This window comes from Oratosquilla oratoria, chromosome 12 (assembly GCF_046742065.1).
Source record: "Oratosquilla oratoria isolate Oo_2021 chromosome 12, ASM4674206v1, whole genome shotgun sequence".
NCBI classification, from domain to species: Eukaryota; Metazoa; Arthropoda; class Malacostraca; order Stomatopoda; family Squillidae; genus Oratosquilla; species Oratosquilla oratoria.
Genome location: NC_134788.1, coordinates 47,730,130 through 47,802,218, shown reverse-complemented (window position 1 = coordinate 47,802,218; position 72,089 = coordinate 47,730,130). Strand labels below are relative to the sequence as shown.

The 72,089-nt window shown below is 36.9% G+C and overlaps 4 protein-coding genes across 4 annotated transcripts in view; all 4 read left to right on the top strand.

The window, feature by feature from the left end:
• The first annotated feature begins 22,410 nt into the window (after window positions 1-22,410).
• On the top strand, window positions 22,411-54,621 carry LOC143030374 (uncharacterized). The gene is made up of 10 exons (XM_076193523.1): window positions 22,411-22,630; window positions 23,435-23,509; window positions 25,865-27,912; window positions 28,886-29,179; window positions 37,651-37,944; window positions 43,694-43,728; window positions 44,173-45,453; window positions 46,545-46,725; window positions 49,785-49,830; window positions 52,976-54,621. Exons 3-10 carry the CDS (start codon window positions 26,725-26,727, stop codon window positions 54,253-54,255), a joined length of 4,599 nt encoding a protein of 1,532 aa, XP_076049638.1. The 5' UTR covers window positions 22,411-22,630; window positions 23,435-23,509; window positions 25,865-26,724; the 3' UTR covers window positions 54,256-54,621.
• On the top strand, window positions 32,238-37,018 carry LOC143031677 (uncharacterized). Its single transcript, XM_076195799.1, has 2 exons — window positions 32,238-32,311; window positions 34,633-37,018. The coding sequence occupies exon 2, from the start codon at window positions 35,492-35,494 to the stop codon at window positions 36,680-36,682; it is 1,191 nt and encodes a 396-aa protein (XP_076051914.1). The 5' UTR covers window positions 32,238-32,311; window positions 34,633-35,491; the 3' UTR covers window positions 36,683-37,018.
• Window positions 54,622-58,602: 3,981 nt separating the features above from the next.
• Window positions 58,603-63,373, top strand: LOC143030749 (uncharacterized). The gene is made up of 2 exons (XM_076193954.1): window positions 58,603-58,677; window positions 61,016-63,373. Exon 2 carries the CDS (start codon window positions 61,871-61,873, stop codon window positions 63,059-63,061), a length of 1,191 nt encoding a protein of 396 aa, XP_076050069.1. The 5' UTR covers window positions 58,603-58,677; window positions 61,016-61,870; the 3' UTR covers window positions 63,062-63,373.
• Window positions 63,374-70,132: 6,759 nt separating this feature from the next.
• LOC143031676 (uncharacterized) overlaps window positions 70,133-72,089 on the top strand; it is an 11,246-nt gene continuing 9,289 nt past the window's right edge. The window contains exon 1 of the mRNA XM_076195798.1: window positions 70,133-70,254. The gene's annotated coding sequence lies outside the window, so the exon portion shown is untranslated. The remainder of the gene's footprint in view (window positions 70,255-72,089) is intronic.

Below are 72,089 nucleotides of genomic sequence, written 5' to 3'. Positions count from 1 at the left end.
TCTTGAAGAGAGAGCTGAAATTTGAAAGTGAAACCTTTACAAAATCATCAAGGTTGTAAATGGGACCTATTTCTGAAGCAAGAAGGTCATATGGGAGTCGCTTGTCGGAACCAAAGATGACAAAGTGAGGCGACTCTGATATGGACCTATTGATGGCACTGTTAAGGCAAGACTGAATCATAGGGACATGGTGATCCCAGGAGAGATGGAGATCAGAAGCGAGGTGTCGGAGAACATTGAGAATCTTTCTGTTTTGCCGTTCAACAAGGCCATTATAACTGGGGTGGTATGCAACAATATTACATTTTGTGATTTGAAAGGACTTGCAAATATTGGAAAGAATCTCATTGTTGAATTCCGTGCCATTGTCAGAGAGAAGAACTTTGGGAGTAGTGAAGGGGCAAATAACTTTGTCAATGAATGTCTTTGCAATTGTTGTCGCAGTCTTGTCTGGGATAGGTGCAAGTATGCAAAATCTGGAAAAATGATCCATACACACAAACAGGTACTGGTTTCCACTAGAAGTGAGTGGTAATTTGAGAAGGTCAATTGCAACCATATCAAAGGGTTTGCTAGGGATTGGGTATGTCAATATTGGAACTTTACTTTGAATATGACCTTTATGGCTAGCACATGAATGACAGGCGTCAATGTGGTTATGAATATCCTTTCTCATCGTAAGCCAAAAGTACTGAAGTCTGGCCTGTGTAACACATTTGTCTTTTCCTGGATGTGCAGCAAGTGGAGAATCATGTAAAAGGAACAGAACTTCAGGTACTAAGTCAGAAGGAACTACGAGTTGTTGTACAAGTCTGTTTGGTTCATGCTTGTTGGAAAGTGTGGTTTCGTGATAAAGAACGTCATTGACAAGTCTGAAGTGTTCCAAGGAGGTAGGTAAGTCTGTAAGATCAGATGTATCTCCTGACTCGAGAGAGAATATCACACGTTTCCACATTGGGTCGGATCTTTGAGCTGCTTGTATACGCGCATGAGTAAGAGTGACTGGCTGAGGGAGGGTATTGATAGCAGCAACATTTCTAGAAAGTGCGTCTGCAACATGGTTTGCTGATCCGCGCACAAATGAGAAGGTGGGACTGAATTCTTGAATAGTCAAGAACCAGCGAGCAAGTTTCCCGGACAAGTTCTTGCCTCTGAAAAGTTGAAGAAGTGCCTGGTGGTCTGTATGGACTGTGACAGGATAGCCTAGAATGATTTCCTTAAAATGTCTAAGTGCATATATTACAGCAAGAGCTTCAATTTCTGTGACAGAATAGTTCCGTTCAGCTTTGTTAAGGAGTCTGCTGGTAAAGGCAATAGGGCGAAGGTGTGTGTCTTGTTCTTGCATGAGGACAGCACCAAGACCTTGGAATGAGGCATCGGTGTAGAGAATAAAGGGTAAGTCATAGTTAGGAAAGGCTAAGACAGGAGCAGTGGTAAGGGCATTCTTTAAGTCTGCAAAGGCTTGTTCCTGGGCAGACGACCAGTGGAAGGGTACATCTTTCTTTAGTAGGGAAGTAAGAGGGGCTGCAATTTTTGAATAATTGCGGATGTACCTACGGTAATAACCTGAAAGACCAAGGAAGGAGCGAAGGTGCTCAAGGTTCGTTGGACGAGGGAAGTCAGCAACAGCTTTGACTTTATCAGGAACCGTAAGAATGCCATCAGAAGTTAGTACATGTCCAAGAAAACGAATTTCTTTCTTAAGAAAGGAGCATTTGCTGAGTTTAAGTTTAAGGTTGGCATCTGCAAGACGAGAAAAGACTTGTTGAAGGGTGTGAATGTGGTCGGGTACAGATTTGGAAGCTATTATGATGTCATCCAAATACATGAAAACATTTTCACCAATTAAGCCATGAAGTACGGTATGCATAAGTCGTGTGAAGACAGAAGGAGCAGAAGTGAGACCCATAGCCAAACGTTTGAATTGGAAATGACCAGAAGGGGTAGAGAAGGCTGTTAGAGGTCTGCTTTCCGGAGCAAGAGGAATTTGAAAATATCCTGACATTAGGTCTAAAGTTGAAAAGACAGTATTATTCTGACCAACAGAATGTAGGATTTCCTGGAGAACGGGAATGGGCGTTCTTTCGGGGACAGTGATTTTGTTAAGCTCTCTAAAATCAACAACAGGTCGAAATGTACCATCTGGTTTGGGAACAACAAATAGGGGAAAATTCCACTCAGAAATAGAAGGTTCAATGATATCTTGGGCAAGCATGTCTGCAATGAGCTTGTCTACAATCTTGCGCTTACTGTGCGGGAGTCTATAAGCCGGAATATAGCAAGGTTTAGAGCCATCACGAAGGGGAATGTGGTGGTGAATGAGGTCTGTAGAACCTAGGGATTCACCTGGCAAGGCAATAACATGGCGAAAGGCATTGCATAAAGAAGTTAATTCCTGTTGAGCATCGGGGAAGTCAAGGGTTTTGAAGTGAGATGCGTCAATAGGAACGTGTGCTTGATGCACATCGGAGTTAATGGTACAAACTGGCAAGGAAGAATTTTGGTCATCTATGACTTTTACTCTTGAAGGATACACAAGAAAATCACATAAGTTAGTACCAAGTTTGAGGTGGAGGGGAGCATGAGTGTCATTGGCAACAAGAAAAGACGTATGACCTTTCTTGGAGGTAGTGCATAAGGCTGAAATTAGTGATATGCCTTTGACACGTGTGGATTCTGGCATACAGAGAACATCACATTCCGGAGCTTGGAAAATGCGAAGCTGCACTTTGAAATACTCATGTGGTGGAAGAGTCACAGGTCTTGTTAACACTGCATGAGTAGTGCGACACATTGTGGAAAGCACATCAGAGACAGGGGAGGAGGTAATTACTAAATCATCCAAGGAAGGAGAAATCTGGCTTTCTGTTGGAGAGAATTCTGTAGAAGGGGGAGAACATTTGGTATTCCTTTTCCTTGATTTAGGCATGCGAGAAGAACGCAAACGCTTTGTACGGGTGGGAACTTTGTGCAAGGTCTGTTCACTAGAAGGAGGAAGTGAATTCTGAAGAGAAGGTTCAGATGATGATTGTACAGTATCCTGGGACGTGGGAGCTAGAGGAGAAGGGGAGGAAGTACTCTCAGTTTGAGTTATCTGAATCTGGGTAGAGGGGGTAGGAGGAGCAACAATAGTGGGCACTGACACAGTTGGCATGCTGTGGGAGGGGGGATTTGCAGAAGGTGGGTGAGAAGTAGTCGCCAAGGGTAGGGCTGGTATAAAATGACGACCGTAAGCAATGCCATGGCGTTGGGGAAAGACGCTAATTCCATATTGCTGCATAGTGGCTAGTCCCAGAAGGACATCTGCAGGAAACTGTACATCAGCCACATATAGAGGGATATGAATCTCGTGACTGTTAGGATGAAGAATTATTGGAAGATGGATCTTACCTAAAACTGGAAATGGAACACCATCTACGTTAGTAAGTTGGATATCAGAAGGTTCCAAGATTGTAACATGCTTATAGGATAGGCGGAGTTTGTGGAAGGTGGAAGAAGTTATGATATTTACAGGAGAACCAGTATCTATGAAGAGAGATATAGGAAAGGTATGAACCATAGCAGGAATGGAAATAGCATTGGACCATGTGTTTGAGTTAGAAAGAGTACAAATGGGAAGGGTGGGTGGTGGGGATGGGATAGGCATGCTAGGAGGGGTTGTGCTGAGAGAAGGAGAGGGAGATAGTCATATAGGAGAAGAAGAAGGAGAACTTCGACGGGAAGAGAAAGTCTGTTGAGAGGGGTTGGAGTTCAAAACACGACATTCTGCAGCCGTATGGAAGCATTTACCGTGGACAGGGCAATCTTTATCGGGAGGAGTGGAGAGACGAATAGCACATCTGTTAGCATAGTGGCCTGGGGTTTTGCAATAGTAACAAATAACCGTTGAACGTGAGAAGGATCTTTGTCTAGGGCGAGAAATGGATCTGGGACGGAAAGTGGATCTTTGCCGAGAGGCAGATCGGGACACATGTGCAACTGCTAAGGTAGGTTTGGGGATTGGGGCTGGCTGGGCATCAATGTCTGTCAGTGTCTTTGGTGACTCTTGGATCTGATGAGACAAAGTTGAGATGGTCATATTTGGAGTGAACTGTATGGATTTGGTTTTGTTTAAGGTGTCTGGATGGAGAAGAGAAAGAAAGCGAAAGTACGCAAAGAGGGATGCAACCTGGTTAAGGGAGATTTTTCCATCGGCATCAACCCAGTTGGAAGATGCTAGAGTGGATTTTAGACGAGCCTTTATGTCTGAAGCAAGTCTTGCAGCCTTTTCTTTTCTGACATAAGGAGGAGAGTTTATTTGTAAGGCAAGGTCATATAGGGGAGTGAGAACACCAAGGGTAGTGTGTTGGCCAAATTGAGTCTTTATTAAGTCAACAAAAGTAGAATATGTGTTGCATTCTTGAAATGCATCTGTTTGCAGGATGTCTCCAGCTACGGAGTTCTGATCAACAAAGCTGCGTAGGACACTGAGTTTTTCATCATCAGTAGTGCAATTTCTACGATTAATAGCTGCTTCGACATTGTTAAGGAATGAATGGAAGGGAATATTGGAACCTGTGAATTTGGGTACGTCTACCGTGTCGTGTACAATAGTCATGAGTTGACGGGGTTGTTGGGTTGAGGAAGAAGCCATGTTGGTAGGGCTTAAACTTGGGGATGAGAACGGAGAAAAAGGTAGGGGTGGAAGGTCGTTTAGTGACACACTGAGTAGCGATGAGAATTTTGGGGAGGGATGAGGTGAAGGTGTTGAGTCTGTGGATGAAGGTAGACTCTGGAGGGAGGGGCTACGAAAAATATTACAAGGAAGGTCTGTCATAAAGGATGTACTGACTGCCAAAATGGTTTTCCACTTACCTTAGAAATACTAGAAGAAGACGTCTTGAGATGTAGAGAGAAGACACAGAGGGATGGAGAAACACACAGGTGAAATGGAAGAGCAGTGGAACTTGCTGCAAACAGTGGAAGATTTTAGTAAGGGTACACAGAAATCTATTGGAGTTATAAGGAATTATGAAGGTATTTAACATTAATATATACATACACAAAATAATACAAGTAATAATGGTAATGATATAAAGAAAACAAAAAGTAACACTATTGTTTGTATGGCAATGCTAAGTTATAACACAACACTGATTTTACGAGTATAAAGAACTGCTTTAGAAACTGTAAGAATGTCACTTATGGAGGAGGGGCTCAGTAAACCAACTGGAATCGTCGTGTAACGGAGACGACGTCGGGTGGGTGATGTGGAGGGTAGAGCGCTCAGCAAAGACGGCGGAGGTGGTTGGTGTCGCAGTGGAGGCGAGTCCGTTGGGTCTCGCTGTGAGGAACGGAGAGCGGATGGAGGTGGAGTGGTGCCTTGCGCGGACGGTGACGTCACGCATGGAGCTAGGCCGTGAGCTGGGCTGGTGACCTCGTTTTTGCAAAGCACAGTACCGGACGTTTGTGGAAGTAGTTGAAGCTGGAGCGGAGACTTCAAAACGGTCGTGGTTTCTGGATTCCACTTTGGAAGTGGAGAAGTGGAGCAGAGACTGGAACTGCGTAATCCACTTGAGGAAGAAGATGATGCTGGAAGTACGCGTTTGCAGGAATTGGAGTCACGCGTATGCTGTAAGGTGTAAGGTGAGCTGACTCGTAGAATGATTGACAGCTGGGTAGGGGGTGCGAGCTGAAGGGTGACGGTGAGAGTGAAAGACGGGAAATGCGAACGATGGCTTGGGTAGCGACGAACGTGGTTGGAGGTAGCGTGGTGAGGTGACCTTATAGCACTGGCGCTTGTGTATGGTGGAATGCCGCTTGCAGGGCAGAGAATTGCTTGAAAATGCAATATGGGATCACACAAGGAGCGCAGACTGGAAAAGGGTCACACAGATCTTCACTCTGTTGTAAACAATGCAGAGAGAGACTTGTACACTGCCGATGCACTAATGGCGTAGACGCTGTGGGTAGGCCGGTTGGGGAGCACTTAACTTTCGACACCGCGCCACCATTTATTGTTTTTCGGTTAACAATAAGGTGAAGTAAAACGCTGCACGTCAAAAGTTAATATATTGTACGAGTAAGGTACACTTCGTCTTTCCACTCTTCACCACAGTCACGGAAATGCACTGATGCGTACAGGACGACCTCGCACAATGATCTGATTAGTGCTGCGTGACAAAGCACTCGGGATCCTATCCAAAACAGTTGCTAACTTTTATTTATCTAATTATTTCAATTAATCATTTGCATACAGAATTTTACATTTACACACTTTCAGTTACATGACAACTTCAAATTTGATAGTAATAAAGATCTATATCCCATTCACTCAACTTTCGCATTACAATTTATATGACAAATAATTAACAGGTACAACGACTTCTAGAACTCTGGAACTCACGCTAAAGCACGCACGCACGCACACACGTACACAGAAACTACGCATTTATCTAATTCTACACGTAGTTTAATTTCTAACCAATACATGCATACAATACTATTACACTCACACTTGTCACCTTTTCCCTTGTAAAGTGGAACTAGACAGGCACTCCTCCAGTCCTCCGGCACTCTACCCTCTCTCCAGCAAATATTAAATAAACTCACCAGCAAGTCCACCATCACTGTACCTCCTTTTTTCAGACATTCTGCATGGCATCCATCATCTTAACAACTGCCTTCACTTCACCCTTCCTTATTTCTCCTCCATTTTCCTCACTCCTCACTCTCATTTTCTTAGCATTTCCCACTGCAGCTATCTTTCCCTCCCTATCCTCATTCACATTTAGCAACTCCCTAAAATATTCTGCCCATCTTCCCCTTATTGCCTTCTCTTCCATTATCATCTCTCCATCTGCACCTTTTACCTTTTCTTCTCTACTTGATTCGCCTCCTCTTCCACTCTTAATTTCTTTCCAAAACATCTTTTTATTACTTTCAAAATTTTCTGTCATACTCCTACCCCATTTCACATCTGCTCTCCTCTTTGCCTCCTTTACCTTTTGCTTTACTTCTCTTTTCTTTTCTTTGTACCTCTCACCCGTTCCAATGTACATTAGCAGACATGTTCCAGCACTAGGGCCACATGTACATGGCGTACGCTGACAGGCTGGCTGGAACTGGCTCAATTTCCCAATGGCACCTCATCAAGACGTAATTGCGGAGGTACTTTACCCGCTGAGGAGCCCCACCGGAAATGTCGACGGACGGCGGAACGAATCTGGCCAGTGAAGGATTGCCCGAGTTCTTCAAGAAATGGGGTATCTCGATGAGACTCATTAAAAAAAAAAAAAAAAAAAAAAAAAAAAAAAAAAAAAAAAAAAAAAAAAAAAAAAAAAAAAAAAAAAAATTCTCCACACGTGCTTAATAGTTTTCTCTGAATATTTGTGTGTTAATATGAACACAATTGTCAAAATTCATCGTATTTTCTATATTTTTTTCTATGCGTGTTTAAGGATTTTCTCAGAATGTTTCGTTCAGTGTTAATATGAATACAATTGTCAAATTCATCGTATTTTCCATATTTTTTTCTATGCATGTTTAAGGATTTTTCAGTGTTTCGTTTAATATTAATGAGAACAAAATTGTCAAAATTCATTGTATTTTCCATATTAAAAAATCTCCTCGTGTTTAAGAATTTTCTCAGAATGTTTCGTTCAGTGTTAATATGAACACAATTGTCAAAATTTATCGTCTTGTCTATGTTTAAAAAATAATCTACACGTGTTTAAGGACGTTCTCAGAATGTTTCGCTCAGTGTTAATATAAACACAATTGTAAAGAATAATCGTCTATATTTTTAAGATATTTTTTTTCTACACGTGTTTAATAGTTTTCTAAGAATGTTTCGTCAGTGTTAATATGAACTCAAATGTCAAAATTCATCGTCTTTTCTATATTAAAAAAATCTCTACGTGTGTTCAAGGATTTTCTCAGAATATTTCGTTCAGTGTTGATATGAACACAATTGTCAAAATTCATCGTCTTTTCTGTATTTCTAAAACATTTGTCTCTACAAGTGTTGAGGGATTTTCTCAATGTTTCGCTCAGTTTTAATATGAACAAAACTCAAAATGAATAGTCTTTTTATTTTTAAAACTTTTTCTCTACACGTGCTTAAGGATTTTCTCAACATTTCGCTCAGTGTTAATATGAACACAATTGTCAAAATTCATCTTCTTTTCTATATTTTTTCTAAACGTGTTTAAGGATTTTCTCAGAATGTTTCGTTCAGTGTTAATGTGAAGACAATTGTCAAAATTCATCGTATTTTTTATATTTAAAAAATTCCACGGGTTTAAGAGTTTTCTCAGAATGTTTCGTTCAGTGTTAATATGAACACAATTGTCAAAATTTATCGTGTCTAATTTAGAACAAAAATCTCTACGTGTCTAAATATTTTCTCAGAATGTTTCGCTCAGAGTTGATATAAACATGTCAAAAATAATCGTCTTTTGTATATTTCTAAAACATTTTTCTCTACACCTGTTTAATATTTTTCTCAGAATGTTTCGCTCAGTGTTAATATGAACATAATTATCAAAATTCATCGTATTTTCTATACGTGTTTAAGGATTTTCACAGAATGTTTCGTTCAGTGTTAATGTGAACACTGTCAAAATTCATCGTATTTCCTATAAAAATATAGTTTTCACAGAATGCTTCGTTCTGTGTTAATATAAACACAATTGTCAAAATTCATCGTCTTGTCTATATTAAAAAAAATCTCTACGTGTGTTTCAGGATTTTCTCAGAATGTTTCGCTCAGTGTTAATATAAACATAAATGTCAAAAATAATCGTCTTTTCTATATTTCTAAAACATTTTTCCCTACACGTGTTTAATAGTTTTATCAGAATGTTTCGTTCAGTGTTAATGTGAACTCAAATATCAAAATTCATCGTCTTTTCTATAATAAAAAAATCTCTACATGCTAGTCTCAGAATGTTTCGTTCATTGTTGATATATGTAAAAATTCATCGTCTTTTCTGTATTTCTAAACATTTGTCTCTACATGAGTTGAGAGATTTTCTCAGAATGTTTTTCTCAGTTTTATTATGAACAAAAATGTCAAATTGAATCGTCTTTTTTTTCTACACGAGCTTAAGGATTTTCTCAGAATGTTTCACTCTGTCAATATGAACACAATTGTCAAAATTCATCGTCTTTTATTTTTTTTTTACACGTTCTTAAGGATTTTGTCAGAATGTTTCGCTCAGTGTTAATATGCAATTGTCAAAACTCATCGTATTTTCTATATTTTAAAACAATTTTTCTCTCCACGTGTTTAAGAGTTTTCTTAGAATGTTTCGTTCAGTGTTAATATGAACACAATTGTCAAAATGATTTTTTATATTTTCAAAACGTTTCTCTCTATATGTATTTAATGATTTTCTCAGAATGTTTCGCTCAGTTTTAATATGAAGACAATTGTCAAAATTCATCGTCTTTTCTATATTCTTAAAAAAAAAAAAATTCTCTACCCGTGTTTAAGGGCTCTCTCAGATATTTTCGTTCAGTGTTACGTAAGGCATTTCGCTCCCTGATACCATGACATCTTGATTTCCCTTTTACATCTTCCTCCTTCACACCAGGCAAAACTACCATCGGTGTCCGTCTTCACACTAGGCAAAAATACCGTCGATTTCCATCTTCACACTAGGCAATTTCCATCTTCACACTAGTCAAAAATACCGTCGATTTTCATCTTTACTCTAGGCAAAACTAACGTCGATTTCTTCCCTTACACCAGGCAAAACTGCCGTCGATTTCCATGCTCACACCAGGCAAAACTACCGTCGATTTCCATCTTCACACTAGGGAAAAATACCGTCGATTTTCATCTTCACTCCAGGCAAAACTGCCATCGATTTCCATCCTCACACTAGGCAAAAATACCGTCAATTTTTTCCATCACACTAGACAAAACTACCGTCGATTTCCATCTTCACACTAAGCAGAAATACTGTCGATTTCCTCCTTCACACCAGGTGATTTCCATGCTCACACTAGGCAATTGTGTTTATATTAACACCGAGCGAAACATTCTGAGAAAATCTTTAGACACGTGTAGAGAATTTTTTTTTTAGTATAGACAAGACGATGAATTTTGACAAATGTGGTCATACTAACACTGAACGAAACAATATGAAAACTCTTAAACACGTGGAGAGATTTTTTAAATATAGAAGATACGATTAATTTTGACAATTCTGTTCACATTAAAACTGAACGAAAAATTCTGAGAAAATCCTTAAACAAGTGCAGAGAAAAAGTTTTAAAAATAAAGAAAAGACGATTTATTTCGACATTTTTGTTCATATTAAAACTGAGCGAAACATTCTAAGAAATTCCCTCAACACATGTAGAGACAGAAGACGATGCATTTTAACAATTGTGTTCATATCATCACTGAACGAAACATTCCGAGAAAATCCTTAAACACATGTAGAGATTTTTTAATTTTATAGAAAAGACAATTTTGATATTAGAGTTCATATTATCACTAAGCGAAAAAATTGAAAACTATTACACACGTGTAGAGAAAAATGTTTTAAAAATATAGAAAAGATTATTTTTGACAATTGTGTTTATACTAACACTGAGCGAAACATTCTGAGAAAATCTTAAACACGTGTAGAGAATTTTTTTACACACAAAACGATGAATTTTGACAATTGTGTTCTCTTAAACACGTAGATTTTTTTTATATTAACACTGAGCGAAACATTCTGAGAACGTCCTTAAACACGTGTAGATTATTTTTTAAACATAGACAAGACGATAAATTTTGACAATTGTGTTCATATTAACACTGAACGAAACATTCTGAGAAAATTCTTAAACACGAGGAGAGATTCTTTTAAATATAGAAAATACGATGAATTTTGACAGTTGCGTTCACATTAACACTGAACGAAAAATTCTGAGAAAATAATTAAACAAGTATGGACAAAAAAATATAGAAAAGACGATTTTTTGACAATTGTGTTCATATTAACACTAAGCGAAACATTCTGAGAAAATCCTTAAAAGTTTTAAAAATAAAAATATTTATTTTGACATTTTTGTTCATATTAAAACTGAGCGAAACATTCTGAGAAAATCCCTCAACACATGCAGAGACATGTAGAGATTTTTTTAATATAGAAAAGACGATGAATTTTGATATTTGAGTTTATATTATCACTGAACGAAACATTTTTAGAAAATCCTTAAACACATGCAGAGATTAATTGATATAGAAAAAAGACGATGAATTTTGATATTTGAGTTCATATAAACACTGAGCGAAACATTCTGAGAAAATCCTTCAGCACGTGTAGAGAAAGTTTTAAAAATAAAGAATAGACGATTCATTTTGACATTTTTGTTCGCATTAAAACTGAGCGAAACATATTAAGAAAATCCCTCAACACATGTAAAGACATATGTTTTAGAAATACAGAGAAGACGATGATGTTTGACAATTGTGGTCATATTAAAACTGAACGAAACATTCTGAGAAAATCCTTAATCACATATAGAGCTTTTTTTAATATAGAAAAGACGATGAATTTTGATATTTGAGTTCATATTAACACTGAACGAAACATTCTAAGAAAAATATTAAACACGTGTAGAGATTTTTTTAATAGAAGAGACTATTATTTTTTACAATTGTGTTTATATTAACACTGTGCGAAACATTCTGAAAAAATCCTTAAACTCCCGTCGATTTCCGTCTTCACACTAGGGAAAATACCGTCAATTTCCTCCTTCACACCAGGCAAAACTGCCGTCGATTTCCATGCTCACACTAGGCAATTGTGTTTATATTAACACTGAGCGAAACATTCTGAGAAAATCCTTAAACACGTGTAGAATTTTTCAATATATATAGTTACGACTACAGGCTCGTCGTAGTGAAGATTTCATTCAGACGCACATGCGCGCATGTACGTATGTGTACCTCGGACTATGCCAGCCGTTCCCACGGTAGGCTTGGTGGACTTCTCGATATCCAACTGTCAGTGATCGATGTAAGAGTACTGTTAAAGTGATGAATTATATATATATGATGTATTCCATTCCTTTTGTACACTGTTAACTATATTCTATACATTACATATAGATTTATGTATGTATATTGTCTTGTGGATCTCTCTTGTCAATCTTACGAGTTGATTTACGTAAGATAAGAGAAATTACATATTCTCTTAATCTTCGGACGCCGGTGAGAAAGTTCTGTGCCTACGTGAGGTATATCCACGTCTAAAGACTCTTAAAGTGATGATTTCTATTCATCGGATTGTATTTCGTTCCTTTTTGTGCTTTGACAAACTATTCCATACTTTGCATATGAATTTATGTATGTGTATTACCTTGTGGATCTATCTTGTCAATCTTAGGATTTGATTTACGTAAGATTAAAGTAATTGCATATTTTCGTCGTTCTCAGACGCCGTAAACGCCGGTGTGGGCATGCTAGCTTACGCGCGCTCTGAAGAAATTTGCGTGTGAACCAATATTGTGGCAACTGCGTCCCTAACTTACATTTACGTACGTATAGATATTCATATAAAAACTATTAAGTTTCTGCTTATCTAAGATTGACAAGGTAACTTTATCAAATATTATTATCTATTCATTGATGTAAAGAATATCCGTGTATGTACTTGGAAATATTCCTAAACACTCTTGTTAATCGTCGCGTCTAGCGACACTTGGCATCTCTCCGGATCTTACGGAGAAGAGTCTATATATATCATTGCTTGTAACGGTCAAGGTGGACTCTGCCTCTCAGAGCCCCATTGCACTCGTGTCCTCTACGTTGGACTTAGACATTTTTAGTCGTAGTTTCATCTCGACTAGTATATTCTCGAATCTTTGTGGACTCTGCCTCTCAGAGCCTCATTTGCACTCGTGTCCATTTTTGTCGGACTTAGACTTAGTCGTAGAATTTTCTCGACTTTGTTATTTTTTTTACGTAAATTATTACGTAGGACTTAGTTTCCATACTGATGGTCGATATTTCTCGACCTTACCACTTTGTCTTTAAGACTATTTTTTTTTGTTATTGATTGTCGATATATGATCGACACTTATATATTTACGTGTCTTGGCAATACTAGCCTTTTATGTTCTGTGAATTTACGTGTTTCGGACATTGTACTTTTCGCTAGTTTTGGCGACTTCTATTTTTCGATCATTGTTTATTTGTATCTTTATTTTTTTGAAGGAAATAATAATTCTTAAACAGAACTCTAGTTTTGAACCTGGCCCTTCCCCATAGGCGTCACAGGGAGTAAGGAAATTAGTCTGGCGACCCTCAAAGATACCAGAGCAAAAACAGTAATCAAATCACTGTTGAAATATTTTACATTAGTAGGTTTCCCTGTTGAGATCCAATAAGACGATGAATTTTGACAATTGTGGTCATATTAACACTGAACGAATCATTCTGAGAAAACTCTTAAACACGTGGAGATTTTTTTGATATAGAAAATACGATGAATCTTGACAATTGTGTTCACATTAACACTGAATGAAACATTCTGATTAAATCCCTAAATACGTATAGAAAAATAATACACGATGAATTTTGACAATTGTGTTCAGATTAACACTGAGCGAAACATTGAGAAAATCCTTAAGCACGTGTAGAGAAAAAGCTTTAAAAATAAAGAAAAGACGATTCATTTTGACATTTTTGTTCATATCAAAACTGAGCGAAACATTCTGAGAAAATCTCTCAACATATGTAGAGACAAATGTTTTAGAAATACAGAAAAGACGATGAATTTTGACATTTGTCGGTGGACGAAGAGTGCGTCAGAGAGGTCGCTGCCGCAGACCCAGTCTACCAGATGCTACTAGCGAAGGTGGCACCCTAATAAATCACAAGAAGTGGCTTGCCTTCGCCCCTTCTATGGAGTTAGGGAGAGGCAGGCTGGCCGTCGCGACTGACATCGTGACACGCACGTTCGACCAGGGATAGCATCCGCCTCGTCATTACAAAAAACAAAAGGATTACAAAGGCGGAGCATGCCGACAGGAGACCTTTTGATCCATATCTAGGTCGGATGCGAAAAAAAAAAATCATATTAATAATAAAATAATAAATAAAAATTATCTTATTATTAATATGATTTTTTTTTTCGCATCCGACCTAGATATGGATCAAAAGGTCTCCTGTCGGCTGCTCTCCGCCAACGAGCAGCAGCTAACCTGCACGCGGGCCACCAGGGCGTCGACTCCATGATCCGCAGGGCCGGGTCAGGCAGGCGGTCTACTGGCCAGGGATAGAGGGCGACCTCCGCTCCGGCGGGATCACAGGCGGTCTTGTGAGGAGTGCGAGGTTTGCGGCCCGTCCTTACCGGCTGAAACACGCATCGTAACCCCCCCCCCCTGAATACCCGTTCCAATGTACATTAGCAGACATGTTCCAGCACTAGGGCCACATGTACATGGCGTACGCTGACAGGCTGGCTGGAACTGGCTCACTTTCCCAATGGCACCTCATCAAGACGTAATTGCGGAGGAGGCACTTTACCCGCTGAGGAGCCCTACAGGAAACATGTTTCTTTTCAGTTAAAGTTACCCATAATAACCATGTTCCCTTCTTCCAGTAAGTTAGTGCATTCTTTGCGTCCTCCAACATTTTTGGATGATCAGTCTCTGTCCAAGACTGTGTTTTGTTTGTTATATATGTATATATGTGTATATATATATATATGTATATGTATATATATATATATATATATATATACATATATATATATATATATATATATATATAATCTATCAGAATGTGTCAAGAACTGGTATGATTTATTATACAAGAAGAATATAAAGGTTGTCAGGATAATTGACAGCACAGGGAATTATGTACAGCTACCAGAGGACCTCGTAGAAATAAAAAAACGAGAAAAATTGCTGTTGAATTTTCACTGATAAAGATTAATACATGGGAATAAAAACTGACGCAGGAGATGAGCACTTACAATTAAGTAAAATTTTCCACAAAACATCCTCAGAAAAAAAAAAAAAAAATGGTAATGGTGATAAATGGAAATTTGGGTTTCTCGGAAAATATTTGAGTAAAAAATATAAAGCCAACAAGATTGTGAGACTGATTCGGAAGACATTTATTACAATGGATGAGAGAAAAAAAAAAAAAAAAAATAGATATTTGTACACTACTCTGTTCATACCTCATATTGATTATGCAAACCAGGTATGGAATCCACACCTCTTGAAAGACATTGAGCCTGTAGTGACGTGATGCATCCTACGACCCGTCACACACTGATCAAAGAAATCTTCGGAGCTAGCCTTTCCAAGTTCCCGTAGTTGGCAAGCGTAGTTCGCAAGGGTGTCCCTGCCAGCCAGCGGTCAGCTAATCAGGAACTTGGAAAGCTCCTCACGTTCCCGCCAACCTCCTTTAAAAGGTCGGCGTTTCGCCGAGATGGGCAGAACAGTACCGACCAGTGCACAAACAACATCTCGTCCAGTCTTCTAGCTGTCCCATCGAGCCTCGCCGTCATCATCTGCTACCGCCTTGCTGACGTTAGGCTCCACGTCCAGCTACAACCATAAACTCCACTAAGCTGTGGCCTTAGTCCGAGCTTCACCTATATTTCTCATGTGACACTTCTAGTGTCGCACCTTGTGGCTGATTACCAAAAGAAAGAGATTAGATATTTTGTGTTGATTTTCATTTGTCCTGTCGTTGTTCCGAACTAAAACCACTACAAGCCCATTGAGAATATAGAGAGAAGAGTCATAAAAATGTTATCTGGCATGGAAGGACTCACGCGAGATTAAAGACTAAGGAAATTGGATCTACCGACACTTGTATACAGAAAATGAAGAAGAGAAATGATGGAAACATACAATGTCTTAAGCTGGAAGTATGACAGTGAATGCTGTAATGGAGTATTCGAAATTGGAGAAGATAGTGTAACAAGGAGACACTCAATAAGAATCTTCAAATTCAGGTGAAAGTTGAAACTGCGGAAGTATCCATTCTTGTGTAGAGTGGTAGACAATTGGAATAGACTCCCCAAATCAGTTATAATCTCGGAAAATATTGATAGATATGAAAGAAAAATGGATGTGTTTCGAAAAGAACAAGACCACAAGTTTAACTATATGGTAAACATGTCTACCACACGTTGCCAGTCATCCAGTAAACCTGGAGCCACAGGCTTCATAAGTCTATTCCAGAAGAACTTCTATGGGTATCTATGAGTATTAATCCTTCCACGTTTGTTTACATAATATGGTAGGATGTATGGGAGTGCAAAGGAAGGGTAGCACATTAGTAGGAGGACGGGCGCCCTGTTTTGCTTCGGGTGGTCTGAATACATTAGTTCCAACTCCCACCTCAATTCGTACGTACAGCTCCTCGCAACTGGTTCTGGGTACATCAGCGGCCACACCCCGGGCAACGGCGCCTCTCCCTTGGCCGAACTGCGTGCGGGTACCCGTCTGGTCGTTTTCAGATGGGGAAGGTGGCCACATTTTTCCACTCTTTCATGCATTCCCCAGCCATGGGTTAAATGGCAGTCTGGACTGGCTACGATGTCTCATCGAGGGCTCTCCAGCAACTCTGTTGGGGAAGCATCTCACTACGACGGTTCTTCTAACCTCTTAACACATTCAGGCCACCCTTTGCAGCCGCCGGTCATCCTGATATCTATCTCGCCACGGGCATCAGCTGTGGGAGGTCAAGATGGTGGTAATGAGAGCCGCGCATCCTTTTTATAACTGTCATTTCTTCGTCACTCAGGTTTTCTCTCCCCTATACATGGAGATATTTACTCACCCCATCTGTTCCTACCTCGTCTATTTCCTTTGTTATTTATAATAGTAAGTCACAATATATTTACATACTAATTGACAAAATGAATTACCCTTTTCTTCAGTGTATACATTTTCACTCAACAGTCGGGCAGTAAAATATGGACAAGTTGATAACATTGAAATAGCATGTTGCCTGTGATGGGTACGGATCAAAATAACAGACGATTAAATGAATGTGAGCCGTGAGGCGGTTTTGAGTGTAGCAAAACAATACCTATATTTTCTTCTTCTTTTGTTTTTAATTTGTATACATTTCAACTGGTGCTCCACTGGTTCTATTATATGTTGGATTAAATCTTAAATATCGGGGGGCCTACGTTGCTTATATTGTCGCAACTGGTGCCTTGCTGTTCGCAAGTGAAATCTTTTGTTACGCCTCGCATTCTCCAATTCCTGAAACCCTTTACTTGACTGTATGTCACCAAATTGGTCGATCTTCAGCTAGATCTTCCAGCTGGCGATGGTCAATAGTGCATGCTTTCAGGGTCCTTTTTAGATGATACTTATATTTCTTTTTGTAGCCACTTGCTGCTCTGGTTGAACGTATAATGTTGGTAAAGTTGAAGGATACCTTGAGCCTCATCTTTCTTATTGCAGTACATGCTTCTGGAAAGGCATATGGACTTGAAGAGAAAATGTTCGATGGCAGGGTTGACTCTATAACGGATCAGTGCCCACCACGGGGTACGCTATATGTTTCGGGCGACTTCACTATTGTTATTGGAACCGACTGAGTTGGATATGGAATATGCCTTGAGTCCCATGGCTCTGGAACCAGAAACACTAACAGTTCTTTCCTTCTTAAGTTTACAAAATTCAGAAGAATGAGGATTGCTGGCTTGTGGTTCCAGAGACGAGATCCACATCAACGGACTTGTTCTACCAATGCCGGAGGAGGGGTAAAGGAGATCGATCACATATCTCTTAATTCCCGTACGAGAATCTTACGGAACTGCAGGGTCTACTGGTGTGCTGAATTCTTTGGGACTTATCCCAGACTTATGGTCACAATACTCACACAGCTTATCAAGCCCAGGGGAATCCTGAAATATTATCCATCTGGATTCTATTTTGAGAAAATCAGAGATGATGCACGCGCCCAAGAGCATGTGGGAGCAATCTCTAAATTGTTCGAAGTATTTGGCATCCCTGAGGATCCTAAAGATCTGCGGGGTTCGCTCAAACCTAAAACCCTGAAAGCTGCCGAGAAGCGGGATGAAGTGGGTCCAAGGGTGAGGATTGGTGTGGCGTCACGTGAGACACTACAGAGTATAGAAGTGAACCATGCTGTCAGAATGGTTGGGGACCTGTACTGATACAGAACTCAGAAACAGTGGATTGATATCTCCTGGTGGTGGACAAGGAAAGGTACGTCAGGGTAATCGCATTCGTCCCCAAGTATCTAAACCTATCCACTTCCTCCAGTCTCTCTCCCATATTCACTTCCAAATTGCTGCCATTCTCTTTCCTTGTACATGTCATCATCTTACTTTTACCAATATTTAACTTCAATTTCCTTCTTTCACACACCTTCCCAAGCTCCGTCACTAACTTCCTTAATTCCTCTGATCCTGCAACAGGCGCATTGTCGTCAGCAAAAAACAACTGGCATATCTCCTATTTTCTCTCCACTTTGTTTTAACCATCTCAAATCCCTAGCCCATTACCCTTGCAATTACCTCCTTTCACACCACGCTATCCATGTATACATTGAACAGCCATGGCGACATGACACCCTCCCCCCGGTGAAGTCTCACCTTTACCTCAAACCACTCGCCCTTTCCATTTGTAATTCTAACACTGGCTCTACTACTCTCGTAAAAATCTTAACTGCTCTTAACAACTTTCCTCCTATCCCATATATCTGCAATACCTCCCACAGTGCCTTCTTTTCTACACTCTCCTAAGCCTTTTCCAAATCCATAAAGGTACAAAAATCATATTACCTTTTCCTAAAGCTTTTTCGCATATCTCCCTACCACAAAAATCTGATCCACACAACCCTTGCCTTTCCTAAACCCACACTGTTCCTCACCAATTACTCCCTCTGCTCCTCGCCTAATCCTCTCAATAAAAAATATCCCATAAGCCCTCCCAACTACACTCAACAAACCGATCCCTCTGAAACTACTACACTCACACTTATCCCCCTTCTCACTTATGCAGTGGAACTATACAGGCACTCCTCCAGTCCTCCTGTAGTCTACCCTCTTTTAGACAAACATTAAACAACCTCACCAACCAGTCCACCATCACTGTACCTCCCTGTTTTAGACACTCCGCACGACCAGAGCCAGGTGCGTTACTGCCGGGCAGGTAGTGCGTACCACTCTGAGGAACTTAAAATCGGTAACGCATTGACGGAAATGCATCTCAGATTTTACGGTAACGCACTACCTCTCTGACGGTAACGCGCCCAGCTCTGTGCATGACACCCATCTAACCCAGGTGCCTTACGTCCTCTCATCATTTTAATAACTGCTTTCACCCCCATCTTTTCTTATTTTTCCTCCATCCTCCATTTTCCCCATTCATCACTGTCATCTTCTTAGCGCCTCCCACTGCAACTACCTTTATATATCCACCATTACAGTACTAACAGTGACATCTCGTGGGCAACAAACCCTATGTATAAACTGTTCCGAAACATCTGCAAGGTAAGGTCCGAGCGTGTATTAGCCCCGCAAACCAAGAAGAAGAAGAGGAAGAAGAAGAAGAAGAAGAAGAAGAAGATGAAGAAGAAGCAAAAAAAAAGAAGAAGAAGAAGAAGAAGAAGATGAAGAAGAAGCAAAAAAAAAGAAGAAGAAGAAGTAGAAGAAGAAGAAGAAGAAGAAGAAGGAGAAAGAGAAAAAGAAGAAAATTATGCAATAGAAACATGTAGTGTTCTTGTCATGAGAGTCGGCACGAATCCGTTTTCTTTTTCTTTGAGTTTACAAAGATATTCTATATAAGTGCCATTACGGGGTTCTGCTCCTCCCCCCCCCTTTTTTTTTGTGTGTGTGTGTGTGTGTGTGTGTGTGTGTGTGTGTGTGTGTGTGTGTGTGTGTGTGTGTGTGTGTGTGTGTGTGTGTGTGTGTGTGTGTGTGTGTGTGTGTGCGGGGTGGGGAGGTGGTGGCACCCTTTACGGCTGTCCAGAACAGTTTACACATGAACTCAATAGGCGATGTCCGCCGGTATGCCACTGGCAGGAACGGCGGTACCGGGAGAAGATCGGGAAGAACACCCCTCGATTCAGGGCAGCGTTAGGTAGAGGGCGTACCTTCAGGAAGCTGGGGGTTGTTTCTGAAGGGGATACAGTAAGGTGCCGTGCAACTCCTCCCGAAGTAAGCGGCGGGTTGAGGCTTAGGTGAAGAATAGCCGTAGTTCTGCAGTGTAACAGGTAGTGGTGTATATGTGTGTGGTGGAGGGGCTGTTGCATTGCAGCCCCACAAAGTTTGTAATGTTCGTGAGTGTCTCTACCCGCGCGTAACATTCACCACTCACAACGATATCCCAGGTGGATCCTGTGGAAGATAGATTCTGCCCTTCTACCTATAGTCAGGTAGATGGCTTCGTACTTAGTGACGAAGTAGTAACACGGTACTGAGGTCGAAGTAGCAATAAAGTTGTTATAGTTGACCCTGGCCATCAATCTGGTGTTCTTGATGGTGACGCCAGTGATATGTTAGATCGTGGACGCCAGAGGCAGGGCGATCTTGCTGAACCTCGCCGCTGACTTGGCATCATCATCTACAATAGTGTTCCCTGGAATATGGCTGAGATCCAGTGAAATGTTGCAGAACTGTCTTGACGGTGCAAGAGGTTCAACTAGTACTGGGTTGACGTCCTTAAATAGACGCCATCCATTGTTCTGCCCGACTGGGTGACGTCAATAGCACTCCTTGGGTCTGTGTGGATCACGACTGCCCCCTGCCCCCCAGCAGAAAAAGGATGATCCAGGACCTTGAAGATGGCAACAATCTCCTTCTCTAGAGTGAAACTCGTCACTCTTCATAGCCTCATCAGCGGCTTCCTGGTTTGGTGGAAACAAATGGTATCTTCTCTCCAGTCGCCTGGAGAGAAGATACCATTTGTTTCCACCAAACCAGGAAGCCGCTGATGAGGCTATGAAGAGTGACGAGTTTCACTCTAGAGAAGGAGATTGTTGCCATCTTCAAGGTCCTGGATCATCCTTTTTCTGCTGGGGGGCAAGGGGTAGTAGTGATCCACACAGACCCAAGGAGTGCTATTGACGTCATCCGGTCGGAGAACAATGGATGGCGTCTATTTAAGGACGTCAACCCAGTACTAGTTGAACCTCTTGCACCATTAAGACAGTTCTGCAACATTTCACTGGATCTCAACCGTATTGGGGTTCCAAATTCCGCTGAAGAGGTATTATGGGATGTTGCGGTTGGGTGTGGGGCTGGCTATTGAAAAAAGGGGGATGTCAAAAGATACAGGTTTTTGTACAGATGCTTAATTAAAGTCTTAGACTAACTTGGAAACTGATACACCCCAAGGTAAATTCAAAAGAGATTTCAAAGTTAGGTATAACAGGTGGAAGAGAAAAGACGTAGGCGCAACTCATTTCCTTCATATTACAATTGAGTACATACAATTGGGCAAATCCGGAGTCTTTTTTCCATTAGTTTTACATTCTGGATAGGAAAAATAAATAAAATTCTCTTGTATACCGTTTATAAACCATTCACAAAAATTCTTGCTGTGGGGGTACTGTTTCAAAAGTGCACGTTATGTTTAGTAACTAAACGTAAAAACTTTTGTGGCGTTACGTTTAGTAACTAAACGTAAAAACTTTTGTGGCGTTACGTTTTGTAACTAAACGTAAAAGAAATTTTGTGACATCCCCCACGGAATAATTAATCACGCATAATTTTAGTATTTGAGACTAATCCCCACTAAAAACGATCACTCTACTTTAATTATTCCTCCTTTCTACTACCCTCTATTATCAGATCATGTACTTGTTCTACATGGATTCATGTAAGTGTTGATAGTAGACGAAAAAATACAAAGGGTAGTAGAAAGGAGGAATAATAAAAATTAAGAGTGATCGTTTTTAGTGGGGATTAGTCACAAAAGTTCTTCTTTTACATAATATACTGCCTGCAGGCTATATTTTAATATTTTCCTTGGTGTCAAAGTGTTTTAACAGCACATTTGCTTATATATATATATATATATATATATATATATATATATATATATATATATATATATATGTATATATATATATATATATATATATATATATATATATATATATATATATATATATATATATATATATATATATATATATATATATATATATATATATATATATATATATACAAATTAAAAATGTAAAAAGTTATTTTTAATTCTCAGGATTTTTAAAGTTCATCCAAGGAATTTAAAACATTTATCGAGGTACCATTACAGTCGCAGCCGACCGTTGAATGTAAACAAAAACAACAACTCGGAAATTAAGCAAGGAGTGTTGTCCTGTTTACAGAGGCATTAAGAGTTGGAGTATAGAAATATACCATCTGCTGGTAACTCTAAACTTCAATAGGAAGATTGCCTACGTGTATTCCACACCCATAAGAATGTCATACCTTGCAATTGCAGGTGCCGATACGTAACATACCAGTGGTCATTGACCTGATCAAACCAGTTCTAAATCAAAGAGGCTCAGCAGTTTTAAGATGATATTCTAGAGGGCATTGACACGTTCAGTTACTGAATGTGTTGTGTTTGGAGCTTCAGCAACTTAAGACAGAATAGAGAGAGATAAGACATAACCGGAGGGGTAAATAGCTGCTTCCCTACGGGGGTGTAATTGAGGCTCAACATTCTATTTATCGAGTTTTAGAATTATAAGAATATATCACTATCAGTTTACCAGTAGAATTTTTATGGTCTTGCAACTTCATTGAATTGTTATATTTCTTGATATTCTTAAATTTTTATATATAAGATTATTTTCATAAACCTTCTCCACTGAAATTGTGGGTGCATAGGAGATAGATAAACAGTTTTATTGGAACTTGATTATGCCTTGGGTCAAGATGGGTTTTAGGCAGTGGTTTGGGTGATAGTGTTGCCATTTGTTAGGCTCCATTGTTTTTTTTTATTATTGTTGTTTGAATGATAATCTTTGGAAACAAGAAAGTATTAATAGATTTTCAAATGAAGAGAACCAATATTCATTGCTGAAATGCTTGCCATTTGTTATTTTATAGAGTGTAACAAAAGATGATTCCACCAAATCAAACAAAACCTAATCTAACCTAACAGCTTTTCTTTACTGAGAGGCTGTGTTGATATGCTCTTCCCAGCTTTATTCATCTCGATGGATCAGAATGAAAGGATGAAACAATAACAAAACTGGTGTACTCAATTGATGTACCAGATTTATTAATTTCAAAATTCAGTAATGTCACTATTATTTGTTCATAATGATTTGTTGGTGAGACCATTTTTAAAAATAGATCTCATATATAGAAAATATATTACAACTTGAAACCCAATAAATACCCAATAAATAGGCATTACAAGCAAAACATTTTTTGTGATATAAAAAAGAAAAATCTTGGTTGTCTTTTTCCATCAGATGGCTAAAAGGGACCTGAAGCATGATGACCAACAAGATGCCAGAAGTTGATACCATATGGAATTTGGACATCCAGTGAGTTTATATTCATTTAAATAACACAATGTATTGGGTTCTTTTATTTAACCCCATTTGTTGCATTGTGCAACTATACTTCTTCCATTATCTGGTGACCCATAGGACATGGCCGGCAAAACCAGCAGCATTGCCACGTCCAAACCATCTCCAAAGAAAATGGGGGAGACACTGTTTTCTTTATATTTGTATGTATGACAGATATAATTAGAAAGACATCATTAAAGTTCTTATGTAATGCAGATGACTTAATATTAGCAGAGCATCACAATTACTAAAGAGTTAAAAAAAAATTTCAATAAGCAGGATCTATGGGTGACATAACATGTAATGGCTGTATAAGTCTAGTGATTTGGCAAGCACTCTCCCAAAAACTCATTTTTTTCTTTCAGTTTCAGTTCTCTCATTTTCTCATTAGCTTCATTTTTTAGTGTCTTTTCTCTTCCTTATTCCTCATTGCTCATTTCCATGTTTATCCATTTATTTTGGTTAATTTTCACTTTTTGCCAACTTTGCTGTTTTTGTTAGTACTTCTTTCACCATCATGTGAGAACTTAGTGTAATTATTAGAGGTCTATTTTGTTTTTTCTTTAAAGTATAGTATCAATCTATGCACTTTCTCTTATTTCTTTTTCCATCTCGTGCCCCTTCTCTTGTATCTCTTTCATAATTTCTCTTGCTATTTCTCCACTTGTCTCTTACGTATCTCGCTACATTGTGTTTTTCTTAAATACTATATACTACTATGCACTTTTTTTTTTATAAATTGTGTCCCTGACCCGATTTTTTTTCTTCTTAATTACTTTAATGACTTTCCTTTGCATTTTCTTCCATAAAATTGAAAGGTCCACTACCACCAAATACTCTCAGACAAAGTTTATACGATCACTGGATTAAAAATAGGAGAAACAGGGTGGAGGAGTTATGTTTTTGACTAAGAAAGGCTTAAATGTGACAAAGATTACAGAAGGAAATAATAATGTGGAATTGAGAATTGATTATGATTAAAATTAAAAATAGTGACATGAAAAGTAGAAAAGTTGTAGTGATATATGTGCTCTCTAAAAGATATCCTTGGAAAGAGAGTGACCAATCTAAAATATTGGAAGACACAAGGCATGCATTAAATGAAATACTGAAAGGAGGAAACTTAGTAATTATGGGTGACTTTAACTCTAAAGAAATATGTTGGGAGAAGATGACAGTGAAAGGTGGAGATGACCTTTGGGGAAATATAATACTGGACATGACCATTGAATGCACAATGACTCAATGGGTAAAAGAGGATACCAGATATAGAAATAATGAAGAACCATCGCGACTAGACTTGATATTTATGTCAGAGCCTGAAATTATGGATAAAATGGAATACAAGACACCAATTGGGAAGAGTGACCAACTACTTGAGCTCAAACTAAAAGTGGAAATTTATTTGGAAAGAAATGAGAAACACAGAAAAGGAAGACTAATGTATAACAAAACTGATTTTGGGAAACTTAAGAAAATTCTTTCAAAAAACAAGTTGGGAAAGCTTCTTTAATGAAGAAACACAGCTGGAAGAGAAATGGACGATATCAAAAGAAATCTGTAATGAAGGAGTGGATAAATATGTACCAAAACAAAAACAGGAAAAGTTGTACATTAAGTGCTGGTACAACAAAAAATGTAGTGAGGTAAAAGATAGAAGAGACAAAGCCTGGCAGATAAATCATATGAGCAGAGACTAAAAGCACTGGGTCTGCCAACTTTGAAAGATCAAAGAGGAAGAGTTGATATGATTACAATATTCAGGTTACAAAAGTGGATAGATTACATTGACAGTAGAGATCTCTTAATTAAGGGTAGGAGGGCTTTAAGAGGTCATGAGAATAAATTAAGGAAGACTACATGTCTAGAAGATGGGAAGAAATAGGGTTTTCCGTATAGATACATAAATACTTAGAAGGCGATGATATAGCCCAAGTTGGAAGAGTCCATAAATTCAAATCTAAATATGATGATTGAAGATCAAGGATGTAGACAGAACTTTACTTGATTTTGAGGCTAGGTATGATCAATTGGAATGTAGGAGACCCAACGAGTCTTTTTCCTTTCCTGTGTACTATAATTAGGTAAATACACACACTTGCTAACTGTCTATATGCCAAAGGCTTCTTCCCCTTATAAGGAAGATAGTTACACAGTTAAAGAAAAATAAAGGTAGTTCATTGAATATTCAACCTGCCAGTAGATGGTTGTACCATGTTAATTTGAATGATTTAGTTCTTCATCCTAAAAAAGATTAAGATGTGGATTATGATATAAAAATCTTATTTTGAGAAGGGATGTAGATTACATGCATTTCTTATTTTTCAGAGCAAGTTGCGTGGCCCAGAGATTCATCCAGGGAAAGGAATAGTTGTTCCTGAATTGGAATAAAATAGAAGAAATAATATTTTCAAGATTTCTTTCATGAGAAATTTGGAAGCACTAAAATATAAATCCTGCAATATTTCTCCCCAGTAATGTTTTTATCTAGTAAATTTGATCAAAATAAAAGACCTTATGTAGGTAGCCATTACTTTGTTAGGGTTTTTTCAGCATCTAAAGACAAACAAATAAGAATTTGTATAAATTTCTTTTTTTCCATTTCCAGGCAAATAATTTGAGCCTTCACTTTTATTCAGAAAGGTGAGAATTCACAGAAGTGTATGCTGTAAGTTGTGAATTTTTTTTTTGACTGGTGATATGTGAAGGGATATGTAAGTTCATTGCTCTCACTAGGAAGCTTCTTTATCCTTCAGTAAATTGGAAATATTATGAGAAGTTATGAAGGTGAGAAACCATTCAGATATGCTCTTTGTGAAACTCCATTTTCCAAGTCTTATTCTAAAAAGCTAAATGATAATTCGTACAGAGAAGAAGCCTCATGAGTAAACTTTTTGTGACATTTCCTTCATACTTTGCTTCTTTAGAAAGTCGTATGTGAACTCAGTGGGATGATATCTTAGTGTACTCTAAATGTGGAGTTGAGAAAATCCATATGAGAATTCACACATTGAAAAAGCCTCATCACTATACAAAGGTTAATTTTCCCACTAGTGATGTATTCTTTATGAATCAACATTTTCTGAATATGGGATCCAGAAAAGTCATATGAGATCATATACAAGGGAAAATCTGTCAAGTGCACCCAATGTGGATCAGCGTTTGGGTCTGGTGGTCTTATTAGAAATATGAGCTCTCAAACAGAAAAACCTCAGGAATGTGCTATTTGTAAAACTTTAATTTATTCAGGTACTCTGAAAAGACATATGAGAACCCACACAGGAGAGAGGCCACATGAATGTGCCATTTGCAAAGCGTCATTTTCTCAATCTGGTCACCTGAAATGTCATATGAGAACACATACAGGAGAAAAGCCACACGAATGCGCTCTTTGCAAGGCTTCGTTTGCTCGGTCAGATACTCTCAAAAGTCACATGAGAATTCACACAGGAGAAAAGCCACATGAATGTAGCCTATGTAACACTTCATTTTCTACATCTCGTAATCTCGAAAGGCACATAAGAACCCACATAAAGGAGAAACCGCATAAGTGTACACTTTGCCAAGCTTCATTCTCTGGGTCTAGTAATTTGCAAAACCATATGAAAACTCACACAAGGGAAAAGAATAAGTGTACTATTTGTGATACTTTGTTCTCCAAGCCGGGGTTGCTGAAATCCCACATGAGAACTCACACAAGGAAGGGGCCTCATCAGTGCAATCTTTGTGAGTTTTCATTTTCGAAGCCTTTCCAACTCAAACTCCACATGAGAACTCACACAGGAGAGAGGCCGTACGAGTGTACGATTTGCAGAGCTGCATTTTCTCAGGCCTGCTCTCTCAAAAGACACGTCAAATCTCACACAGGGGAGAAATCTCACAGTTGTACTTTCTGTAAGGCATCGTTCTCCGCTTCTTATGGCCTCATCAAACACATGAGAATCCACACCAGAGAAAAGCCTTACACATGTATTCTATGTAAATCTTCGTTCGCTCAGTCGGGTACTCTCAAAAGTCACATGAGGTCTCATACAGGCGAGAAGCCGTACAAGTGTGTTTGTTGTGTCGCTTCCTTTACCCGGTCTGGCACTCTGAAAAAACATATGCGTACTCACACGGGAGAGGAATCCCCTAAAAGCACCGAAAGAGAAACTTTGTTCTCATATTCTGCAGATTTGAAGAGTGATTGTTGGGCGAGTGATGACAGTGATTCTTTGAAACCTGTTGGTATTAAGTTGACAAATGTCAAGCATGAGCTGATGGAGGAGTTGGATAACTCAGATGGAATTCCAGGTAGTATAACAAGCACTTGGGTAAAGGAGGACATGGAAATCAAGGAGGAGTATGACCTTAACTTGATCAAAACAGAGCAAGACTAAGTTGTATTACTATCCTCTCGACCTGTAAGGGTACTTCTTGTCAGAGTAGAACATACTTGGAAATATTGGTCATAATTTGTGCTGTGCTAAATTCTGTTGAGAAACCTGACTTGTGGTTTCTTTTATTGTGATTTTTTTTTCAAAGTTTATAATGTCTTTCTGTATTCACATGATATACTGAAGACTTGTAAATAAAGATCTGTAGTATGTTAATATTGTTGATATATATATATATAGGATGATTTCTATGCTGTTCAGATAACTGATCTATCACAAGAATTGATTATTGAAGAATCCTAATGGGAAAATGTTATATAAAGTGTTAAAATTGTTTTGGATTACTATTGTATTCTAATAAAGCTTGAAATGTTTAGTAGTCTCTGAATATTACTTCTGTTTTGCCAGGTAATGGTGTATTGGATGAGTCCGTTTTACACCAGTTTTAAGATTACATAGTATGAGGATACACAATTCATGACCAGTGATACTGTTTAAGATTCATTCGCTCATTAAGCAATCAAATTATGTATTTACATTTCCTAATGAGCTACAAGTGGTTTCCAGAGTGACCTGTGTTGTTGAGAAAGTTCACAAGAAGAATATGCACACTAATGAAAAAAATATGACCCACGGCAGGATTAAAAAAGAATAGGGGGTAATCCTTAGAAATAAGGAGGAAAGAAGCCCAGAAATAGGATTCACAAAAAAAAGTAGTCATGAGAAATGAGTAGTATTTGCAAGATTTGATATTAACCTAAAGTGTCATTGCCTCTAAACACATAGCCTCACTTGCCTGCATTAATGAGTTTAAGGATGCAGAATCAATGCCTCCATCTTACTCTTTGAGGCGACATCCTCCCCTGGGTGTCTGATAATAATCAATACTTGGGCATCTTGATTGATTTCAGGCTCTCCTTCGCCCCGAGGTCAGATACCTCCGTGAGGCCACGAAAACAAGATTAAATCTCAGAGCCATAGCAGGGCCCCAGCTGGGTGCCAGGCACAAGGTCCTCCGGACATATTACATTCAGGTGGTACATTCAATGGTGGACTATGCCTCTGGGGCTCTCCTCTTCATCTCAGCTTTGAGGACAAGCTCGAGGTTCTCCAAAACCAGGCTCTAAGTACTATCACTAATAGTTGTGTATGGTATTTCTCACACCTTCAAATTCGTAAGAGTCCAGTTGATGAATGCCTTGCCAGCTTCATGTGCTGTACCATATCACCCTGGTATCACTGTGACCAGACAGTTCAACACAAGATGGTCTGTGTCCTGTGGGGATGCATGACATGCTGGGGGGCATATAGGGGATTCACGATAGTCCCATTGGTGCAGTTTGGCTGCTGTTCTACCATGGCCTGATCTCATCCTATTTGTCAGTGTCTACTAATTTTTGGTTAGGCAGTAGAAAACGGGCACACCACTTTCTCATCTAACTTGTTCCAACTGTCTATTACTCTGTGAGGAAAGCTGTTCTTTTTCAGATCTCTTCTATAGCTGTCTTTCTTGATTTTCTTTCCGTGTCCTCTTGTATTTCTATCATCCCATTTTATCGGTCTCTCTATCAATAATTTCTATGCCTTTCATGATTCTGTAAATAGCTATCAAATCTCCTCTCTCTTCTTTGCTCTAGTGTCTGTAGTTCAAGTTTTGCTAGTCTCTCTGCATATGATAGTTTTGACAGTGTTGGTGCCAATTTTGTAATTGCTCTTTGTATTCTTTCAAATTTTTTTTTATACATCTTTTTGTACTTGGTGACCATATTGTTGCTGCATATTCCAATCTTGGTCTTATCAGAGTGATTAGAATTTTCTTCACCATTTCTTCATCCAGGTATGTAAATGCCACTTTGATTGTTCTTATTAAATTATAAGTTTCTCCAAAAATCTTATTTATATGTTTCTCAGGTGACATATTATTCATAACAATGACTCCCAGGTCCTTCTCATTTTCTACTTTTTTATTCCTTCTCCCAATTTATATGATCCTGTTATTCTGTTTTTGCTTTTTCCAAATTCCATTATACTACACTTTTTAGTGTTGAACTCCATCTCCCACTTCCTACTCCATTCCTGTACTTTATTTAGATCACTCTGTAGTGACTCACAATCTTCTTCAGTGTTCACTTTTTTCAACAGTTTTGCATCATCTGCAAAGAAGCTCATATAACTTTCAATTCCGTCATCCATATCATTAATATATATAGCAAACATTATTGGGGCCAGAACTGTTCCTTGTGGAACACCGCTTATTACTTCATCCCATTTTGAGTGTTTGTCTCTTATCACTACTCTCATTTTTCTTTCTTGCAAAAAGTCTTCCATCCATTTAAACAGTTTGCCCTTTATTCCTCCTTCAGTTTCTAATTTCTTAAGCAACTTCATATGTGATACTTTGTCAAAAGCTTTTTTTAGGTCTAGAAATGCACAATCAGCCTATCCATCTCTTTCTTGTATTATATCTATTAGCCTTGAATAGAAACATATTAAATTGGTGATGCATGATCGTCCTTGTCTGAATCCAAATTGCCTGGAACGTTTTTTTTTTTCTAAATATTTTACCCATCTACTTTTGACAATTCTTTCACAAATTTTTGCTATTGTACTTGTTAGAGAGACTGGTCTGTAGTTGGTAGGGACTTCTTTATTTCCCCCTTTATATATAGGTACTATATTTGCTTTTTTCCAATCTTCTGGGACTTTTCCTTCTTTCAAGGAACTGTTTATTATGCTATGTATTTTGTCTGCCAGTTCATTCCTGCATTCTTTCAAAATCCAGTTTGCTATTTCATCTGGTCCATGCAATTTTCTGACATCAAAATTACTCAAGTATTTCAATATTTCATTCTTTGTTACTTCTATTTCTTTCATGGGGGGGGGGGGACTTTCTCTTTCCATTCGATCTCTTCCGGTTGTATGTTCTCCCTTGTAAAGACTGATTTAAAATGCTTGTTCATAATTTCCGCCATTTCAATTTCCTGTGTGTATTCAACTCCTCCTTGTCTTAGTTTCTCCAAATCTTGTTTGTTTTTCAGTTTACTGTTTACAAATCTGTAAAATAGTTTTGGTTGATCTTTACACTTTTCTATGACATCTTTTTCATATTTTCTCTTTTCCTCTGCACGCTTGGGATTCATTTCTATAACAAGTATATATTTTCCATTTTTTAGGTCTTGTATTTTTTCCATTTGGTCCAAGCTTTGTCTCTTTTGTCTTTTAACTCCCTACAACTTTTGTTGTACCAGCACTTTACATATTTTTTTTTCTTGTTTTTGTCTTGGGATATACTTTTCCACTCCTATTTTTTTTTTTTTTTCAAAATATTCCATTTCTCTTCCACTGTTGTTTCTTCTTTGTATATTCCTTCCCAGTTTTCTTTTTGAAAGAATTCTCTTATTTTATCAAAGTTTGTTTTTTCATACATCATTCTTCCTTTCCTATATTGTTCATTTCTTTTCATGTATTTTTCCTCATTTAGTTCCAGTTCAATCAGTATATGGTCACCTTTACTTATTGGTGTTTTATATTCAATCTTTTCTACTATTCCAGGTTCAGATGTGATTATTAGGTCTAGTCTCGATGGTTCTTCATTTCTATACCTAGTGTTCTCCTGTATCCACTGTGTCATTGTATGGTCAATAATCATCTCGAGTAGAACATTTCCCCATGAGCCGTCTCCACCCTTTACTGTCATCTCTTCCCAGCATACTTCTTTGCAATTAAAGTCGCCCATCATAACTATTCTTCCTCCATCTTCCATTATCTTATTTAATGTTATCTTTGTGTCCTCTAACATACATTTATGTTCACTCTCTTCTCACGAGGCTGTTTTTGGAGGCACATAATTTATCACAAACTTTCTGTTCTTCTTATCTCTGTCTTCCACTTAGATCATAATCATCTCTACTGTATTCTTTCCATATGTGACACTCTTCACGTTTATATCCTTCTTAGTCAGGAACATAACTCCACCCCCTTGCTTTTTCTCTCTGTTTCTAATCCAATAATTATATGCGTCATGTCCTACACTGTTGGGTGGTAGTGGACCTTTTAATTTCGTTTCTACAATTCCCATTATGTCCGGTTCTTTTTCCTTCAGATAATCATTCAGCTCATTCAATCCTGTTATTACTCCATCTATATTTGTGTAAGACACTTTTAGTTTTCTGCCACTTCCATTGTATTTAAAAAATAGATCTCATATATAGAAGAGAAAATATATTACAATTTGAAACCCAATAAATACCTAATGAATAGGCATTACAAACAAAACATTTTTTGTGATATAAAAAAGAAAAATCTTGGTTGTCTTTTTCCATCAGATGGCTAAAAGGGACCTGAAGCATGATGACCAACAAGATGCCAGAAGTTGACACCATATGAATTTGGACATCCAGTGAGTTTATATTCATTTAAATAACACAATGTATTGGGTTCTTTTATTTAACCCCATTTGTTGCATTGTGCAACTATACTTCTTCCATTATCTGGTGACCCATAGGACGTGGCCGGCAAAACCAGCAGCATTGCCACGTCCAAACCATCTCCAAAGAAAATGGGGGAGACACTGTTTTCTTTATATTTGTATGTATGACAGATGTAATTAGAGAGACATCATTAAAGTTCTTATGTAATGCAGATGACTTAATATTAGCAGAGCATCACAATTACTAAAGAGTTAAAAAAAACTTTTTCAATAAGCAGGATCTATGGGTGACATAACATGTAATGGCTGTATAAGTCTAGTGATTTGGCAAGCACTCTCCCAAAAACTCATTTTTTTTTTTCATTTTCAGTTCTCTCATTTTCTCAGCTTCATTTTTTAGTGTCTTTTTTAGTGTCTTTTCTCTTCCTCATTGCTCATTTCCATGTTTATCCATTTATTCTTGTTAATTTTCACTTTTTGCCAACTTTGCTGTTTTTGTTTGTACTTCTTTCACCATCATGTGAGAACTTAGTGTAATTATTAGAGGTCTATTTTGTTTTTTCTTTAAAGTATAGTATCAATCTATGCATTTCCTCTTATTTCTTTTTCCATCTCGTGTCCCTTCTTTTGTATCTCTTTCATAATTTCTCTTGCTATTTCTCCACTTGTCTCTTACGTATCTCGCTACATTGTATTTTTCTTTAATACCATATACTACTATACACTTTTTTTTTTATAAATTGTGTCCCTGACCCAATTTTTTCTTCTTAATTACTTTAATGACTTTCCTTTGCATTTTCTTCCACAAAATTGAAAGGTCCACTACCACCAAATACTCCCAGACAAGGTTTATACAATCACTGGATTAGAAATAGGAGAAACAGGGTGGAGGAGTTATGTTTTTGACTTAGAAAGGCTTAAATGTGACAAAGATTACAGAAGGAAATAATAATGTGGAATTGAGAATTGATTATGATTAAAATTAAAAATAGCGACATGAAAAGTAGAAAAGTTGTAGTGATATATGTGCTCTCTAAAAGATATCCTTGGAAAGAGAGTGACCAATCTAAAATATTGGAAGACACAAGGCATGCATTAAATGAAATACTGAAAGGAGGAAACTTAGTAATTATACTCTAAAGAAATATGTTGGGAGAAGATGACAGTGAAAGGTGGAGATGACCTTTGGGGAAATATAATACTGGACATGACCATTGAATGCACAATGACTCAATGGGTAAAAGAGGATACCAGATATAGAAATAATGAAGAACCATCGCGACTAGACTTGATATTTATGTCAGAGCCTGAAATTATGGATAAAATGGAATACAAGACACCAATTGGGAAGAGTGACCAACTACTTGAGCTCAAACTAAAAGTGGAAATTTATTTGGAAAGAAATGAGAAACACAGAAAAGGAAGACTAATGTATAACAAAACTGATTTTGGGAAACTTAAGAAAATTCTTTCAAAAAACAAGTTGGGAAAGCTTCTTTAATGAAGAAACACAGCTGGAAGAGAAATGGACGATATCCAAAGAAATCTGTAATGAAGGAGTGGATAAATATGTACCAAAACAAAAACAGGAAAAGTTGTACATTAAGTGCTGGTACAACAAAAAATGTAGTGAGGTAAAAGATAGAAGAGACAAAGCCTGGCAGATAAATCATATGAACAGAGACTAAAAGCACTGGGTCTGCCAACTTTGAAAGATCAAAGAGGAAGAGTTGATATGATTACAATATTCAGGTTACAAAAGTGGATAGATTAAATTGACAGAAGAGATCTCTTAATTAAGAATAGGAGGGCTGTAAGAAGACTACATGTCTAAAAGATGGGAAGAAATGGGGTTTTCCGTATAGATACATAAATACTTAGAAGGCGATGATATAGCCCAAGTTGGAAGAGTCCATAACTTCAAATCTAAATATGCTGATTGAAGATCAAGGATGTAGACAGAACTTTACATGATTTTGAGGCTAGGTATGATCAATTGGAATGTAGGAGACCCAACGAGTCTTTTTCCTTTCCTGTGTACTATAATTAGGTAAATACACACACTTGCTAACTGTCTATATGCCAAAGGCTTCTTCCCCTTATAAGGAAGATAGTTACACAGTTAAAGAAAAATAAAGGTAGTTCATTGAATATTCAACCTAGTAGATGGTTGTACCATGTTAATTTGAATGATTTAGTTCTTCATCCTAAAAAAGATTAAGATGTGGATTATGATATAAAAATCTTATTTTGAGAAGGGATGTAGATTACATGCATTTCTTATTTTTCAGAGCAAGTTGCGTGGCCCAGAGATTCATCCAGGGAAAGGAATAGTTGTTCCTGAATTGGAATAAAATAGAAGAAATAATATTTTCAAGATTTCTTTCATGAGAAATTTGGAAGCACTAAAATATAAATCCTGCAATATTTCTCCCCAGTAATGTTTTTATCTAGTAAATTTGATCAAAATAAAAGACCTTATGTAGGTAGCCATTACTTTGTTAGGTTTTTTTCAGCATCTAAAGACAAACAAATAAGAATTTGTATAAATTTCTTTTTTTCCATTTCCAGGCAAATAATTTGAGCCTTCACTTTTATTCAGAAAGGTGAGAATTCACAGAAGTGTATGCTGTAAGTTGTGAATTTTTTTTTTGACTGGTGATATGTGAAGGGATATGTAAGTTCATTGCTCTCACTAGGAAGCTTCTTATCCTTCAGTAAATTGGAAATATTATGAGAAGTTATGAAGGTGAGAAACCATTCAGATATGCTCTTTGTGAAACCCCATTTTCCAAGTCTTATTCTAAAAAGCTAAATGATAATTCGTACAGAGAAGAAGCCTCATGAGTAAACTTTTTGTGACATTTCCTTCATACTTTGCTTCTTTAGAAAGTCGTATGTGAACTCAGTGGGATGATATCTTAGTGTACTCTAAATGTGGAGTTGAGAAAATCCATATGAGAATTCACACATTGAAAAAGCCTCATCACTATACAAAGGTTAATTTTCCCACTAGTGATGTATTCTTTATGAATCAACATTTTCTGAATATGGGATCCAGAAAAGTCATATGAGATCATATACAAGGGAAAATCTGTCAAGTGCACCCAATGTGGATCAGCGTTTGGGTCTGGTGGTCTTATTAGAAATATGAGCTCTCAAACAGAAAAACCTCAGGAATGTGCTATTTGTAAAACTTTAATTTATTCAGGTACTCTGAAAAGACATATGAGAACCCACACAGGAGAGAGGCCACATGAATGTGCCATTTGCAAAGCGTCATTTTCTCAATCTGGTCACCTGAAATGTCACATGAGAACGCATACAGGAGAAAAGCCACACGAATGCGCTCTTTGCAAGGCTTCGTTTGCTCGGTCAGATACCCTCAAAAGTCACATGAGAATTCACACAGGAGAAAAGCCACATGAATGTAGCCTATGTAACACTTCATTTTCTACATCTCGTAATCTCGAAAGGCACATAAGAACCCACATAAAGGAGAAACCGCATAAGTGTACACTTTGCCAAGCTTCATTTTCTGGGTCTAGTAATTTGCAAAACCACATGAAAACTCACACAAGGGAAAAGAATAAGTGTACTATTTGTGATACTTTGTTCTCCAAGCCGGGGTTGCTGAAATCCCACATGAGAACTCACACAAGGAAGGGTCCTCATCAGTGCAATCTTTGTGAGTTTTCATTTTCGAAGCCTTTCCAACTGAAACTCCACATGAGAACTCACACAGGAGAGAGGCCGTATGAGTGTACGATTTGCAGAGCTGCATTTTCTCAGGCCTGCTCTCTGAAAAGACACGTCAAATCTCACACAGGGGAGAAATCTCACAGTTGTACTTTCTGTAAGGCATCGTTCTCCGCTTCTTATGGCCTCATCAAACACATGAGAATCCACACCAGAGAAAAGCCTTACACATGTATTCTATGTAAATCTTCGTTCGCTCAGTCTGGTACTCTAAAAAGTCACATGAGGTCGCATACAGGCGAGAAGCCGTACAAGTGTGTTTGTTGTGTCGCTTCCTTTACCCGGTCTGGCACTCTGAAAAAACATATGCGTACTCACACGGGAGAGGAATCCCCTAAAAGCACCGAAAGAGAAACTTTGTTCTCATATTCTGCAGATTTGAAGAGTGATTGTTGGGCGAGTGATGACAGTGATTCTTTGAAACCTGTTGGTATTAAGTTGACAAATGTCAAGCATGAGCTGATGGAGGAGTTGGATAACTCAGATGGAATTCCAGGTAGTATAACAAGCACTTGGGTAAAGGAGGACATGGAAATCAAGGAGGAGTATGACCTTAACTTGATCAAAACAGAGCAAGACTAAGTTGTATTACTATCCTCTCGACCTGTAAGGGTACTTCTTGTCAGAGTAGAACATACTTGGAAATATTGGTCATAATTTGTGCTGTGCTAAATTCTGTTGAGAAACCTGACTTGTGGTTTCTTTTATTGTGATTTTTTTTTCAAAGTTTATAATGTCTTTCTGTATTCACATGATATACTGAAGACTTGTAAATAAAGATCTGTAGTATGTTAATATTGTTGATATATATATATAGGATGATTTCTATGCTGTTCAGATAACTGATCTATCACAAGAATTGATTATTGAAGAATCCTAATGGGAAAATGTTATATAAAGTGTTAAAATTGTTTTGGATTACTATTGTATTCTAATAAAGCTTGAAATGTTTAGTAGTCTCTGAATATTACTTCTGTTTTGCCAGGTAATGGTGTATTGGATGAGTCCGTTTTACACCAGTTTTAAGATTACATAGTATGAGGATACACAATTCATGACCAGTGATACTGTTTAAGATTCATTCGCTCATTAAGCAATCAAATTATGTATTTACATTTCCTAATGAGCTACAAGTGGTTTCCAGAGTGACCTGTGTTGTTGAGAAAGTTCACAAGAAGAATATGCACACTAATGAAAAAAATATGACCCACGGCAGGATTAAAAAAGAATAGGGGGTAATCCTTAGAAATAAGGAGGAAAGAAGCCCAGAAATAGGATTCACAAAAAAAAGTAGTCATGAGAAATGAGTAGTATTTGCAAGATTTGATATTAACCTAAAGTGTCATTGCCTCTAAACACATAGCCTCACTTGCCTGCATTAATGAGTTTAAGGATGCAGAATCAATGCCTCCATCTTACTCTTTGAGGCGACATCCTCCCCTGGGTGTCTGATAATAATCAATACTTGGGCATCTTGATTGATTTCAGGCTCTCCTTCGCCCCGAGGTCAGATACCTCCGTGAGGCCACGAAAACAAGATTAAATCTCAGAGCCATAGCAGGGCCCCAGCTGGGTGCCAGGCACAAGGTCCTCCGGACATATTACATTCAGGTGGTACATTCAATGGTGGACTATGCCTCTGGGGCTCTCCTCTTCATCTCAGCTTTGAGGACAAGCTCGAGGTTCTCCAAAACCAGGCTCTAGGTACTATCACTAATAGTTGTGTATGGTATTTCTCACACCTTCAAATTCGTAAGAGTCCAGTTGATGAATGCCTTGCCAGCTTCATGTGCTGTACCATATCACCCTGGTATCACTGTGACCAGACAGTTCAACACAAGATGGTCTGTGTCCTGTGGGGATGCATGACATGCTGGGGGGCATATAGGGGATTCACGATAGTCCCATTGGTGCAGTTTGGCTGCTGTTCTACCATGGCCTGATCTCATCCTATTTGTCAGTGTCTACTGATTTTTGGTTAGGCAGTAGAAAACGGGCACACCACTTTCTCATCTAACTTGTTCCAACTGTCTATTACTCTGTGAGGAAAGCTGTTCTTTTTCAGATCTCTTCTATAGCTGTCTTTCTTGATTTTCTTTCCGTGTCCTCTTGTATTTCTATCATCCCATTTTATCGGTCTCTCTATCAATAATTTCTATGCCTTTCATGATTCTGTAAATAGCTATCAAATCTCCTCTCTCTTCTTTGCTCTAGTGTCTGTAGTTCAAGTTTTGCTAGTCTCTCTGCATATGATAGTTTTGAGAGTGTTGGTGCCAATTTTGTAATTGCTCTTTGTATTCTTTCAAGTTTTTTATACATTTTTTGTACTTGGTGACCACATCGTTGCTGCATATTCCAATCTTGGTCTTATCAGAGTGATTAGAATTTTCTTCACCATTTCTTCATCCAGGTATGTAAATGCCACTTTGATTGTTCTTATTAAATTATAAGTTTCTCCAAAAATCTTATTTATGTGTTTCTCAGGTGACATATTATTCATAACAATGACTCCCAGGTCCTTCTCATTTTCTACTTTTTTATTCCTTCTCCCAATTTATATGATCCTGTTATTCTGTTTTTGCTTTTTCCAAATTCCATTATACTACACTTTTTAGTGTTGAACTCCATCTCCCACTTCCTACTCCATTCCTGTACTTTATTTAGATCACTCTGTAGTGACTCACAATCTTCTTCCGTGTTCACTTTTTTGAACAGTTTTGCATCATCTGCAAAGAAGCTCATAAAACTTTCAATTCCGTCATCCATATCATTAATATATAGCAAACCTTATTGGGGCCAGAACTGTTCCTTGTGGAACACCACTTATTACTTCATCCCATTTTGAGTGTTTGTATCTTATCACTACTCTCATTTTTCTTTCTTGCAAAAAGTCTTCCATCCATTTAAACAGTTTGCCCTTTATTCCTCCTTCAGTTTCTAATTTCTTAAGCAACTTCATATGTGATACTTTGTCAAAAGCTTTTTTTAGGTCTAGAAATGCACAATCAGCCTATCCATCTCTTTCTTGTATTATATCTATTAGCCTTGAATAGAAACATATTAAATTGGTGATGCATGATCGTCCTTGCCTGAATCCAAATTGCCTGGAACGTTTTTTTTTTTTCTAAATATTTTACCCATCTACTTTTGACAATTCTTTCACAAATTTTTGCTATTGTACTTGTTAGAGAGACTGGTCTGTAGTTGGTAGGGACTTCTTTATTTCCCCCTTTATATATAGGTACTATATTTGCTTTTTTCCAATCTTCTGGGACTTTTCCTTCTTTCAAGGAACTGTTTATTATGCTATGTATTTTGTCTGCCAGTTCATTCCTGCATTCTTTCAAAATCCAGTTTGCTATTTCATCTGGTCCATGCAATTTTCTGACATCAAAATTACTCAAGTATTTCAATATTTCATTCTTTGTTACTTCTATTTCTTTCATGGGGGGGGGGGACTTTCTCTTTCCATTCGATCTCTTCCGGTTGTATGTTCTCCCTTGTAAAGACTGATTTAAAATGCTTGTTCATAATTTCCGCCATTTCAATTTCCTGTGTGTATTCAACTCCTCCTTGTCTTAGTTTCTCCAAATCTTGTTTGTTTTTCAGTTTACTGTTTACAAATCTGTAAAATAGTTTTGGTTGATCTTTACACTTTTCTATGACATCTTTTTCATATTTTCTCTTTTCCTCTGCACGCTTGGGATTCATTTCTATAACAAGTATATATTTTCCATTTTTTAGGTCTTGTATTTTTTCCATTTGGTCCAAGCTTTGTCTCTTTTGTCTTTTAACTCCCTACAACTTTTGTTGTGCCAGCACTTTACATGTTATTTTTCTTGTTTTTGTCTTGGGACATACTTTTCCACTTTTTTTTTTTCTTCAAAATATTCCATTTCTCTTCCACTGTTGTTTCTTCTTTGTATATTCCTTCCCAGTTTTCTTTTTGAAAGAATTCTCTTATTTTATCAAAACTTGTTTTTTCATACATCATTCTTCCTTCTCAATATTGTTCATTTCTTTTCATGTATTTTTCCTCATTTAGTTCCAGTTCAATCAGTATATGGTCACCTTTACTTATTGGTGTTTTATATTCAATCTTTTCTACTATTCCAGGTTCAGATGTGATTATTAGGTCTAGTCTCGATGGTTCTTCATTTCTATACCTAGTGTTCTCCTGTATCCACTGTGTCATTGTATGGTCAATAATCATCTCGAGTAGAACATTTCCCCATGAGCCGTCTCCACCCTTTACTGTCATCTCTTCCCAGCATACTTCTTTGCAATTAAAGTCGCCCATCATAACTATTCTTCCTCCATCTTCCATTATCTTATTTAATGTTATCTTTGTGTCCTCTAACATACATTTATGTTCACTCTCTTCTCACGAGGCTGTTTTTGGAGGCACATAATTTATCACAAACTTTCTGTTCTTCTTATCTCTGTCTTCCACTTAGATCATAATCATCTCTACTGTATTCTTTCCATATGTGACACTCTTCACGTTTATATCCTTCTTAGTCAGGAACATAACTCCACCCCCTTGCTTTTTCTCTCTGTTTCTAATCCAATAATTATATGCGTCATGTCCTACACTGTTGGGTGGTAGTGGACCTTTTAATTTCGTTTCTACAATTCCCATTATGTCCGGTTCTTTTTCCTTCAGATAATCATTCAGCTCATTCAATCCTGTTATTACTCCATCTATATTTGTGTAAGACACTTTTAGTTTTCTGCCACTTCCATTGTATTTAAAAAATAGATCTCATATATAGAAGAGAAAATATATTACAATTTGAAACCCAATAAATACCTAATGAATAGGCATTACAAACAAAACATTTTTTGTGATATAAAAAAGAAAAATCTTGGTTGTCTTTTTCCATCAGATGGCTAAAAGGGACCTGAAGCATGATGACCAACAAGATGCCAGAAGTTGATACCATATGGAATTTGGACATCCAGTGAGTTTATATTCATTTAAATAACACAATGTATTGGGTTCTTTTATTTAACCCCATTTGTTGCATTGTGCAACTATACTTCTTCCATTATCTGGTGACCCATAGGACATGGCCGGCAAAACCAGCAGCATTGCCACGTTCAAACCATCTCCAAAGAAAATGGGGGAGACACTGTTTTCTTTATATTTGTATGTATGACAGATATAATTAGAGAGACATCATTAAAGTTCTTATGTAATGCAGATGACTTAATATTAGCAGAGCATCACAATTACTAAAGAGTTAAAAAAACTTTTTCAATAAGCAGGATCTATGGGTGACATAACATGTAATGGCTGTATAAGTCTAGTGATTTGGCAAGCACTCTCCCAAAAACTCATTTTTTTTTTTCATTTTCAGTTCTCTCATTTTCTCAGCTTCATTTTTTAGTGTCTTTTTTAGTGTCTTTTCTCTTCCTCATTGCTCATTTCCATGTTTATCCATTTATTCTTGTTAATTTTCACTTTTTGCCAACTTTGCTGTTTTTGTTTGTACTTCTTTCACCATCATGTGAGAACTTAGTGTAATTATTAGAGGTCTATTTTTTTCTTTTTCTTTAAAGTATAGTATCAATCTATGCATTTCCTCTTATTTCTTTTTCCATCTCGTGTCCCTTCTTTTGTATCTCTTTCAGAATTTCTCTTGCTATTTCTCCACTTGTCTCTTACGTATCTCGCTACATTGTATTTTTCTTTAATACCATATACTACTATACACTTTTTTTTTTATAAATTGTATCCCTGACCCGATGTTTCTTCTTCTTAATTACTTTAATGACTTTCCTTTGCATTTTCTTCCACAAAATTGAAAGGTCCACTACCACCAAATACTCCCAGACAAGGTTTATACAATCACTGGATTAAAAATAGGAGAAACAGGGTGGAGGAGTTATGTTTTTGACTAAGAAAGGCTTAAATGTGACAAAGATTACAGAAGGAAATAATAATGTGGAATTGAGAATTGATTATGATTAAAATTAAAAATAGTGACATGAAAAGTAGAAAAGTTGTAGTGATATATGTGCTCTCTAAAACATATTCTTGGAAAGAGAGTGACCAATCTAAAATATTGGAAGACACAAGGCATGCATTAAATGAAATACTGAAAGGAGGAAACTTAGTAATTATACTCTAAAGAAATATGTTGGGAGAAGATGACAGTGAAAGGTGGAGATGACCTTTGGGGAAATATAATACTGGACATGACCATTGAATGCACAATGACTCAATGGGTAAAAGAGGATACCAGATATAGAAATAATGAAGAACCATCGCGACTAGACTTGATATTTATGTCAGAGCCTGAAATTATGGATAAAATGGAATACAAGACACCAATTGGGAAGAGTGACCAACTACTTGAGCTCAAACTAAAAGTGGAAATTTATTTGGAAAGAAATGAGAAACACAGAAAAGGAAGACTAATGTATAACAAAACTGATTTTGGGAAACTTAAGAAAATTCTTTCAAAAAACAAGTTGGGAAAGCTTCTTTAATGAAGAAACACAGCTGGAAGAGAAATGGACGATATCCAAAGAAATCTGTAATGAAGGAGTGGACAAATATGTACCAAAACAAAAACAGGAAAAGTTGTACATTAAGTGCTGGTACAACAAAAAATGTAGTGAGGTAAAAGATAGAAGAGACAAAGCCTGGCAGATAAATCATATGAACAGAGACTAAAAGCACTGGGTCTGCCAACTTTGAAAGATCAAAGAGGAAGAGTTGATATGATTACAATATTCAGGTTACAAAAGTGGATAGATTACATTGACAGTAGAGATCTCTTAATTAAGGGTAGGAGGGCTTTAAGAGGTCATGAGAATAAATTAAGGAAGACTACATGTCTAGAAGATGGGAAGAAATAGGGTTTTCCGTATAGATACATAAATACTTAGAAGGCGATGATATAGCCCAAGTTGGAAGAGTCCATAACTTCAAATCTAAATATGATGATTGAAGATCAAGGATGTAGACAGAACTTTACTTGATTTTGAGGCTAGGTATGATCAATTGGAATGTAGGAGACCCAACGAGTCTTTTTCCTTTCCTGTGTACTATAATTAGGTAAATACACACACTTGCTAACTGTCTATATGCCAAAGGCTTCTTCCCCTTATAAGGAAGATAGTTACACAGTTAAAGAAAAATAAAGGTAGTTCATTGAATATTCAACCTGCCAGTAGATGGTTGTACCATGTTAATTTGAATGATTTAGTTCTTCATCCTAAAAAAAATTAAGATATGGATTATGATATAAAAATCTTATTTTGAAAAGGGATGTAGATTACATGCATTTCTTATTTTTCAGAGCAAGTTGCGTGGCCCAGAGATTCATCCAGGGAAAGGAATAGTTGTTCCTGAATTGGAATAAAATAGAAGAAATAATATTTTCAAGATTTCTTTCATGAGAAATTTGGAAGCACTAAAATATAAATCCTGCAATATTTCTCCCCAGTAATGTTTTTATCTAGTAAATTTGATCAAAATAAAAGACCTTATGTAGGTAGCCATTACTTTGTTAGGTTTTTTTCAGCATCTAAAGACAAACAAATAAGAATTTGTATAAATTTCTTTTTTTCCATTTCCAGGCAAATAATTTGAGCCTTCACTTTTATTCAGAAAGGTGAGAATTCACAGAAGTGTATGCTGTAAGTTGTGAATTTTTTTTTTGACTGGTGATATGTGAAGGGATATGTAAGTTCATTGCTCTCACTAGGAAGCTTCTTATCCTTCAGTAAATTGGAAATATTATGAGAAGTTATGAAGGTGAGAAACCATTCAGATATGCTCTTTGTGAAACTCCATTTTCCAAGTCTTATTCTAAAAAGCTAAATGATAATTCGTACAGAGAAGAAGCCTCATGAGTAAACTTTTTGTGACATTTCCTTCATACTTTGCTTCTTTAGAAAGTCGTATGTGAACTCAGTGGGATGATATCTTAGTGTACTCTAAATGTGGAGTTGAGAAAATCCATATGAGAATTCACACATTGAAAAAGCCTCATCACTATACAAAGGTTAATTTTCCCACTAGTGATGTATTCTTTATGAATCAACATTTTCTGAATATGGGATCCAGAAAAGTCATATGAGATCATATACAAGGGAAAATCTGTCAAGTGCACCCAATGTGGATCAGCGTTTGGGTCTGGTGGTCTTATTAGAAATATGAGCTCTCAAACAGAAAAACCTCAGGAATGTGCTATTTGTAAAACTTTAATTTATTCAGGTACTCTGAAAAGACATATGAGAACCCACACAGGAGAGAGGCCACATGAATGTGCCATTTGCAAAGCGTCATTTTCTCAATCTGGTCACCTGAAATGTCATATGAGAACACATACAGGAGAAAAGCCACACGAATGCGCTCTTTGCAAGGCTTCGTTTGCTCGGTCAGATACTCTCAAAAGTCACATGAGAATTCACACAGGAGAAAAGCCACATGAATGTAGCCTATGTAACACTTCATTTTCTACATCTCGTAATCTCGAAAGGCACATAAGAACCCACATAAAGGAGAAACCGCATAAGTGTACACTTTGCCAAGCTTCATTTTCTGGGTCTAGTAATTTGCAAAACCACATGAAAACTCACACAAGGGAAAAGAATAAGTGTACTATTTGTGATACTTTGTTCTCCAAGCCGGGGTTGCTGAAATCCCACATGAGAACTCACACAAGGAAGGGGCCTCATCAGTGCAATCTTTGTGAGTTTTCATTTTCGAAGCCTTTCCAACTGAAACTCCACATGAGAACTCACACAGGAGAGAGGCCGTATGAGTGTACGATTTGCAGAGCTGCATTTTCTCAGGCCTGCTCTCTGAAAAGACACGTCAAATCTCACACAGGGGAGAAATCTCACAGTTGTACTTTCTGTAAGGCATCGTTCTCCGCTTCTTATGGCCTCATCAAACACATGAGAATCCACACCAGAGAAAAGCCTTACACATGTATTCTATGTAAATCTTCGTTCGCTCAGTCTGGTACTCTAAAAAGTCACATGAGGTCGCATACAGGCGAGAAGCCGTACAAATGTGTTTGTTGTGTCGCTTCCTTTACCCGGTCTGGCACTCTGAAAAAACATATGCGTACTCACACGGGAGAGGAATCCCCTAAAAGCACCGAAAGAGAAACTTTGTTCTCATATTCTGCAGATTTGAAGAGTGATTGTTGGGCGAGTGATGACAGTGATTCTTTGAAACCTGTTGGTATTAAGTTGACAAATGTCAAGCATGAGCTGATGGAGGAGTTGGATAACTCAGATGGAATTCCAGGTAGTATAACAAGCACTTGGGTAAAGGAGGACATGGAAATCAAGGAGGAGTATGACCTTAACTTGATCAAAACAGAGCAAGACTAAGTTGTATTACTATCCTCTCGACCTGTAAGGGTACTTCTTGTCAGAGTAGAACATACTTGGAAATATTGGTCATAATTTGTGCTGTGCTAAATTCTGTTGAGAAACCTGACTTGTGGTTTCTTTTATTGTGATTTTTTTTTCAAAGTTTATAATGTCTTTCTGTATTCACATGATATACTGAAGACTTGTAAATAAAGATCTGTAGTATGTTAATATTGTTGATATATATATATAGGATGATTTCTATGCTGTTCAGATAACTGATCTATCACAAGAATTGATTATTGAAGAATCCTAATGGGAAAATGTTATATAAAGTGTTAAAATTGTTTTGGATTACTATTGTATTCTAATAAAGCTTGAAATGTTTAGTAGTCTCTGAATATTACTTCTGTTTTGCCAGGTAATGGTGTATTGGATGAGTCCGTTTTACACCAGTTTTAAGATTACATAGTATGAGGATACACAATTCATGACCAGTGATACTGTTTAAGATTCATTCGCTCATTAAGCAATCAAATTATGTATTTACATTTCCTAATGAGCTACAAGTGGTTTCCAGAGTGACCTGTGTTGTTGAGAAAGTTCACAAGAAGAATATGCACACTAATGAAAAAAATATGACCCACGGCAGGATTAAAAAAGAATAGGGGGTAATCCTTAGAAATAAGGAGGAAAGAAGCCCAGAAATAGGATTCACAAAAAAAAGTAGTCATGAGAAATGAGTAGTATTTGCAAGATTTGATATTAACCTAAAGTGTCATTGCCTCTAAACACATAGCCTCACTTGCCTGCATTAATGAGTTTAAGGATGCAGAATCAATGCCTCCATCTTACTCTTTGAGGCGACATCCTCCCCTGGGTGTCTGATAATAATCAATACTTGGGCATCTTGATTGATTTCAGGCTCTCCTTCGCCCCGAGGTCAGATACCTCCGTGAGGCCACGAAAACAAGATTAAATCTCAGAGCCATAGCAGGGCCCCAGCTGGGTGCCAGGCACAAGGTCCTCCGGACATATTACATTCAGGTGGTACATTCAATGGTGGACTATGCCTCTGGGGCTCTCCTCTTCATCTCAGCTTTGAGGACAAGCTCGAGGTTCTCCAAAACCAGGCTCTAAGTACTATCACTAATAGTTGTGTATGGTATTTCTCACACCTTCAAATTCGTAAGAGTCCAGTTGATGAATGCCTTGCCAGCTTCATGTGCTGTACCATATCACCCTGGTATCACTGTGACCAGACAGTTCAACACAAGATGGTCTGTGTCCTGTGGGGATGCATGACATGCTGGGGGGCATATAGGGGATTCACGATAGTCCCATTGGTGCAGTTTGGCTGCTGTTCTACCATGGCCTGATCTCATCCTATTTGTCAGTGTCTACTAATTTTTGGTTAGGCAGTAGAAAACGGGCACACCACTTTCTCATCTAACTTGTTCCAACTGTCTATTACTCTGTGAGGAAAGCTGTTCTTTTTCAGATCTCTTCTATAGCTGTCTTTCTTGATTTTCTTTCCGTGTCCTCTTGTATTTCTATCATCCCATTTTATCGGTCTCTCTATCAATAATTTCTATGCCTTTCATGATTCTGTAAATAGCTATCAAATCTCCTCTCTCTTCTTTGCTCTAGTGTCTGTAGTTCAAGTTTTGCTAGTCTCTCTGCATATGATAGTTTTGACAGTGTTGGTGCCAATTTTGTAATTGCTCTTTGTATTCTTTCAAATTTTTTTTTATACATTTTTTGTACTTGGTGACCATATCATTGCTGCATATTCCAATCTTGGTCTTATCAGAGTGATTAGAATTTTCTTCACCATTTCTTCATCCAGGTATGTAAATGCCACTTTGATTGTTCTTATTAAATTATAAGTTTCTCCAAAAATCTTATTTATATGTTTCTCAGGTGACATATTATTCATAACAATGACTCCCAGGTCCTTCTCATTTTCTACTTTTTTATTCCTTCTCCCAATTTATATGATCCTATTATTCTGTTTTTGCTTTTTCCAAATTCCATTATACTACACTTTTTAGTGTTGAACTCCATCTCCCACTTCCTACTCCATTCCTGTACTTTATTTAGATCACTCTGTAGTGACTCACAATCTTCTTCAGTGTTCACTTTTTTCAACAGTTTTGCATCATCTGCAAAGAAGCTCATATAACTTTCAATTCCGTCATCCATATCATTAATATATATAGCAAACATTATTGGGGCCAGAACTGTTCCTTGTGGAACACCGCTTATTACTTCATCCCATTTTGAGTGTTTGTCTCTTATCACTACTCTCATTTTTCTTTCTTGCAAAAAGTCTTCCATCCATTTAAACAGTTTGCCCTTTATTCCTCCTTCAGTTTCTAATTTCTTAAGCAACTTCATATGTGATACTTTGTCAAAAGCTTTTTTTAGGTCTAGAAATACACAATCAGCCTATCCATCTCTTTCTTGTATTATATCTATTAGCCTTGAATAGAAACATATTAAATTGGTGATGCATGATCGTCCTTGTCTGAATCCAAATTGCCTGGAACGTTTTTTTTTTTTCTAAATATTTTACCCATCTACTTTTGACAATTCTTTCACAAATTTTTGCTATTGTACTTGTTAGAGAGACTGGTCTGTAGTTGGTAGGGACTTCTTTATTTCCCCCTTTATATATAGGTACTATATTTGCTTTTTTCCAATCTTCTGGGACTTTTCCTTCTTTCAAGGAACTGTTTATTATGCTATGTATTTTGTCTGCCAGTTCATTCCTGCATTCTTTCAAAATCCAGTTTGCTATTTCATCTGGTCCATGCAATTTTCTGACATCAAAATTACTCAAGTATTTCAATATTTCATTCTTTGTTACTTCTATTTCTTTCATGGGGGGGGGGGGACTTTCTATTTCCATTCGATCTCTTCCGGTTGTATGTTCTCCCTTGTAAAGACTGATTTAAAATGCTTGTTCATAATTTCCGCCATTTCAATTTCCTGTGTGTATTCAACTCCTCCTTGTCTTAGTTTCTCCAAATCTTGTTTGTTTTTCAGTTTACTGTTTACAAATCTGTAAAATAGTTTTGGTTGATCTTTACACTTTTCTATGACATCTTTTTCATATTTTCTCTTTTCCTCTGCACGCTTGGGATTCATTTCTATAACAAGTATATATTTTCCATTTTTTAGGTCTTGTATTTTTTCCATTTGGTCCAAGCTTTGTCTCTTTTGTCTTTTAACTCCCTACAACTTTTGTTGTACCAGCACTTTACATATTTTTTTTTCTTGTTTTTGTCTTGGGATATACTTTTCCACTCCTATTTTTTTTTTTTTTTTCAAAATATTCCATTTCTCTTCCACTGTTGTTTCTTCTTTGTATATTCCTTCCCAGTTTTCTTTTTGAAAGAATTCTCTTATTTTATCAAAGTTTGTTTTTTCATACATCATTCTTCCTTTTCTATATTGTTCATTTCTTTTCATGTATTTTTCCTCATTTAGTTCCAGTTCAATCAGTATATGGTCACTTTTACTTATTGGTGTTTTATATTCAATCTTTTCTACTATTCTAGGTTCAGATGTGATTATTAGGTCTAGTCTCGATGGTTCTTCATTTCTATACCTAGTGTTCTCCTGTATCCACTGTGTCATTGTATGGTCAATAATCATCTCGAGTAGAACATTTCCCCATGAGCCGTCTCCACCCTTTACTGTCATCTCTTCCCAGCATACTTCTTTGCAATTAAAGTCGCCCATCATAACTATTCTTCCTCCATCTTCCATTATCTTATTTAATGTTATCTTTGTGTCCTCTAACATACATTTATGTTCACTCTCTTCTCACGAGGCTGTTTTTGGAGGCACATAATTTATCACAAACTTTCTGTTCTTCTTATCTCTGTCTTCCACTTAGATCATAATCATCTCTACTGTATTCTTTCCATATGTGACACTCTTCACGTTTATATCCTTCTTAGTCAGGAACATAACTCCACCCCCTTGCTTTTTCTCTCTGTTTCTAATCCAATAATTATATGCGTCATGTCCTACACTGTTGGGTGGTAGTGGACCTTTTAATTTCGTTTCTACAATTCCCATTATGTCCGGTTCTTTTTCCTTCAGATAATCATTCAGCTCATTCAATCCTGTTATTACTCCATCTATATTTGTGTAAGACACTTTTAGTTTTCTGCCACTTCCATTGTATTTAAAAAATAGATCTCATATATAGAAGAGAAAATATATTACAATTTGAAACCCAATAAATACCTAATGAATAGGCATTACAAACAAAACATTTTTTGTGATATAAAAAAGAAAAATCTTGGTTGTCTTTTTCCATCAGATGGCTAAAAGGGACCTGAAGCATGATGACCAACAAGATGCCAGAAGTTGATACCATATGGAATTTGGACATCCAGTGAGTTTATATTCATTTAAATAACACAATGTATTGGGTTCTTTTATTTAACCCCATTTGTTGCATTGTGCAACTATACTTCTTCCATTATCTGGTGACCCATAGGACGTGGCCGGCAAAACCAGCAGCATTGCCACGTCCAAACCATCTCCAAAGAAAATGGGGGAGACACTGTTTTCTTTATATTTGTATGTATGACAGATGTAATTAGAGAGACATCATTAAAGTTCTTATGTAATGCAGATGACTTAATATTAGCAGAGCATCACAATTACTAAAGAGTTAAAAAAAACTTTTTCAATAAGCAGGATCTATGGGTGACATAACATGTAATGGCTGTATAAGTCTAGTGATTTGGCAAGCACTCTCCCAAAAACTCATTTTTTTCTTTCAGTTTCAGTTCTCTCATTTTCTCATTAGCTTCATTTTTTAGTGTCTTTTTTAGTGTCTTTTCTCTTCCTCATTGCTCATTTCCATGTTTATCCATTTATTCTTGTTAATTTTCACTTTTTGCCAACTTTGCTGTTTTTGTTTGTACTTCTTTCACCATCATGTGAGAACTTAGTGTAATTATTAGAGGTCTATTTTTTTTTTTTCTTTAAAGTATAGTATCAATCTATGCATTTCCTCTTATTTCTTTTTCCATCTCGTGTCCCTTCTTTTGTATCTCTTTCAGAATTTCTCTTGCTATTTCTCCACTTGTCTCTTACGTATCTCGCTACATTGTATTTTTCTTTAATACCATATACTACTATACACTTTTTTTTTTATAAATTGTGTCCCTGACCCAATTTTTTCTTCTTAATTACTTTAATGACTTTCCTTTGCATTTTCTTCCACAAAATTGAAAGGTCCACTACCACCAAATACTCCCAGACAAGGTTTATACAATCACTGGATTAGAAATAGGAGAAACAGGGTGGAGGAGTTATGTTTTTGACTAAGAAAGGCTTAAATGTGACAAAGATTACAGAAGGAAATAATAATGTGGAATTGAGAATTGATTATGATTAAAATTAAAAATAGTGACATGAAAAGTAGAAAAGTTGTAGTGATATATGTGCTCTCTAAAACATATTCTTGGAAAGAGAGTGACCAATCTAAAATATTGGAAGACACAAGGCATGCATTAAATGAAATACTGAAAGGAGGAAACTTAGTAATTATACTCTAAAGAAATATGTTGGGAGAAGATGACAGTGAAAGGTGGAGATGACCTTTGGGGAAATATAATACTGGACATGACCATTGAATGCACAATGACTCAATGGGTAAAAGAGGATACCAGATATAGAAATAATGAAGAACCATCGCGACTAGACTTGATATTTATGTCAGAGCCTGAAATTATGGATAAAATGGAATACAAGACACCAATTGGGAAGAGTGACCAACTACTTGAGCTCAAACTAAAAGTGGAAATTTATTTGGAAAGAAATGAGAAACACAGAAAAGGAAGACTAATGTATGACAAAACTGATTTTGGGAAACTTAAGAAAATTCTTTCAAAAAACAAGTTGGGAAAGCTTCTTTAATGAAGAAACACAGCTGGAAGAGAAATGGACGATATCCAAAGAAATCTGTAATGAAGGAGTGGATAAATATGTACCAAAACAAAAACAGGAAAAGTTGTACATTAAGTGCTGGTACAACAAAAAATGTAGTGAGGTAAAAGATAGAAGAGACAAAGCCTGGCAGATAAATCATATGAACAGAGACTAAAAGCACTGGGTCTGCCAACTTTGAAAGATCAAAGAGGAAGAGTTGATATGATTACAATATTCAGGTTACAAAAGTGGATAGATTACATTGACAGTAGAGATCTCTTAATTAAGGGTAGGAGGGCTTTAAGAGGTCATGAGAATAAATTAAGGAAGACTACATGTCTAGAAGATGGGAAGAAATAGGGTTTTCCGTATAGATACATAAATACTTAGAAGGCGATGATATAGCCCAAGTTGGAAGAGTCCATAACTTCAAATCTAAATATGCTGATTGAAGATCAAGGATGTAGACAGAACTTTACTTGATTTTGAGGCTAGGTATGATCAATTGGAATGTAGGAGACCCAATGAGTCTTTTTCCTTTCCTGTGTACTATAATTAGGTAAATACACACACTTGCTAACTGTCTATATGCCAAAGGCTTCTTCCCCTTATAAGGAAGATAGTTACACAGTTAAAGAAAAATAAAGGTAGTTCATTGAATATTCAACCTGCCAGTAGATGGTTGTACCATGTTAATTTGAATGATTTAGTTCTTCATCCTAAAAATTTTTAAGATGTGGATTATGATATAAAAATCTTATTTTGAGAAGGGATGTAGATTACATGCATTTCTTATTTTTCAGAGCAAGTTGCGTGGCCCAGAGACTCATCCAGGGAAAGGAATAGTTGTTCCTGAATTGGAATAAAATAGAAGAAATAATATTTTCAAGATTTCTTTCATGAGAAATTTGGAAGCACTAAAATATAAATCCTGCAATATTTCTCCCCAGTAATGTTTTTATCTAGTAAATTTGATCAAAATAAAAGACCTTATGTAGGTAGCCATTACTTTGTTAGGGTTTTTTCAGCATCTAAAGACAAACAAATAAGAATTTGTATAAATTTCTTTTTTTCCATTTCCAGGCAAATAATTTGAGCCTTCACTTTTATTCAGAAAGGTGAGAATTCACAGAAGTGTATGCTGTAAGTTGTGAATTTTTTTTTTGACTGGTGATATGTGAAGGGATATGTAAGTTCATTGCTCTCACTAGGAAGCTTCTTATCCTTCAGTAAATTGGAAATATTATGAGAAGTTATGAAGGTGAGAAACCATTCAGATATGCTCTTTGTGAAACTCCATTTTCCAAGTCTTATTCTAAAAAGCTAAATGATAATTCGTACAGAGAAGAAGCCTCATGAGTAAACTTTTTGTGACATTTCCTACTTTGCTTCTTTAGAAAGTCGTATGTAAACTCAGTGGGATGATATCTTAGTGTACTCTAAATGTGGAGTTGAGAAAATCCATATGAAAATTCACACATTGAAAAAGCCTCATCACTATACAAAGGTTAATTTTCCCACTAGTGATGTATTCTTTATGAATCAACATTTTCTGAATATGGTACCCAGAAAAGTCATATGAGATCATATACAAGGGAAAATCTGTCAAGTGCACCCAATGTGGATCAGCGTTTGGGTCTGGTGGTCTTATTAGAAATATGAGCTCTCAAACAGAAAAACCTCAGGAATGTGCTATTTGTAAAACTTTAATTTATTCAGGTACTCTGAAAAGACATATGAGAACCCACACAGGAGAGAGGCCACATGAATGTGCCATTTGCAAAGCGTCCTTTTCTCAATCTGGTCACCTGAAATGTCACATGAGAACGCATACAGGAGAAAAGCCACACGAATGCGCTCTTTGCAAAGCTTCGTTTGCTCGGTCAGATACTCTCAAAAGTCACATGAGAATTCACACAGGAGAAAAGCCACATGAATGTAGCCTATGTAACACTTCATTTTCTACATCTCGTAATCTCGAAAGGCACATAAGAACCCACATAAAGGAGAAACCGCATAAGTGTACACTTTGCCAAGCTTCATTCTCTGGGTCTAGTAATTTGCAAAACCATATGAAAACTCACACAAGGGAAAAGAATAAGTGTACTATTTGTGATACTTTGTTCTCCAAGCCGGGGTTGCTGAAATCCCACATGAGAACTCACACAAGGAAGGGGCCTCATCAGTGCAATCTTTGTGAGTTTTCATTTTCGAAGCCTTTCCAACTCAAACTCCACATGAGAACTCACACAGGAGAGAGGCCGTACGAGTGTACGATTTGCAGAGCTGCATTTTCTCAGGCCTGCTCTCTCAAAAGACACGTCAAATCTCACACAGGGGAGAAATCTCACAGTTGTACTTTCTGTAAGGCATCGTTCTCCGCTTCTTATGGCCTCATCAAACACATGAGAATCCACACCAGAGAAAAGCCTTACACATGTATTCTATGTAAATCTTCGTTCGCTCAGTCTGGTACTCTAAAAAGTCACATGAGGTCGCATACAGGCGAGAAGCCGTACAAGTGTGTTTGTTGTGTCGCTTCCTTTACCCGGTCTGGCACTCTGAAAAAACATATGCGTACTCACACGGGAGAGGAATCCCCTAAAAGCACCGAAAGAGAAACTTTGTTCTCATATTCTGCAGATTTGAAGAGTGATTGTTGGGCGAGTGATGACAGTGATTCTTTGAAACCCGTTGGTATTAAGTTGACAAATGTCAAGCATGAGCTGATGGAGGAGTTGGATAACTCGGATGGAATTCCAGGTAGTATAACAAGCACTTGGGTAAAGGAGGACATGGAAATCAAGGAGGAGTATGACCTTAACTTGATCAAAATAGAGCAAGACTAAGTTGTATTACTATCCTCTTGACCTGTAAGGATACTTCTTGTCAGAGTAGAACATACTTGGAGATATTGGTCATAATTTGTGCTGTGCTAAATTCTGTTGAGAAACCTGAGAACTTTGTGGTTTCTTTTATTGCGATTTTTTTCAAGTTTATGATGTCTTTCTGTATTTACATGATATACTGAAGACTTGTAAATAAAGATCTGTAGTATGTTAATATTGTTGATATATATATATATATATATATATATAGGATGATTTCTATGCTGTTCAAATAACTGATCTATCACAAGAATTGATTATTGAAGAATCCTAATGGGAAAAAGTTATATAAAGTGTTAAAATTGTTTTGGATTACTATTGTATTCTAATAAAGCTTGAAATGTTTAGTAGTCTCTGAATATTACTTCTGTTTTGCCAGGTAATGGTGTATTGGATGAGTCCGTTTTACACCAGTTTTAAGATTACATAGTATGAGGATACACAATTCATGACCAGTGATACTGTTTAAGATTCATTCGCTCATTAAGCAATCAAATTATGTATTTACATTTCCTAATGAGCTACAAGTGGTTTCCAGAGTGACCTGTGTTGTTGAGAAAGTTCACAAGAAGAATATGCACACTAATGAAAAAAATATGACCCACGGCAGGATTAAAAAAGAATAGGGGGTAATCCTTAGAAATAAGGAGGAAAGAAGCCCAGAAATAGGATTCGCAAAAAAAAGTAGTCGTGAGAAATGAGTAGTATTTGCAAGATTTGATATTAACCTAAAGTGTCATTGCCTCTAAACACATAGCCTCACTTGCCTGCATTAATGAGTTTAAGGATGCAGAATCAATGCCTCCATCTTACTCTTTGAGGCGACATCCTCCCCTGGGTGTCTGATAAATAATCAATACTTGGGCATCTTGATTGATTTCAGGCTCTCCTTCGCCCCGAGGTCGGATACCTCCGTGAGGCCACGAAAACAAGATTAAATCTCCTCAGAGCCATAGCAGGGCCCCAGCTGGGTGCCAGGCACAAGGTCCTCCGGACATATTACATTCAGGTGGTACATTCAATGGTGGACTATGCCTCTGGGGCTCTCCTCTTCATCTCAGCTTTGAGGACAAGCTCGAGGTTCTCCAAAACCAGGCTCTAGGTACTATCACTAATAGTTGTGTATGGTATTTCTCACACCTTCAAATTCGTAAGAGTCCAGTTGATGAATGCCTTGCCAGCTTCATGTGCTGTACCATATCACCCTGGTATCACTGTGACCAGACAGTTCAACACAAGATGGTCTGTGTCCTGTGGGGATGCATGACATGCTGGGGGGCATATAGGGGATTCACGATAGTCCCATTGGTGCAGTTTGGCTGCTGTTCTACCATGGCCTGATCTCATCCTATTTGTCAGTGTCTACTGATTTTTGGTTAGGCAGTAGAAAACGGGCACACCACTTTCTCATCTAACTTGTTCCAACTGTCTATTACTCTGTGAGGAAAGCTGTTCTTTTTCAGATCTCTTCTATAGCTGTCTTTCTTGATTTTCTTTCCGTGTCCTCTTGTATTTCTATCATCCCATTTTATCAGATTCTCTCTATCAATAATTTCTTTGCCTTTCATGATTCTGTAAATAGCTATCAAATCTCCTCTCTTCTTTGCTCTAGTGTCTGTAGTTCAAGTTTTGCTAGTCTCTCTTCATATGATAGTTTTGAGTGTTGGTGCCAATTTTGTAATTGCTCTTTGTATTCTTTCAAATTTTTTTTTTATACATTTTTTGTACTTGGTGACCATATCGTTGCTGCATATTCCAATCTTGGTCTTATCAGAGTGATTAGAATTTTCTTCACCATTTCTTCATCCAGGTATGTAAATGCCACTTTGATTGTTCTTATTAAATTATAAGTTTCTCCAAAAATCTTATTTATATGTTTCTCAGGTGACATATTATTCATAACAATGACTCCCAGGTCCTTCTCATTTTCTACTTTTTTTATTCCTTCTCCCAATTTATATGATCCTATTATTCTGTTTTTGCTTTTTCCAAATTCCATTATACTACACTTTTTAGTGTTGAACTCCATCTCCCACTTCCTACTCCATTCCTGTACTTTATTTAGATCACTCTGTAGTGACTCACAATCTTCTTCCGTGTTCACTTTTTTCAACAGTTTTGCATCATCTGCAAAGAAGCTCATATAACTTTCAATTCCGTCATCCATATCATTAATATATATAGCAAACATTATTGGGGCCAGAACTGTTCCTTGTGGAACACCGCTTATTACTTCATCCCATTTTGAGTGTTTGTCTCTTATCACTACTCTCATTTTTCTTTCTTGCAAAAAGTCTTCCATCCATTTAAGCAGTTTGCCCTGTATTCCTCCTTCAGTTTCTAATTTCTTAAGCAACTTCTTATGTGATACTTTGTCAAAAGCTTTTTTTAGGTCTAGAAAGTCACAATCAGCCCATGCATCTCTTTCTTGTATTATATCTATTAGCCTTGAATAGAAACATATTAAATTGGTGATGCATGATCGTCCTTGTCTGAATCCAAATTGCCTGGAACAATTTTTTTTTTTTTTTCTAAATATTTTACCCATCTACTTTTGACAATTCTTTCACAAATTTTTGCTATTGTACTTGTTAGAGAGACTGGTCTGTAGTTGGTAGGGTCTTCTTTATTTCCCCCTTTATATATAGGTACTATATTTGCTTTTTTCCAATCTTCTGGGACTTTTCCTTCTTTCAAGGAACTGTTTATTATGCTATGTATTTTGTCTGCCAGTTCATTCCTGCATTCTTTCAAAATCCAGTTTGCTATTTCATCTGGTCCATGCGATTTTCTGACATCAAGATTACTCAAGTTTTAAAATATTTCCTTCTTTTTTATTCCATTTTCATTCCTGGGGGGGGGGGGGACTTTCTCTTTCCATTCGATCTCTTCCGGTTTTATGTTCTCCCTTGTAAAGACTGATTTAAAATGCTTGTTCATAATTTCCGCCATTTCAATTTCCTGTGTGTATTCAACTCCTCCTTGTCTTAGTTTCTCCAAATCTTGTTTGTTTTTCAGTTTACTGTTTACAAATCTGTAAAATAGTTTTGGTTGATCTTTACACTTTTCTATGACATCTTTTTCATATTTTCTCTTTTCCTCTCTGCACGCTTGGGATTCATTTCTATAACAAGTATATATTTTCCATTTTTTAGGTCTTGTATTTCTTCTATTTGGTCCAAACTTTGTCTCTTTTGTCTTTTAACTCCCTACAACTTTTGTTGTACCAGTACTTTACATATTCTTTTTCTTGTTTTTGTCTTGTGACATACTTTTCCACTCTTTTTTTTATAATTTTTTTTTTTCAAAATATTCCATTTCTCCACTGTTCTTTCTTCTTTGTATATTCCTTCCCAGTTTTCTTGTTGAAAGAATCCTCTTATTCTATCAAAGTTTGTTTTTTCATACATCATTCTTCCTTTTCTATATTGTTCATTTCTTTTCATGTATTTTTCCTCATTTAGTTCCAGTTCAATCAGTATATGGTCACTTTTACTTATTGGTGTTTTATATTCAATCTTTTCTACTATTCTAGGTTCAGATGTGATTATTAGGTCTAGTCTCGATGGTTCTTCATTTCTATACCTAGTGTTCTCCTGTATCCACTGTGTCATTGTATGGTCAATAATCATCTCGAGTAGAACATTTCCCCATGAGCCGTCTCCACCCTTTACTGTCATCTCTTCCCAGCAGATTTCTTTGCAATTAAAGTCGCCCATCATAACTATTCTTCCTCCATCTTCCATTATCTTATTTAATGTTATCTTTGTGTCCTCTAACATACATTTATGTTCACTCTCTTCCCACGAGGCTGTTTTTGGAGGCACATAATTTATCACAAACTTTCTGTTCTTCTTATCTCTGTCTTCCACTTCGATCATAATCATCTCTACTGTATTCTTTCCATATGGTACACTCTTCACGTTTATATCCTTCTTAGTCAGGAACATAACTCCACCCCCTTGTTTTGTCTCTCTCTTTCTAATCCAATAATTGTATGCGTCATGTCCTACACTGTTGGGTGGTAGTGGACCTTTTAATTTCGTTTCTACAATTCCCATTATGTCCGGTTCTTTTTCCTTCAGATAATCATTCAGCTCATTCAATCCTGTTATTAATCCATCTATATTTGTGTAAGACACTATTAGTTTTCTGCCACTTCCATTGTATTTAAAAAATAGATCTCATATATAGAAGAGAAAATATATTACAATTTGAAACCCAATAAATACCTAATGAATAGGCATTACAAGCAAAACATTTTTTGTGATATAAAAAAGAAAAATCTTGGTTGTCTTTTTCCATCAGATGGCTAAAAGGGACCTGAAGCATGATGACCAACAAGATGCCAGAAGTTGATACCATATGGAATTTGGACATCCAGTGAGTTTATATTCATTTAAATAACACAATGTATTGGGTTCTTTTATTTAACCCCATTTGTTGCATTGTGCAACTATACTTCTTCCATTATCTGGTGACCCATAGGACATGGCCGGCAAAACCAGCAGCATTGCCACGTTCAAACCATCTCCAAAGAAAATGGGGGAGGCACTGTTTTCTTTATATTTGTATGTATGACAGATATAATTAGAGAGACATCATTAAAGTTCTTATGTAATGCAGATGACTTAATATTAGCAGAGCATCACAATTACTAAAGAGTTAAAAAAACTTTTTCAATAAGCAGGATCTATGGGTGACATAACATGTAATGGCTGTATAAGTCTAGTGATTTGGCAAGCACTCTCCCAAAAACTCATTTTTTTTTTTCATTTTCAGTTGTCTCATTTTCTCAGATTCATTTTTTAGTTTCTTTTTTAGTGTCTTTTCTCTTCCTCATTGCTCATTTCCATGTTTATCCAGTTATTCTTGTTAATTTTCACTTTTTGCCAACTTTGCTGTTTTTGTTTGTACTTCTTTCACCATCATGTGAGAACTTATTTTAATTATTAGAGGTCTATTTTGTTTTTTTCTTTAAAGTATAGTATCAATCTATGCATTTCCTCTTATTTCTTTTTCCATCTCGTGTCCCTTCTTTTGTATCTCTTTCATAATTTCTCTTGCTATTTCTCCACTTGTCTCTTACGTATCTCGCTACATTGTATTTTTCTTTAATACCATATACTACTATACACTTTTTTTTTTATAAATTGTGTCCCTGACCCAATTTTTTCTTCTTAATTACTTTAATGACTTTCCTTTGCATTTTCTTCCACAAAATTGAAAGGTCCACTACCACCAAATACTCCCAGACAAGGTTTATACAATCACTGGATTAGAAATAGGAGAAACAGGGTGGAGGAGTTATGTTTTTGACTTAGAAAGGCTTAAATGTGACAAAGATTACAGAAGGAAATAATAATGTGGAATTGAGAATTGATTATGATTAAAATTAAAAATAGCGACATGAAAAGTAGAAAAGTTGTAGTGATATATGTGCTCTCTAAAAGATATCCTTGGAAAGAGAGTGACCAATCTAAAATATTGGAAGACACAAGGCATGCATTAAATGAAATACTGAAAGGAGGAAACTTAGTAATTATACTCTAAAGAAATATGTTGGGAGAAGATGACAGTGAAAGGTGGAGATGACCTTTGGGGAAATATAATACTGGACATGACCATTGAATGCACAATGACTCAATGGGTAAAAGAGGATACCAGATATAGAAATAATGAAGAACCATCGCGACTAGACTTGATATTTATGTCAGAGCCTGAAATTATGGATAAAATGGAATACAAGACACCAATTGGGAAGAGTGACCAACTACTTGAGCTCAAACTAAAAGTGGAAATTTATTTGGAAAGAAATGAGAAACACAGAAAAGGAAGACTAATGTATAACAAAACTGATTTTGGGAAACTTAAGAAAATTCTTTCAAAAAACAAGTTGGGAAAGCTTCTTTAATGAAGAAACACAGGTGGAAGAGAAATAGACGATATCAAAAGAAATCTATAATTAAGAAGTGGATAAATACGTACCAAAACAAAAACAGGAAAAGTTGTACACTAAGTGCTGGTATAATAAAAAGTTTAGTGAAGCAAAACATAGAAGAGACAAAGCCTGGCAGATAAATCATATGAACAGAGACTAAAAGCACTGGGTCTGCCAACTTTGAAAGATCAAAGAGGAAGAGTTGATATGATTACAATATTCAGGTTACAAAAGTGGATAGATTAAATTGACAGAAGAGATCTCTTAATTAAGAATAGGAGGGCTGTAAGAAGACTACATGTCTAAAAGATGGGAAGAAATGGGGTTTTCCATGTAGATACATAAATACTTGGAATAGCTTAGAAGGTGATGATATAGCCCAAGTTAGAAGAGTCCATAAATTCAAATCTAAATATGATGATTGAAGATCAAGGATGTAGACAGAACTTTACATGATTTTGAGGCTAGGTATGATCAATTGGAATGTAGGAGACCCAACGAGTCTTTTTCCTTTCCTGTGTACTATAATTAGGTAAATACACACACACACTTGCTATTTGTCTATATACCAAAGGCTTCTTCCCCTTATAAGGAAGATAGTTACACAGTTAAAGAAAAATAAAGGTAGTTCATTGAATATTCAACCTGCCAGTAGATGGTTGTACCATGTTAATTTGAATGATTTAGTTCTTCATCCTAAAAAAAATTAAGATATGGATTATGATATAAAAATCTTATTTTGAAAAGGGATGTAGATTACATGCATTTCTTATTTTTCAGAGCAAGTTGCGTGGCCCAGAGACTCATCCAGGGAAAGGAATAGTTGTTCCTGAATTGGAATAAAATAGAAGAAATAATATTTTCAAGATTTCTTTCATGAGAAATTTGGAAGCACTAAAATATAAATCCTGCAATATTTCTCCCCAGTAATGTTTTTATCTAGTAAATTTGATCAAAATAAAAGACCTTATGTAGGTAGCCATTACTTTGTTAGGGTTTTTCAGCATCTAAAGACAAACAAATAAGAATTTGTATGAATTTCTTTTTTTCCATTTCCAGGCAAATAATTTGAGCCTTCACTTTTATTCAGAAAGGTGAGAATTCACAGAAGTGTATGCTGTAAGTTGTGAATTTTTTTTTTGACTGGTGATATGTGAAGGGATATGTAAGTTCATTGCTCTCACTAGGAAGCTTCTTATCCTTCAGTAAATTGGAAATATTATGAGAAGTTATGAAGGTGAGAAACCATTCAGATATGCTCTTTGTGAAACCCCATTTTCCAAGTCTTATTCTAAAAAGCTAAATGATAATTCGTACAGGGAAGAAGCCTCATGAATAAACTTTTTTGTGACATTTCCTACTTTGCTTCTTTAGAAAGTCGTATGTGAACTCAGTGGGATGATATCTTAGTGTACTCTAAATGTGGAGTTGAGAAAATCCATATGAGAATTCACACATTGAAAAAGCCTCATCACTATACAAAGGTTAATTTTCCCACTAGTGATGTATTCTTTATGAATCAACATTTTCTGAATATGGTACCCAGAAAAGTCATATGAGATCATATACAAGGGAAAATCTGTCAAGTGCACCCAATGTGGATCAGCGTTTGGGTCTGGTGGTCTTATTAGAAATATGAGCTCTCAAACAGAAAAACCTCAGGAATGTGCTATTTGTAAAACTTTAATTTATTCAGGTACTCTGAAAAGACATATGAGAACCCACACAGGAGAGAGGCCACATGAATGTGCCATTTGCAAAGCGTCCTTTTCTCAATCTGGTCACCTGAAATGTCACATGAGAACGCATACAGGAGAAAAGCCACACGAATGCGCTCTTTGCAAAGCTTCGTTTGCTCGGTCAGATACTCTCAAAAGTCACATGAGAATTCACACAGGAGAAAAGCCACATGAATGTAGCCTATGTAACACTTCATTTTCTACATCTCGTAATCTTGAACGGCACATAAGAACCCACATAAAGGAGAAACCGCATAAGTGTACACTTTGCCAAGCTTCATTCTCTGGGTCTAGTAATTTGCAAAACCATATGAAAACTCACACAAGGGAAAAGAATAAGTGTACTATTTGTGATACTTTGTTCTCCAAGCCGGGGTTGCTGAAATCCCACATGAGAACTCACACAAGGAAGGGTCCTCATCAGTGCAATCTTTGTGAGTTTTCATTTTCGAAGCCTTTCCAACTGAAACTCCACATGAGAACTCACACAGGAGAGAGGCCGTATGAGTGTACGATTTGCAGAGCTGCATTTTCTCAGGCCTGCTCTCTGAAAAGACACGTCAAATCTCACACAGGGGAGAAATCTCACAGTTGTACTTTCTGTAAGGCATCGTTCTCCGCTTCTTATGGCCTCATCAAACACATGAGAATCCACACCAGAGAAAAGCCTTACACATGTATTCTATGTAAATCTTCGTTCGCTCAGTCTGGTACTCTAAAAAGTCACATGAGGTCGCATACAGGCGAGAAGCCGTACAAGTGTGTTTGTTGTGTCGCTTCCTTTACCCGGTCTGGCACTCTGAAAAAACATATGCGTACTCACACGGGAGAGGAATCCCCTAAAAGCACCGAAAGAGAAACTTTGTTCTCATATTCTGCAGATTTGAAGAGTGATTGTTGGGCGAGTGATGACAGTGATTCTTTGAAACCTGTTGGTATTAAGTTGACAAATGTCAAGCATGAGCTGATGGAGGAGTTGAATAACTCAGATGGAATTCCAGGTAGTATAACAAGCACTTGGGTAAAGGAGGACATGGAAATCAAGGAGGAGTATGACCTTAACTTGATCAAAATAGAGCACGACTAAGTTGTATTACTATCCTCTTGACCTGTAAGGATACTTCTTGTCAGAGTAGAACATATTTGTCATAATTTGTGCTGTGCTAAGGTCTGTTGAGAAACCTAAGTTGTGGTTTCTTTTATTGTGATTTTTTTTTTTTTTAAAGTTTATGATGTCTTTCTGTATTTACATGATATACTGAAGACTTGTAAATAAAAATCTGTAGTCTGTTAATATTGTTGATATATATATATATATAGGATGATTTCTATGCTGTTCAGATAACTGATCTACCACAAGAATTGATTATTGAAGAATCCTAATGGGAAAAAGTTATATAAAGTGTTAACTTTTTTTTGGATTACTATTGTATTCTAATAAAGCTTGAAATGTTTAGTAGTCTCTGAATATTACTTCTGTTTTGCCAGGTAATGGTGTATTGGATGAGTCAGTTTTACACCAGTTTTAAGATTACATAGTATGAGGATACACATTTCATGACCAGTGATACTGTTTAAGATTCATTCGCTCATTAAGCAATCAAATTATGTATTTACATTTCCTAATGAGCTAAAAGTGGTTTCCAGAGTGACCTGTGTTGTTGAGAAAGTTCACAAGAAGAATATGCACACTAATGAAAAAAATATGACCCACGACAGGATTAAAAAAGAATAGGGGGTAATCCTTAGAAATAAGGAGGAAAGAAGCCTAGAAATAGGCTTCACAAAAAAAAAGTAGTCATGAGAAATGAGTAGTATTTGCAAGATTTGATATTAACCTAAAGTGTCATTGCCTCTAAACACATAGCCTCACTAGCCTGCATTCATGAGTTTAAGGATGCAGAATCAATGCCTCCATCTTACTCTTTGAGGCGACATCCTCCCCTGGGTGTCTGATAATCAATACTTGGGCATCTTGATTGATTTCAGGCTCTCCTTCGCCCCGAGGTCGGATACCTCCGTGAGGCCACGAAAACAAGATTAAATCTCCTCAGAGCCATAGCAGGGTCCCAGCTGGGTGCCAGGCACAAGGTCCTCCGGACATATTACATTCAGGTGGTACATTCAGTGGTGGACTATGCCTCTGGGGCTCTCCTCTTCATCTCAGCTTTGAGGACAAGCTCGAGGTTCTCCAAAACCAGGCTCTAGGTACTATCACTAATAGTTGTGCATGGTATTTCTCACACCTTCAAATTCGTAAGAGTCCAGTTGATGAATGCCTTGCCAGCTTCATGTGCTGTACCATATCACCCTGGTATCACTGTGACCAGACAGTTCAACACAAGATGGTCTGTGTCCTGTGGGGATGCATGACATGCTGGGCATATAGGGGATTCACGATAGTCCCATTGGTGCAGTATGGCTGCTGTTCTACCATGGCCTGATCTCATCCTATTTGTCAGCGTCTACTGATTTTTTGTTAGGCGGTAGAAAACGGCACACCACTTTCTCATCTAACTTGTTCCAACTGTCTATTACTCTGTGAGGAAAGCTGTTCTTTTTCACATTTCTTCTATAGCTGTCTTTCTTGATTTTCTTTCCGTGTCCTCTTGTATTTCTATCATCCCATTTTATCAGATTCTCTCTATCAATAATTTCTATGCCTTCATGATTCTGTAAATAGCTATCAAATCTCCTCTCTTCTTTGCTCTAGTGTCTGTAGTTTAAGTTTTGCTAGTCTCTCTTCATATGATAGTTTTGAGAGTGTTGGTGCCAATTTTGTAATTGCTCTTTGTATTCTTTCAAGTTTCCTTATACATTTTCTTGTACTTGGTGATCATATCGTCGCTGCATATTCCAATCTTGGTCTTATCAGAGTGATTAGAATTTTCTTCACCATTTCCTCATCCAGGTATGTAAATGCCACTTTGTTCTTATTAAATTATAAGTTTCTCCAAAAATCCTATTTATATGTTTCTCAGGTGACATATTATTCATAACAATGACTCCCAGGTCCTCATTTTCTACTTTTTTTTATTCCTTCTTCTCCCAATTTATATGATCCTGTTATTCTGTTTTTGCTTTTTCCAAATTCCATTATACTACACTTTTTAGTGTTGAACTCCATCTTCCACTTCCTACTCCATTCCTGTACTTTATTTAGATCACTCTGTAGTGACTCACAATCTTCCGTGTTCACATTTTTCAACAGTTTTGCATCATCTGCAAAGAAGCTCATATAACTTTCAATTTCATCATCCATATAATTGATATATATAGCAAACATTATTGGGGCCAGAACTGTTCCTTGTGGAACACTGCTTATTACTTCATCCCATTTTGAGTGTTTGTCTCTTTTCACTATCATTTTTCTTTCTTGCAAAAAGTCTTCCATCCATTTAAGCAGTTTGCCCTGTATTCCTCCTTCAGTTTCTAATTTCTTAAGCAACTTCATATGTGATACTTTGTCAAAAGCTTTTTTTAGGTCTAGAAATGCACAATTGGCCCGTCCATCTCTTTCTTGTAATATATCTATTAGCCTTGAATAGAAAAATATTAAATTGGTGACACATGATTGTCGTTGTCTGAATCCAAACTGCCTGGAACGTTTTTTTTTTTCTAAATATTTTATCTATCTACTTTTGACAATTCTTTCATAAATTTTTGCTATTGTACTTGTTAGAGAGACTGGTCTGTAGTTGGTAGGGTCTTCTTTATTTCCCCCTTTATATATAGGTACTATATTTGCTTTTTTCCAATCTTCTGGGACTTTTCCTTCTTTCAAGGAACTGTTTATTATGCTATGTATTTTGTCTGCCAGTTCATTCCTGCATTCTTTCAAAATCCAGTTTGCTATTTCATCTGGTCCATGCAATTTTCTGACATCAAGATTACTCAAGTGTTTCAATATTTCATTCTTTGTTACTTCTATTTCTCTCATAGGGGGGACTTTCTCTTTCCATTCGATCTCTTCAGGTTGTATGTTCTCCCTTGTAAACACTGATTTAAAATGCTTGTTCATAATTTATACCATTTCAATTTCCTCTGTGTATTCAACTCTTCCTTGTCTTAATTTCTCCAAATCTTGTTTGTTTTTCAGTTTACTGTTTACAAATCTGTAAAATAGTTTTGGTTGATCTTTATATTTTTCTATGACATCTTTTTCATATTTTCTCTTTTCCTCTCTGCACGCTTGTACATATTCATTTCTATAACAAGTATATATTTTCCATTTTTCAGGTCTTTTGGATTTTTCCATTTGGTCCAAGCTTTGTCTCTTTTGTCATATAACTCCCTACAACTTTTGTTGTACCAGCACTTTACATATTCTTTTACTAGTTTTTGTCTTGGGACATACTTTTCCACTCCTTTTTTTTTTTATATATAATTTTTTGTCAAAATATTCCATTTCTCTTCCACTGTTGTTTCTTCTTTGTATATTCCTTCCCAGTTTTCTTTTTGAAAGAATTCTCTTATTTTATCAAAGTTTGTTTTTTCATACATCATTCTTCCTTTTCTGTATTGTTCATTTCTTTTCATGTATTTTTCCTCATTTAGTTCCAGTTCAATCAGTATATGGTCACTTTTACTTATTGGTGTTTTATATTCAATCTTTTCTACTATTCTAGGTTCAGATGTGATTATTAGGTCTAGTCTCGATGGTTCTTCTTCATTTCTATACCTAGTGTTCTCCTGTATCCACTGTGTCATTGTATGGTCAATAATCATCTCGAGTAGAACATTTCCCCATGAGCCGTCTCCACCCTTTACTGTCATCTCTTCCCAGCATACTTCTTTGCAATTAAAGTCGCCCATCATAACTAATCTTCCTCCATCTTCTATGATCTTATTTAATGTTATCTTTGTGTCCTCTAACATACTTTTATGTTCACTCTCTTCCCACGAGGCTGTTTTTGGAGGCACATAATTTATCACAAACTTTCTGCTCTTCTTATCTCTGTCTTCCACTTCGATCATAATCATCTCTACTGTATTCTTTCCATATGTGACACTCTTCACGTTTATATCCTTCTTAGTCAGGAACATAACTCCACCCCCTTGCTTTGTCTCTCTGTTTCTAATCCAATAATTATATGCGTCATGTCCTACACTGTTGGGTGGTAGTGGACCTTTTAATTTCGTTTCTACAATTCCCATTATGTCTGGTTCTTTTTCCTTCAGATAATCATTCAGCTCATTCAATCCTGTTATTACTCCATCTATATTTGTGTAAGACACTCTTAGTTTTCTGCCATTTCCATTGTATTCTCTGTTTCCTTTTTGTTTTTCTCTAGTATGTCGAATTTCCTTACTTTCATATTCACTACTCTCCAATAGAATTTCTCTTTTTCTGACTGTTCTGTTCTCGTTTTTTCCTTAGCTTCATGTCTTTTCATTTTTTCCTCCTCTCTTTCCTCTTTATTCATTTCCCTTTTTATCCATACCTTTTTATATTGTTCACTTGCTGCTAGTTTCCCTGTTTTTGATAAGATATTCTATGCCGTCGTTTGTGACCTGAATTTAATCTTAATTGGTCTGGTCTTATCTGTACTATACTTTCCGAGTTCTTCTCTTCAATTTGTTTCATGATTTCAGGTTCATCTTCCTGAACTAATTCTAGTAATTTGCTTACTTTTTCATTTTCCTCATTGATTCTTGTGGTTCTATCTGGGTTGTATTTTTCTTCCATTCCTAATATAATTGTACATTTCTTTTTATCTGCTAAGTCTCTTACTATATTCTCCTTTTGTCTCATCACTTTAATAACTGAGTCTTCAGTTTATTCTTTCATTTGCTGTTTAATTATGTCAGTAAATGCAACTTTACTGTTTTCTTGGATTGTCCTCCAACCCTTAGCTTCTTTAGCTATGGCCTCTTTGTTTTCTTTATTATTCCTCTTTAATTCTTCATTCTCCTCTTTTCTTTTAACTGTCTTTTTAATTCTTCCATTTCTTTAGTTAAGTTTTTCTTCGCCTTCTCTAGTTCTTCCAATCTTTCAACCCTTTGCGCAATGTTTGACATTCTACCGAACCTAATCTCCCAAAGTTCGGTCATTTGTTCAAGTTTTTCCTCTAGTCTTGGCAGTCGGGGGAGGTTGGTATCCGCCCCCTCCCTCATTAAATCCATGGAAATTATTATCCTCACCTTCTATTGTGCTGCTCTTATCTGTTTCTAATCTTTACATTTTTGTTAGTCCCTTCATCGTCACTAAATTGCTCTGGCCCGCGCTTGTTTACATGGCGTCTGCCTGCCTGGACCAAGTCCTCTCCTTCCTCATTTCCTTCCATTTCCCTCAGTAATTCCTCCCCTTCTCGTTTTTCCTCACTTTCCCACTACACCACGAGCAATCCTCTTCCCCGCAAATACAATAGGTACTTCTTTTGCGTTGAGATCCACGAAAATTTCACTTTTCTTCAGGACGTCAATCCTCGCCGTCGGTCCGACGTAAGTGTGTGTGTGTGTGTGTGTGTGTGTGTATGTATTTGTGACATCACTAAGACGTCTCCGTCCGAACGCGTATTAGTGCGGAGTTACGGTGAGCTATTGTTCTAGAACAGGGGTTCTACCTTTTTTTCTCCAATTCCCCATTTTTTTAGTGAGCCAGCTCTCCATTTCCCACCACAGCATCGGTCTTTGACAAATTCGATTTTAACCCATGCAGTGTTTAGTACGTAAATATACGCTTTGCTTTTTTGTGCCCTTAATTTTTGTTTGCATATATTAGATTTTTTACTAACAGTTATCACATGGAAATAAAATACATATGAAAAGATTCGTTATATTTTTTCTCAATTTATTTGGCCCATAAAAAACATACAAAAAATGCAACACTAGACGCATACAGGTTAATGAGACTTTTGCATTTGTTTTGCCTTGTTGTCACTTTTACCCAAACATGACTTACAATACCTCATATATTGGTTGTTTTTGTTATCAAAACAATCTGTAAATGGTTGTGATTTGTAAAGTAAGTCAACATTTGGATGTAATGTATTAAATTTTGAAGCACTATCGATTATTTGTGGGTGGAAACAAATTCACGAAATGTGACAACAAGAAGACACCAGAAACAAACTAAAAGAAACAAAAAACACATCGTTAAAAAAAAAAACTACAGTGGTTCTTCTGTCCGACCGGTCATTCCCCACTTAGCAGCTCCGCCATTCCCCACCAGTGGGGAATTCCCCACAGGTTTAAGAACGACTGTTCTAGAACATTCCAATGTCGTCTCTAGGATCAGTTGAAATATTCGTAGCTACCTCTTCCTATTGTATGTTTTCTTCACTATGGTTATGGACCCTATTTCCTCCTTTGTCTGCTTCTTGGTTGAATAAAACCATCACGACATCCATGCACTTAGACTCTCAAGTCAACCCTAAATAAATAAATAAGTAGATAGATAAATAAATAAAATAAAACGCAATTACGAAAACTATATTCCTTCAAAATTCCTGGCCTTACATGGTCATCGCAATGCGTGTGTATTAAAGAATTCCACATGATCAGTCGCTTCTCTCATCGACGTAGCAAAACTAATGAAAATAATAAGATGGCACTTCGTTTGGTACCTCTCCACTGCACAAGTCTAACTCCTCACAGCGTCGCTCACTCACTGCAGCATCGAAAAGCTGAAGTTTGTGCTGTAGAAATATTACCCTTCAAGATTCAGTCTCCTGTTCATCGCCTTTGCAGGTCATTCAACGCCACGCAACCGTTTTAATCCAAATTTTCTTTAGATATACATATAGATATGCCTTTTCCAGGGAAGGTAAATACTCAGTCTTATCCCCATTTCCGGACTCCTATGGGAAAGACCCGGTTCACAAGAATAAAATATATTAGCAGTCCATCAAATTTATTTCGTTATCCATATACCAGTGGCTTCTTCCCCTTTATGAGGGATGTAGCAAAGTCAAAGGCACATACCCACTCACACCCACCACCCTTGCTATCTTATTTTGGCTCGTTGTGGGTAAAAGGTCATCCTTGTCCCTTGCCCGGGTCAAAAGCAGTGCACCAAGACACAGCACAACCACAGCAAGGCCGCCTCACTTAATCGGCGACCCATATTTCGTGTAGATGAAATATTGTTTACTCGGCAAGGAAATTCGGAAAAGTTACCCCTTATTGTATCCAAGTTTTCTCCAATAAGTAAGAATTTTTTCATGCCAGGAGTTAACGCACCTATTACATTTTTGGAAAGAGAATGTCTTTCTGGATTTGCGAGACTCTTTGGTGAAAGTTTGGGACATTATAAAATCCTGAAGTGTAAAGAAAATTGTGAGTACAAGAGAGACAAGTAATAAGCAAGCAAAATTATTTTGTGTAGCTGCTAATGAACTACTAGAATTTGTAGTTTGACAAAAGCTATTATAATATAATAGCTTTTGTCAAAATACAAATTGTTTTGGTCTAGTAACATGAAGCACAACATATAAATTTTATATGTTGTGCTTCATGTTACTAGACCAAAACAATTTAATTAACAGAAAGTTTATTTGTAATGAAAAAGGCTTGTTCAATTTTTACATTTTCTCAACAAAGGCATACAAGTTATTGATCACATCCATAATCCCACTAAATTTTTTGGTTGATCATTTGGATATGGAGGAAGCAGGGGGGATACAAGGGCTAGAATACTTAGAATACAAAGAAAACACTATTTCACAATATTCATAGCTCCCAAAATATTAGGAAATGTATTACAAGCTGCAGAAATAGTGTTGTATCAGGCAACAGGATCTATATGTGTCCTAGTTATGCATAATAAACTTACCATAACCTAACCTAAAATGTTGTTTTAAATTATATTTTATTATGTACTGGTAAGATTGCTAAGGGTGTTGCCAGGAATTCATCCAGGATAAGAACAAATTCTTTGTCAGACAAATTTGATTGCAATTTATTTGAAGTAGCTTTCTACACCATGTGGTGCCCATGGTGCAGCATATTCTTTTTAGAGTTTTGTGGCATTATGTTTATCATGTCCGGTTAGGTTAGATTATAATAGTTTATACTAGCGTTTCTCAACCAGGGTACCCTGGAACCCTAAGGTTCTGCAAAAAGTCCCTAAGGGTTCTGCGGGAACAAGTGAGATAAGCTAACACACTTTTGATTTTTTATTTAATTTCATATACATAATATAATTAAACATGCATGACATATTCTTGGTTATTGTAATAATGTAATATAGACACCCTGTCTAACTTATTATTACAATGAAAATGAAATGAGAAAGATATGTTATATGTTTTTTCTTTCACAAGGGTTCCTTAAGACATGCAATTTATTTTAAAGTTTATGCAAGGGTAAAAAGGTTGAGAAATGCTGGTTTATACCAAGTATCAGCAAGAATCTCCAAAATATTGCACATTTTAAGAATGTCAATACTTATCCATCAAAATTATTAGACCATGATCTTGCCCAAAGAAGAAAGCATGTAAAGCAGAGTTGATGCCATTCAGTGTACCATGGTACTCCATAGAGTGATGGTGCATGCTAACCTTTCATCACCCCCTCTCCACAAATTGGCTCTGCTATTCAGGATTGTGCCTCCTAGGATTTACAGTGGCATGCAGATTGGTTGGGAAGAACAGGAGATAAAGGCACATCTTTTAGTGTTACATGAGGCAAAAGTTGGGTAGAGGGAAATAAGTAAGCATATGGGTTGGAGTAAGCAGCTATTTCTGCTAGGATCGAAAAGGCCCATTTGCTACCACCTGGTCAAGTTCCATTTCATGTCAACATTTCAGGATGTCCCTAGAAGACCACCCCTGCAACAGATAAGCTAAAGATGTGAGGTAATAAGAAATCCACAAATCACAGTCAGGAAATTAAAGGAAACTCACACAGACCTGCCAGACATGCCAGGAAAATTTACTGTATGGATATTGCTGGAATATTGTCAGAAGCACCTCATGCTGCTATTTTGCTCTCCCATCAAAAAACCACTCCTAACAAAGATGAGAATGATGTGACACCATCCCACTGAGATGGCAGAGTGTAATGATAATGCCAAAATGTACAATATAGTGATCACAGCATTGATAGCTGAGAGACAGCTGCTAAGGGACAAGGGAAGCTATGGTCTTGTAACTTTCTGTGCTTACTGTACA

Coding starts and splice junctions, on each gene's coding strand:
- LOC143030374 (XM_076193523.1), top strand. CDS start 26,725: ATGAGCTCTCAAACAGAAAAACCTCAGGAATGTGCTATTTGTAAAACT. Junction 29,180..37,650: donor AGACAGTTCAACACAAGATG/GTCTGTGTCCTG, acceptor ATTAAATCTCAG/AGCCATAGCAGGGCCCCAGC. Junction 46,726..49,784: donor AGACAGTTCAACACAAGATG/GTCTGTGTCCTG, acceptor TTTTTCCATCAG/ATGGCTAAAAGGGACCTGAA.
- LOC143031677 (XM_076195799.1), top strand. CDS start 35,492: ATGAGCTCTCAAACAGAAAAACCTCAGGAATGTGCTATTTGTAAAACT.
- LOC143030749 (XM_076193954.1), top strand. CDS start 61,871: ATGAGCTCTCAAACAGAAAAACCTCAGGAATGTGCTATTTGTAAAACT.